This window comes from Salvia miltiorrhiza, chromosome 1, assembly GCF_028751815.1.
Source record: "Salvia miltiorrhiza cultivar Shanhuang (shh) chromosome 1, IMPLAD_Smil_shh, whole genome shotgun sequence".
Classification (NCBI taxonomy): domain Eukaryota; kingdom Viridiplantae; phylum Streptophyta; class Magnoliopsida; order Lamiales; family Lamiaceae; genus Salvia; species Salvia miltiorrhiza.
The window spans coordinates 51,955,875-52,027,963 of NC_080387.1; the positions used below are offsets into that span (position 1 = coordinate 51,955,875).

The 72,089-nt window shown below is 36.2% G+C and overlaps 3 protein-coding genes, 1 long non-coding RNA gene and 1 pseudogene across 4 annotated transcripts; 2 read left to right on the plus strand and 3 right to left on the minus strand.

The window, feature by feature from the left end:
• Nucleotides 1-13,728: 13,728 nt before the first annotated feature.
• LOC131009734 (putative late blight resistance protein homolog R1B-14) lies at nucleotides 13,729-16,392 on the plus strand. The gene has a single exon (XM_057937143.1). The coding sequence runs from the start codon at nucleotides 13,729-13,731 to the stop codon at nucleotides 16,390-16,392; it is 2,664 nt and encodes an 887-aa protein (XP_057793126.1).
• Nucleotides 16,393-23,655: 7,263 nt separating this feature from the next.
• Nucleotides 23,656-25,409, minus strand: LOC130992046 (uncharacterized). Its single transcript, XM_057916512.1, has 5 exons — nucleotides 25,313-25,409; nucleotides 24,530-24,838; nucleotides 24,343-24,444; nucleotides 23,978-24,256; nucleotides 23,656-23,893 (listed from the first exon to the last, which is right to left on the minus strand). The coding sequence occupies exons 3-5, from the start codon at nucleotides 24,394-24,396 to the stop codon at nucleotides 23,762-23,764; spliced, it is 465 nt and encodes a 154-aa protein (XP_057772495.1). The 5' UTR covers nucleotides 24,397-24,444; nucleotides 24,530-24,838; nucleotides 25,313-25,409; the 3' UTR covers nucleotides 23,656-23,761.
• A 3,754-nt stretch (nucleotides 25,410-29,163) lies between these two features.
• Nucleotides 29,164-31,723, minus strand: LOC130992053 (uncharacterized). Its single transcript, XM_057916524.1, has 2 exons — nucleotides 31,492-31,723; nucleotides 29,164-30,712 (listed from the first exon to the last, which is right to left on the minus strand). Exon 2 carries the CDS (start codon nucleotides 30,702-30,704, stop codon nucleotides 29,298-29,300), a length of 1,407 nt encoding a protein of 468 aa, XP_057772507.1. The 5' UTR covers nucleotides 30,705-30,712; nucleotides 31,492-31,723; the 3' UTR covers nucleotides 29,164-29,297.
• Nucleotides 31,724-38,366: 6,643 nt separating this feature from the next.
• LOC130992060 (cytochrome P450 CYP72A219-like) lies at nucleotides 38,367-42,122 on the minus strand (annotated as a pseudogene).
• Nucleotides 42,123-69,079: 26,957 nt separating this feature from the next.
• On the plus strand, nucleotides 69,080-70,713 carry LOC130992070 (uncharacterized). Its single transcript, XR_009091240.1, has 2 exons — nucleotides 69,080-69,826; nucleotides 70,513-70,713. It is a non-coding gene; the product is annotated as an uncharacterized LOC130992070 (long non-coding RNA).
• The last annotated feature ends 1,376 nt before the right edge of the window (nucleotides 70,714-72,089 follow it).

Sequence of the window (72,089 nt, forward strand, 5' to 3'; positions counted from 1 at the left end):
TGACTTGAAACCTTTTTTTTTTTTTTTTTATATTATAACTTTGCTTTAGCATCCCATAGGCCATAATGATTAACCTATTTGTGGTTCAATCATTTGGAGCTATTTTCTATACGTTGATAGAAAGTATTAGCTGCAAACTCCAATCCAAGCCATTTGCTTAACCAAAGACATCAAATGTCTAATTTGAAGATATCAACCACAAGCCCAATTCCCAATTAAAAGGCTTGACCAAATTCACTTATTTGCTCGACCGAATTTATCTTCAAATCACATGAGTTTTGTTCCGAAGAGAAGAGAAGGCAGCCCCTATGATTATGCTATCTTTTTTTTTTAAAACCACAACAACCCAATTAACTTTGTCTAAAGTGTATAGCTGTTGGCTTTATCTACAGTAGCTTCATTTTCATACATGTGCTTGTGTTCTCTTTATTAGCTTTAATTTGAGAATTTGCTGGCTACTTCAAGGCTGAATTCTACTTTTGGCTCCCTTTTGCGCTGGCAGCTAGGATTAGGAATTTGGTAGCTAGAGTCTTGGTGAGAAGTTTGCTTATAAAATAGAGGAGCCACTCTTCCTTTCTTTCATTCACAAGCCAAGTAGCCTTCAGTAGTCGTGTATTTTGATACTAGCAGCAAGAAATCTCTTCATTTTTTCTTTCCTTTTCCTTCTCTCCACCTTCGCCGGCGTCGCTACCTTTTCCGGCTCGGACTCGGGCTCCGGCTGCGGGGGCACGTCTTTCTCCGGGGCAGTGGGTTTCTCCGCCACCGGCACCTCCTCAGCTGCGCATGCTGCCGCTGTCGGCTTTCTCGCGGTCTTCAAGTATTGCCGAATCACGTCGCCCATCTTCTTTTTCAGCGTCGTCGGAGCTGCTTTTGATCCACTCACTCCTATCTCAGCCGACGACGGCATTGCTGCTGACAGATCTTGCCCGTTCTCTGGTTTGGGGGCCAACGGTGAGGGCAACGGGGGAGCACCACCGGATATGGCAATCTTTTGATCGGCACACTTTGCCGAGGCATTTGTCTGGTCCACGTTCAACGCATTCGGCTCGGAAATTGCTCCAGATTTCAGCTTCGGCTTCGGCTTCATACCATGTATTCCAGTGAAAATCCTTGCGTGTCTGGCATACTCATCGTAATTTTCTAGCAGCATCTGCAATGCTGCGCTTTGGTCCAACACATCGTCCTCCGCCTCCGCCGCACCTCCCGGCGGCACTAATCCCGGCGGTGGTCCCGCTAGCATGAATAACGGCCACCACGATATGTCTTCGGATTCTTCTTCCGCGTCTTCCTCTGCCTCCGTCAGCCGCCGTCTCCTCCTCGCCGGCAAATGGAAGAGAAGCATTCAACGATGAGTTCCTCCCCAACATCAAGCAATCCAGGAATCCGGGCAAGAGGAGTTGCATCCTTTCTGACTTCATCTTTCTCTTTGAACGAAAGCAATGTGAGAGCATTCAATGCCCATGTAAACTCACTCTTCAATCCACTTTGAAGAGCCATAACTATCCTTTTGTTATTCTGTTCGGCGAAGGCGGAGTGGACCTGGAGAGAGGGGCAATTTTACGAACACCTTCCAGGCATATCGACTCGCCTCGCAACCGGGCTATGTTCTTGTCGGAGAGGAATTGCCATAGGTGGAGGAGAAGTCACAAGGGGAGCAGATGCTGAGATCCTTCCTCACACACAAGCTCGTCAAATCCAGTTCGTTGAGCAGGCAGACGTCGAAGCTGAACATCCCCTCGCCGCAGCCGCCGGTCCTGCACAATCCGCTGATCCTTCAAATACAAGTTCAAATTGTTGGGGTTCTTCTGCATATCCTACATCATCTTCACGAAATCAGGCTGCTGGAGATACTCCCGCATACTGGGATCACTCGCCAGCCTCACCCACATCTCCGGCGTCGGCGAGGCCTGATTTCAGGCCATCGTTGCTGGGGTCGATTTCGAGGCCCTTTTTGTAGGCGGAAACGGCGTCGGCGTAGCCGTGGAGGCCCATGTGCGCGGCGCCGAGGTCGACGGTCTTCTGCGCGTCGGGGAAGCTGGTGTGGCTGGAGTCCGAGCCGGACGGGCTGGCGGGGCTCAAATACATGGGCCCTGAGCCGGCGCTGGCGGATTTCTTAAGCGGCGGGGCGTCGTCGTCGAACGGCGAATTCTCGCTGGAGAAGAAAAGAAGGGGAGTGCGAGTTACGGATTTGATTTTGTGAGAAGAAAATGGGGATTTCCTTGGGAGAAGTATGGGGATTGGTTTTGGGAGAGTGCAGACAATATTGAGAGAAGAGGTGTTTGGTTTTAGTGAGAGAAAGAAGAGCCCATTTCAATTAAATCAAATAAATCGGGTCCAATTTTGGAAACAAAGTATGGGCCCAAATTTTAATTGATTTTTTTTTTTTTATGCAAGTAGATTTTCAATATGATTTTTTTTTTTTTTTTTTACAGCTGGCTTCATCCATCGATGCAATTGCTTCAGCGCCATCCTGCATGCTGATACTACTGCAGCAATCTCGTGAAGGAAAGCTTCATGCTCGTGCTTGCCGAGGTCCGAATTGAGAGCTTCGATGATTTCCTTCTCGTGGTGAGTCTTCAAAGATATTGTGGTCAATAGTCAAAACTATTTGCTGATTTTGAGTGATGATGAGCAAGAGACGGAAATGGGCACGCATCTAAGAGTATTTCCGGCATTGATAGGCCACTATGTGAAACCTTGGCCCAAACTTTTGAATTCTCTATATCAGTCGGAGTGGACCAGCGAGATCAGTTTGAACAAAGCGTCGAAGGCTCATACATTGCATCCGGCCCGTCCTTGGCGAAGCAAGGAGTCCAATTTTCTATTGACTTTGAGGCGTTGGCCCTTCGAACTTAATGATGACGACCTGCAAAAGACCGTTGCACTGTTCCATCACTGTATTCAAGATTGGTGCAGTCTTATCAACCAACTTCATGGCGGATTCAAACGAGATGCTTTGAGTATTTGCAAAGTTCGGAGTATTATGTACAAGATTGGCGAATTAACCAACTTCATGGAAGATTTTGCCCCAAACGAGATGCTTTGAGTATTTGCAAAGTTCGGAATCTATTGTTATTTTTCTTCCAGTCTTGACATCTCCATCAGCCCGACTAAAGACTATCCTCAGAGAGTTTATCCAAAATCTGGCGGCAGCTCATCTAAGACCTTATTTGAGTGATGTTTACTTTGCACTTCAGGTGGTTCAATTGGCTTTTAATCAGATTTCGGGTGCGCTCGGATCTGGGCCATTGTGAGTCCAACCTTTGAAGATTGCTGGTTACATTTTCTCTTTGCGCGCATTCGAGCAGGCTAGATGACTCAATGGTGTTCTATTATGTTTGGCGAACATGTGTTTCAACTCCACGAGCGCATTCAACTTTAGCTTGGAGAGAAGTGAATTTGTCGATGCATAGCCGACCTCAATGCCAGATGACTCAATTCTTTGACAGGTCTTGGGTGCGCTCAGGCCTGGGATTGTTTGAATCTGGTTTGAGTGAGGTTGTTGTTATGTTTGGCATCTCACGAAGTTGAGAGAATTCTGCACAACGGCTCGAGAAGATTGAGTATTTTCTTCTTGATGCTTAAGCCAAGGAGAATGAAGCCATCGTCCGAATTGCTTTGATCAAGGAAGTGCTTGCTATGATAGAGAGGTGGAAGACAGAGATGACGTTGTCCTTCAAGTAAGATAGTGCCTCTTTTCATATTGTCCGAGGTGCAATCCCAGAATTCAAAAGAGAGTTTGACAAACATAAAGTTGCACATGTTGATGAGGAAATGCTGCGGAATTTTGAAGACTTCAGAGTCACTTTTGATATCTGCTCAGAGAACTTTGGAGGATCAAGACTCATTTGCTTAGTATTGGTGCAAACCGCAGTTTCTATCATTTCTCTCTTGATGATTCTTATTTGGTTTGTGATGGATATTTTGACATCTTCTCCAAATGCTTGTGCTTCTTTTGATGGCTTGTTTTTCTTCCCAATTTGAGACATATTCGGCTTCACATAATCAACTTAAATCATAACTTTGATGATATAAATTGAAAAGAGTCAAACACAATTCATGACTGAACCTAGAAATTATCTAAGCTGCCTACGTACCCTTTTGGAAGGGATCAAGTCAAAACGTAGTTCACATGATCAACATGTGTTTGAGATTGGGTGCCGTGCACAGTTTATACTCATGCGGGCCAGGAGTAACATGCAGTTTAGGCTCGTGCGTCAAGGAGCTGTCTTCATACACTCCATTTTGTTGCTTTTCTTCATCTGACTCATTTTTTGGCTTTTCTGCTTTTCTATTTTTTTTGGCTTTTTATGCTTTCCATTTCTTTTTGGCTTTTCTATTTTTTTTTTCTTCTATTTTTTGGCTTTTTTTTTTTTTTTAAATAACTATACACATATATACATGCTTCAACTTCTACCACCCTTCAAGGATAGTAGTACTTCAAGAACTTTCCGTTGAGAGTGATAACAATTGGCCTCCTTGCAGCGAGGGCCATGTCTCCAATTTGAAAAGAGGGCGCTCGCACTGCTTTGTTGAAGGATCTTGAAGGAAGAGCTTGATAGTATTCCAATTTTTTGCTGGACTTCTAGTCTCTCTTCATCCAGAGTTTCCAGTTCTTTGGGGCTCAAGTGCGAATTCTCTTCTCCAACGACCATTTTCTCGCAGGAGGTGATATGGTTTGCTGTGACAATGTCTTCATCTTTTCGGCGATGATCTTTGCAATCAAAACACTTCTTTATGCTTTCATTTCTCTGGCGTATGAAGGCTATATTTTCTGCGACGTCTGCTGTGATAACGCCACTTCTAACGAGACTTGCAATTTCACGGCGCACTTGACTTTGAGTAGTATGAGGAAGAGGAACTGGATTACTAGCACTATTAGTAGTGTAGTAAGAGAAAGCCACACTTTCTCTATCTTCTTGATCTATGGCATCTCGTGTGAAGATGGTGGTCTTCATTCGAGCTTTCATTTCTTTCCCACATGACATAATCAAAGTGGTGTATCTCTTCATTCGAGGAGTGATCAAACTTCTCCATTTCTCTGTTATGTGCAATTCATCACTCCCTTTTGTCTTGCTTCGTTTCCATGATGTACCTTTGCCAAGTCTTTTAAAGACAGATACTCGTTGAGCTTCTCTTCTACCCATCATTTTGAAAACAGAAACCGTTTGAATGTTTGAAGATTCCAGGGTTTGTTGGGTGCTAGTATAGTTAGTGGCAGCTCTTTTGATGGCGATATGAACGGGACTCTGCACTGTATATCCCAAACCTGCTTTGGAGTTTTGGCCTGCGTTATCAGTCTTTTCCAAATGAGACCTTGACATAGAGCTTTCTTGAGGATTGTATCCAGCATTCACGAGGAGTTTATATGCCTTCGGACCAAAGTGCTTTGAGAGTTCTTTGTTTGAGAGATCTTCATGATCTGTGACGCCACTTCGCTTTGGTCGGACAAACCCTTCAAATGGTTGGAGAATTGGCTTCTTGGCATCAATCTTCGTTAAAGGCATGGTGAATCCTTCCATCTTCAGAAAAGATTCTTTCTTCTTTTTCTCCTGGCAAGATCCCGACTCGTCATGTGATGTATAATCTTTCACCATTGAGACTTTGGTTCTTTCCAAATAGAACTTAGCATCAGCAAAATGTGACTCTGCTTCCGTAAACGGCTTTTGATCACCAACCACTTTTCTTATGGCACCATTTTGATAGTACTTGAAGCATTGGTGCAATGTAGAAGGAACAACACCATTTTCATGAAGCCATGGTCGACCCAGAAGCATATTATAGGACGTCTTGGCATCGATAACATAAAGCAATGCTGTCGAATCCATGTCCTGCATCAGCAATCGCAACCTTATAGTTCCAAGAGCTCTTTGCCCTTCATGATTGAAACCTTGGATCATCAATCGACTGTTTGACAACTCATCTACTTGGATTCCCAATTGCTTCAAAGTCCTTAGTGGCAAAATATTGACCGCCGAGCCTCCATCGATGAGAATTCGATTGACCTTCTGCTCCTGTGTATAACAACTCACGAACAATGGCCTGTTATGAGGTTCAGATCCAAGCTGCAAGTCTTCATTGGAGAATGTGATTGCCAATGCATCATCGTCTTCATCCATATTTAGCTCAGGTTCTTCATCTACTTGATTGGATGTATCATACAGAGCTCCAATACCTTCTATTATGTCATTCAAGTCGGTGGAGACCATATTTACAGCAGTATCATCTTCTTCAAGAGATATTTTCCCTTCTCGAGCTAACCGCATGACCCTGTCTTTGAAGATGAAGCAATCATGTATGGGGTGCCCAACCAGACGATGGTATTTGCAGTAACTTGGATCGTCTGTCCTCCCTGCTTCATTTGGTCGCTTCATTTCTGGCAACTCGATAAGCTTTTCTTTGATCAGGTCATCAAAAATTCCTGAAACATCAGAGTCTAAGAATGGATATTGTTTTTGTTGCATTTCTTTCAAGGTAGGTCTTCTTTGCCCCACGTCTCGGGAAGAGTTCTGATTGTCTCGTGAAGTGTTCTGGTTGCCTTCTTGTCCAGCTTCTCTCTTTAAGAACTTCACCGAAGTTGCCTTAATCGCCATGGATTCTCTCTTTGGTATTTCATCGGATGGTTTGCTTCCTTTCTTGAATTCTGGCTTGAATTTGCGAGGTTCTCGGATGGGTGGTTCTTCGATCCCGCTTGCCATCATGCTCAACTCCATATCATGAGCTCTTGTAGCAAGTTCTTCGAATGTTCTAGGCTGGATTCCTCGCAAGATGTATTGCAAGCCCCAATGCATCCCTTGAATACACATTTCGATGGCAGATGATTCAGACAATCGGTCCTTACAGTTGAGACAAAGGTTTCTCCATCGGTTGATGTAGTCAATGACTGGCTCTTCTTTGAATTGACGCGAACTTGTGAGCTCCACCATGCTGACAGTTCTTCTAGTGCTATAGAAGCGGTTGAGGAATTCATGCTCCAGTTGTTCCCAACTATCAATTGAGTTTGATTCTAAGTCGGTGTACCAATCAAAGGCATTACCTTTCAATGAGCGAACAAACTGTTTGACCAAATGATCTCCATAAGTACCAGCGTTGTTGCATGTTTCAATGAAATGAGCCACGTGTTGTCTCGGATTTCCTTGGCCATCAAATTGTTGGAATTTGGGGGGCTGATAACCAAGAGGCATCCTCAAGTCGTCGATTCGCCGAGTATATGGCTTGGAGTAGATCAATGATGACTTTGAGTTTCTAGCAGAGTTACTCTTCATTGTTGCTTCGATGAACTCTTTGAGTTGGTTGATGGGAATGAGGCCACCAGACGAGAAGAGAGTGTCATTTCCTGAAGGCTTTTTTCCATCACTCTTTGGCTTATCTTTGGAGATTTCTTCATCGTTATTCTCTCCATCTTCTTCGCTTTCTTTGCCTTCCCTATCGTTGTTGGCGTGGCTTGAATCTCTTTTTTCTCCCTTTTCTCCTTTGAGCTTTGCAACCTGGGCATCTTGCTCTTGGATGTGCTTGGTTAGAGATTCAACCATCTTTGTTAAGTTCAAGAGTTGTTCCTCCATGGTGGAAGTGTTTGTCATCATGACACTTGCATGGAGTTGATAATTTTCAGTGGGGAATGTGAAGCTTCTCTTAGAGTTGTCATCTTCTTCATGGATAGATGGAAGACGGGAGGTCGACTTGGACACCTCTTGCATCAATTTTGCTTTGCTTCGCGTGATCATACCGATGCCTTCCGAAGAACCTTTAGATGAAGTTGGAGCAGTTGTATTTGGTTGAATTGACATTGTTCAAGATTTTTGGTGAAGAGTAGAGATGAGAGGTAGAGATGTCCCACCGGGCGTGCCAAAATTTGTAAACACAAATTTTTGTATTTCAATTTGATAAAATACAAAAACGCGTTACAAAGATAATTTGATAGATTTGAAGATAGATTTATGCGGGTTGCAATATCTAGTTAATCCTCTGATTCTTCTCTTCCATTTGATTCTTGAACAAGCTCGAAGGTTATTGAAATACTTGATTTGATGACGCCAATCCAAAGGACTTAAGTCGTGATTTTGGATTGAACGTTGAACTTGATTTGATTTGAGAAGAACGTCCTTAGAATTTTGTAAGAACGCCTTGAAGCTTTCGATCTTGATTTGATTTGATTTGAAGAACGTCCTTAGAATTTGTAAGAACGCCTTGAAGCTTTGGGACTTGGTTGATTTGATTTGAGGAAGATCGTTCTTGGAATTTGTAAGAACGCCTTGATCACTTGAAGATTTGAAGGTTTGATCACTTGAAGATACTTGAAGAATACTTGAAGATTTGAATGCTCAAATACTTGAAGATTCGAAGAAGACTTGAACGCTTGAAGATTTCGAAGGATACTTGAAGATTTGAATGCTCAAATACTTGAAGATTCGAAGAAGACTTGAACGCTAGATAGAATTCTTCAAGATACTTGAATACTTGGAAGAATACTTGAACTCTCCAATTCTTCGCCTCTTTCAACTTGCGATACTAGAGAGAATTCTTTATACTCTTCGATCTTCCGTTCCTTCACGTTGTTCTAATGAGCACCTCAACACCTCTATTTATAGATTTTAGAGATGGGCTTCGTGGGCTTTATGGGCTTTGGGCCTTCATGCATGGGCCTTAGGGCCTTAAGTGGCCAATAAGCCCATTAATTCATTTTATTAAATATTAATTATATATCTATTTTAATTTAGGAATAAAATTCCATTTAATAAAATAGAAAATATAATTGAATATTTAATTCATGAATTTACACGTGCCATGATTTAATTCGACGACAATTTAATTGTCTACAGCAATATATATCACATCTAATATTTGAAATTCAGCAATGTAAAAAAATTACACTACTTAATTAACAAAATCGTGATGCAGAATAACTAGCAGTAAAAAAAAGGATTAGGAATAGAATAATTGAGTTGAAGATACGTAATTCCGACAGGGCTGGGCTGGACCGGGTCAGCCCATTTATAAAAAAACTAAATTTAATTCATCAAACAAACTCTCATTTATTTATAAAAATTCTTATTTACTTTTGAAAAATAGTCTTATTTGTTTGTAAAGAAAAATTTTATTTGCTGTAAAAAATAGTCAAAGTTGATAATATAAAAAATATTATTTGCATTTAAACAAAATCTAATTTTACATTTAATTTTTTTATGTACTCTTAACAAAAGTCTTATTTATGAGTTTTAATTTTTTTTAAAATTATTATTTCAGACAATTTACAAAAATAGGCAAATTATTTTTTAACTTGTGAAAATAAATCAAACTATTTTAAATTTGGACCTCGTTCAAGAGCACATGTAGATCCAATCAAACTATTTTACATTTAAGATGAGATGTTTTGCAATCATTCTATTATCCCGGGCAACGACTAAAGTATAGGGCAGTCGACATATCAATATCATAGCTTGTCGGCAATAATGTGGAACAGAGACAAAAAGCTAGCCACATAAACCCTATCACGTAAGTTTTACTTTTTGCTTTTAATTTAGTAGTAAAAAATAGAACAAAGTATTAACTTAATTGTAGATTTTAACCCTTTCCTCAAAAAGAAAAAAAAAATGTAGCTTTTAAGCCAAATCTCGGCGAATACGAAAGAAGTAAAAAATAAGAAAGAACGGTAAAAGAACTAGTGATGCCACCCAGTGGCGGAGCCAGGAATTTTTTTGGGGGAGGGGGCTGAACTGTTACGGGGGTTAGGGGGCGGTAGCCCCGGGAATTTTTTTTTGGGGTGCATTCAATACATTTTAGACATTTTTTACTAAAATACAAATATAATAATAATAATAACAACATTTTCATAGATAATATAATTCAAAACATTTACTAAAATTTTTTTGGGGGCATTCAATACATTTTAGACATTTTTTTTTACTAAAATACAAATATAATAATAATAATAACAACATTTTCATAGATAATATAGTTCAAAACATTTACTAAAATTTTTTTTGGGGGCATTCAATACATTTTAGATTTTTTTTACTAAAATACAAATATAATAATAATAATAACAACATTTTCATAGATAATATAGTTCAACATTTACTAAAAAATTTTTTGGGGGCATTCAATATATTTTAGACATTTTTTTACTAAAATACAAATATAATAATAACAACATTTTTAGACATATTATTATTATTATTATTTTTTTTTTTAATTTGGGGGGGGGGGGCTCTAGCCCCCCTAGCCCTCCCATGGCTACGCCCCTGATGCCACCGGGCTGCGGCCCGCCGGAAACAGGAACCTGAATCGGCCTTTATTGGATTTGAGCGAGCCGATTTTCGGACCCGAAATCGCCGGTTCCGGGCTGGGCTGAAAATCGGCGGTTCAGGGTCAAAAATCGGCGGTTCCCGATTTTTCACCTTTTTTTTGTATTATTTTTAATTAAATTAAATGATTTGTGTTTAAATTTCATAATTTTTACTTTACAAATGTTGAAAAATGTTAAAATTACTCAACTTATACTATATATAGTCTTATAAATTATGATGTAAAAAACTTAAAATGTTAAAATTACTCAACTTAAAGTCTTAAATTACTTAATAACTTAATCTTACTCCCTCCGTCCACGAAAAAGAGTCTTGTTTCCCCTCTTTTTTTTGTCCACAAAAAAGAGTCCTGTTTCACTTTTTGTACAATTATACCCTTCATGGACTTCAATATTTACTTTACTTTGCCATTAATACATCTACCTCAATAACTAAAAATAATTCACTTAATTCCTTAATTAACGCTAATTCTAATAAAACCCACACACACTCACAAAACACACACAACACACACATAGATGCAGCGGCGCCCCCCTCCTTCCTCACCGGCATGGCCGACTCTCCGGGAACCACCACCGGTGCACCTCCCTTCTCTCACCTCTCGCCTCACGCCCTCTCTCTCTTCTCAAATTCTCACACACCCTTCAACTCAGACGGCGCGCTGCCTTCATCTACTGCCGGCGAAGGTGACAGCAGCGAGGGCTGAGACCGCCGCGGTTCCCTCTCCGGCGAAGACGCGCCTGAGCGCCGCTCCCCTGGCTTCATCTCTCTCTCTTTCTCACCACTCAACCCTAAATCCCCAAAATCCAAAATCTACCCTAAATCCCCTAGCTTCATCTCTCTCTCTCTCTCTCTCACCATTCCCCTGAGCGTCACGACCGGAACACCACCGCCGCAGAGCCCAGTCACTTCTCCGTTCACGGCCGGACAGCCGCCGCCGAGCCCAGTCAACGCCTCCGCTGACCCCTTTCTCTGCGTCGCCCTTCATCCCTCGCTCTCTCTATTTCTCAGGTAACCGCCTCTAAAGCCTAAACCTTCTTCTTCTTCTTCGCTTGTGCGAAATCACCGCCTCCCCCAAATTGTCGACCGCCTTCCCCAAATCACCGCCTCCCTCTGAATCGAAAATCCCAAGTTGCCGCCTCCCCCAAATTGCCGCATCCCTCAAATCGCCGTCTCCCAATGAGCATGAAAACCCTCAAATTTTTGGTCGAATCTTTTTATTGAATTGATTGAATTTGTTGCTGTAATTTCTTAAATTTGTTGTGGAATCGATTTGTTGCTAAAATTTATTGTTAGGAATTTCTTAAATTTGTTGGTGGAATTGATTTGTTGCTGAAATTTGTTGTTAGGAATTTTCTAAATTTGTTAGTGGAATCGATTTGTTGATTTTGTTTGAATTTGTTGCTGAAATTAATTTCTTGTTGGATTTGAATTTGTTGTTGAAATTATTTGCTCAATATTGCTTGAAATTGTTTACCCATTAATAAAGGATTAATCAATTAAAATTGTTATTAACACTACCCCTATAAATTTTCTTCCCTCTCCACTTACACCTACTTTAACAACTTTCTTAAAACCCGTGCCGAGTCCCAAATGAGACTCTTTTTCGTGGATGGAGGGAGTATTACTTATATACTATAGTTTTGAAGGTGGAAGAAGGAGGTATTTATAGATAAAATTGGGTGGGGAAAAATTTGAATTAGATAAAATTGGGTAGGGGAAAAATTATCATTATAATTTTGAATTTGAAAAAAATAAATAAAAAAAAGGAAATGTTTGAAACTTTGAATTTGAGAGAGAGGGAGGGCTGGTCAACAGGCTAGGCTGCGCCTAGCTAGGCCTGCTGCCTATACCCCCCACCCCAGCCTTGGCCCCTACCTGCCTGCCCCTTGACGCTCTCTTGACTGCCGCGTCGGGCCCGCGGTTCCGGGCCAAACCGGCGGGCCGGCCCGACGGGCCGCGGGCCTTCACCTCCTTGAACAGTAACCGGACCGTCCTTCTTGGCGGGCCGGACCCTGAACCGGCATGTGGTCAACGGTCCGGGCCCGAACCTTTGACTTTTGGGCCGATTCAGGGTCGGCCCGCCGGTCCCAGTTTAACCGTGGCATCACTAAAAAGAACTTATAAGATTTTATGTGATTTGATAATAGCCTACATCTACAAAGATTAAACGAAACTTCATTATAATAAGATATTTACAACATAAACAAAAATTCAACTAAATACCGTCGATACACAAAAAACTTCCTATATATTATCTCAAGCCTATTTAACATGGTCATTTTGTCATTTTGAGCTGTTTCATTAAAAAAGAAAATTTCTTTATTTCACAAAAATTATGGACAACTCTATAGCACTTTTATTCTTTAATTATTATTCTTTTTAATAACCGTATCCAAAAGTAAGTGGCCTGGGCCGAAGGAGTATATTGTATTCCTAATCTCAATAGAGTTGTGTTGTAGGTGATGGATAATGTGCCCAGAAGCTTGCCTAGGATACCTGCTATATATAGCTAAAACTAGTAACCGCCTCGAACGACCATATTCATCACTGATTCGACATCCTTCAGCATCCCTCAATATAACCTGATTCCTGATCCTATGATTCTCATTGATTTTCTGTCACACCCTCACATTAATAAATTAACCCCTACACAATTGTCGATTCTAGTCCCACAATTTTTTCAGACCTTAATCTCACAATTTATTATGTTCCACTCTCAATTTATTATATATTACTTTCTCCGCCCATAAAAAAGTGTGCGTTTATTACTCCCTCCATCCCACCGAACTTGAGTCGTATTCTTTTTCGGGCTGTCCCACCGAGCTTGAGTCATTTCCTTTTTTTTAACAAAAAATAGGGAATTTAAAGCACTAATTTACAAAACTAATTGCACCCTTATTACATTCTCTCTCCTACTTTATCATTTTATTACATTCTCTATCCTACTTTATCACTTTTATACTACACACTTAAAATACTAATCTACAACTTCTTAATTCCTGTGTCCAAAAGAAACGCCTCAAGCTCGGCGGGACGGAGGGAGTACTATTTTCGTTTCGTCTGTCCACTCTCAATTCTCTGTCTCACAAATATTTATTATTGATACAAAAATTTAAAATAATTATGCATCCAAATTATAGAATAATTCATTAAAATAATCAATTATTAACTAAAATTTATGAAATAGATGGTAAGAAAATAATCATAAATCCTATTTGGATTGATGGAATCTAGTTAATAATTGTAATTATATAATGGCTTTCTAATAAAGTTCCTTTTCTCGACCCTCAAAAAAAAAAAAAAAACTACTTTTCTCATTAGTGGAGTCTGAATACGTTATCTTCTTCACAGCGCCATAAGCATATTCTGCATTTCTGTTTTTGATTTCGATTTCAAAGAATTAAGATTGTGTCTATAGATCATGGCGGCTTATGCAGCTGTGGTTTCTCTTACGCATACTATAGATCAGATCGAGCATCATCCTTCGCCTCCGATTTCTCTCGACAAACAACAACTTCAATCCCTCACTGAAAAAGTCAACTTCTTGCAGGAATTTCTCGAAGGCTATAATTCCCCTGTGGCCGACAGCGAGGAAGCAGATCCTTTGGAGATTCACATTGCAGATGCAGCATATGCGGCTGAAGATGTGATCGAGTCCTTAATAGTCGACAGCATTCAGCTCGCTGCAGCAAAAGCTCGTGATGATGATGAGCAAATTCAAGTCGAACAAAACAGATGCATCCAGTTCTATCAAGATATGCAGAAAGTGATAGAAGAAATGGAAGTGATAACGAAAGAGGTGAGAGAAATGGCTAGAGAGAAGGTTGCGGACGAAGCTCATCAGCTGCAGAGAAACGTGTCCTCTGATGGTGGGAGGAAGAGTCTCATGGTGGGGTTTGATGATGTGTTTCTTCAACTCTTGGATAGGCTCACGGGAGGAAACACCAATCGCCAAATCATTCCTGTTGTAGGGATGGGCGGCATAGGTAAGACTACTCTTGCCCGTAATATATTTGACAATGCGCTTGTTAAGGAGCATTTTGATATTTGCGCTTGGACTACGATTTCTCAAACTTATAATGTCAGAGAAACACTTAGAGAAGTTCTTTCTCAAGCAAGTGGGGATTCAGATAGTGATCTGAGTGAGGCCGGATTGGGAGAAAAATTATACAAGTATTTGTCGTGTAGGAGGTATCTCATAATAATGGATGATATGTGGAATGTAGAGGTGTGGGACAAGATGAGGTTTTTCTTTCCTAACTATAATGATGGGAGTCGAATAATAGTAACAACTAGGATGTCAAACTTGGCTGCCAAGTTGAGTGAGTCTTATAGAGTTGGTATGAAATTTCTGGATGAGGCTAGTAGTTGGGATTTGTTTTCCAAAACTGTATTTGGGGATGAAGATTTTCCTCTTCAACTTGAGGAAATTGGAAAGAAAATCGTGGAAAAGTGTGATGGACTTCCTCTGTCAATTGTTGTGATTGGAGGCCTTTTGGCAAAATCCCAACATAAGCTACAACATTGGGAGCATATAGAGAAAAACTTAAGTTCAATAGTGAATTCAGAGGATGGTGAATGTTGCTTGAGAATATTGAAGATGAGCTATGACAATTTACCTGCCTATCTGAAGCCTTGTTTTCTATATATGGGAGTGTTTGGGGAAGATGAGGAAATTAAAGTCTCAAAACTCATCAAGCAATGGGTTTCTGAAGGTTTTCTTAAACCAGTAGTCAATAAAAGCTTGGAAACAGTTGCCAAAGAGTATTTGAAGGAGTTAGTTGATAGAAACCTTATTCTAGTTCACAAGTTAGGCTTACTTGGGAATATAAAGTCCTGCAAAATTCATGATTTACTGAGAGATCTAGCTTTGAAAGAAGCTCAAAAGCAGAGGTTTTATTATGTCTTAAGGCAACATAGTCCTCGAGGCATACATAGCCAACGCCGCATTGTTATTCCCAAAAACATGACTTCAGCTGAGAAGGTGTGGGATGCCTTGAAATCTATGTCTCTTGCTCGTTCTTTCATATGTCATGATGATATAGCTCTGCAGTTGCTAGATTTTAGATTGTTGAGGACACTGAATACATATGAGGGTTTCCCTGAGTGTTTGGATGAGTATTTTCTAGAAAATGTGTCTCAATTGGTGAACCTGAGGTACATTTGGGTTGGAGTTTTTGGGGCGTCCCCGTCCCCAATCCCCTCTTCAATCAGTCTGCTCTGGAATTTGCATACACTAATTCTTTTTTCTACGAATGAACTTACTGTACCAATAGAAATTTGGAAAATGCATCAGCTTAAGCATGTCGAGTCCGTAGCTTCGGGAATGTATCTTCCAGATCCTCCGAGTGATGTTGTTGTAATGGAGAATCTCGAGACGCTTAGAGGAGTGAATGATTTCAACTTGAATGAAGGAGTGGTTAAAAGAATTCTGAATATCAAGAAATTGTACATAAGGTACGAGGATAAACAAATGGACAAAGAGGTGTGTCTCAACTATCTGGAATGTCTGAGTAAGCTGGAAACGTTGTGGTGCTATACTGGAGGTGGATGTGGTGAGTATCTGCAGAGGATTGGCTTCCCACACTCACTCAAGAAGTTGTCTCTCGTATGCGGAAGCTTCCATGATTTGGCGGAAATTCTGGGAAAGATAGGTTGGTTACCACTTCTTGAGAAGCTCAAACTGAGAGATGGGCAATTTGCAACGCGCAGGTGGGAAATAGTTGAAGGCCAATTCCCCTGCCTCAAATTCTTGTCATTGAACTCATGTGCTGATATGGAATGCTGGACGTTAGAGGGCTCTTGCTTGACACGCCTTGAGGAACTTCATCTCGTAAACATGTGGTCGTTGGAGGTGTTCCCTTCAGAAATTGGAGAATTACCAACGCTCCGATCAATTGAATTGGAACATTGCAGTGAATCAATGGCGGTGTCTTTGAAAAACATGGTAGAAGAGCAAGAAGATTTACAAGGGGAACCATCCTTTCATGTTCGAGTTGTGTCAGGCAAGATCAGCCAAGAACTGCGGAGCTTGGCAACTCCCAACTTTCGTGTTGTCGAGGAAGAAGCTTGTACTTTGATGTAGATGAGGAATCCAATTGAGAGTGATTAATATATATGGTTGTTTCGGCTTATAGAAAAATAATAGTATCCAAAACGTCTACCTCTGTTTATACTGGTTTTGTCTAATAGTATTTGAAAACGACTTGGTGCTTGATGCATTTGTCTGCTTCTGAATGCATATTTGATATCTCACGGAAGGATAAACATAAACTGACATTTGCATGCACCTGGGCTTTTGAACAAGATTCTAAAGCTCTTTGTGCACACTCCTTCATCACCAACACTCCGCTCAAGATATTCTTGAATTTGTATTTGGCCAAAGCATGTTTATGATCATTGCTAACAATGTTTGTGTATTCTCCTCTGCCAACATATTGCTTGTTCAGCTCCTCGACACTAACACAAATCTCAAACCTACTCTTGAAACATTAGTAGATGCGTTCGTGTTTTTAGATAAGTGAGTTGTTTGTCAGTCAGTTTTTGCATGACTGATATAAAAGACAATGCCTATCTTATGATGAGGAAGCTTCAGTAGTATTGATATACTATAAGGAATAAGTTAGCATTATATACAAATTATAGTTGTTTTTCAAAAATAATCTATACTCACATTTTTTTTGTAAAAAAGTAAGGACTATCCAAAAATCATAATTTTTCAATAACGATCAATCAATTGAAGGACAAGGAAACAGCTCTTAAAATTCAAAGCAGTATTTTTTTAGAAAAAAGAAAAAGAGAAAATGTTCATTGACTCCATTCTTTTTAATTTGTTAAAAAACGTTGTTCTCAGCAGACCTATTTTTAAACATACAAGGACTTCGTCGTGAAACATTGTTAAATTATGAGACTACGGAAATATATAGGACCAAAATTCAGCAGCAAATTTGTTGAAACGTGAAAGAAGGTTACATCAACGTAGGATTCCAAATTATTCCACCATAGCGTTTTACACATGAAAACACAGAATCAGAATCAGTTAGACTTAATTAATTAGCTCCACATAGGTACACACTTTGTTATATAGCATAGCGTAGCAGCATGAACAAGAGTTTGATCATAGCATCATTTTTCATCATCCCGCTCTCCGCTGCTGTTCTGCCATCACTTTAATCTTATTTTTTCTGACAAGTTTTTTGTGTGTCAATTTAGAATTCTACTAAATTGACGTTTCAATGAAGTTGTTGGTGAAATTGATTGTATTTTCCAAAGACACGCGAGGCGCACCTTGTTTGTTGAAAAATAAGGCTGCGGAATTCTCGATAGAGATACAGACGTATAAGGTGCTGAGCAGCAAATGGAATCCTATTATTTTTGTGTTTAATTTTCAATTTTTTTAATAATTAAATATAATATATAGGATTTTATAATTTTTTTTCTCCATAACTTTACTGCATCATTCAAAGAAGAATGCTAAGTAGAAGCATGTCTCCAAGTAATGATAGTAAATTTTAGGATTGCATTCTCATTTATTTTCACAGTTAATAGTTTATGTTAGTTACTCTGTTATTTTTGTTCTAAATGATATTGATTTGGAATTTAAGGGCATTTTTGCAGTATCAAACTTAAAATGTATTCCAAAATTGATTTCCACACTGATAATGATATAATCAATGTACATTGCAACAAGGAATACAACTTGGCGACTTGCAATTATATCTTCTTGTACAAAACGACCCACAGTTTTGAACCAAGTCAGAAACCAAGCATCAGTCACCTATGAGCTATAATTCATTATTTCAACTTTTTATCAAATTCTTTTTGTAGATTCTCATACTCATACTCTGTTCCTTCAAGTTATGCGGTTTCTCTAATGCATATCATACACGACATCGAGCGTCATCATTCCCCTCCAATTTCTCTTAACAAAAAACAAGCTCAATCTCTCGCTAAAAATGTTATGTTCTTGCAAGAATTTCTTGAAGGTTATATGTCCCCTGTTTCCGACGGCGATGAAGCTGATCCATCGGAGATGCGTATTGCAGATGCAGCTTATGCGGCTGAAGATGCTATCGAATCTCATATTGTGAACATGATTCAGCTGAGCAGATCCAAAAAAACCATTTTCAGCCGCTTCTTCAACTGCTATCGAGAGTATGAACACATGAAATTGTTTCAAGATGTACAGAATGTGATAGAAGAAATGGATGAGATCAAGAGAGTCGCGATGGAGACCAATACAGAAAAGGTGCGTAGCTTCATCTCTGCCTCTGTTTCTTCTTCCACTGGGAACAACAGTAGTGGCGTGGTAGTGTGGTCTGAGGATGTCTTACTGGGAATCCTTGAAAGGCTCATTGCAGACCAACCTGATCGCCAAGTCATCCCCATCACAGGCATGGGCGGGATAGGTAAGACCACTCTTGCCAAAACTCTTTACTCAGCCAATTATTAAGGAGAGTTTTGATATTTATGCTTGGGCTACTATTTCTCAACAATACAACACAAGAGAAATTCTTTGTCAACTTGTTTCTCAAGCCACTAACAAAACCAAGGAACAACTGATTGATAGGAGTGAAGATGAGCTAGAACTAGAACTCTACCAATATTTGTCAGGTCGAAGGTTTCTAATTGTAATGGATGATATGTGGAGTATCGATGCATGGGATAGGATACAACATTTCCTTCCTAACAATGGCAACTGTAGTCGGGTATTAGTGACGACTAGGCTATCACAGTTGAGTTCCCAATTTAACAACAATTATAGCCTTCAAATGGAATTTTTAGATGAGGTTCGAAGCTGGGATCTGTTCTCATGATGTGTGTTTGGGGTGGGAAGTTGCCCTCGTGAATTGGAGAAAATTGCTGAGGACTTCCTTTATCAATTGCTATGGTGGGAGGTATTTTGAAAAATGTGGAACACACTCTAGGTTATTGGGAATCAATAAGGAAGAACTTAAGTTCTGTAGTGAATTTGGATAATGATAAGCATTGCTTCAAATTGTTGAAAATGAGCTATAATCATTTGCCAGTTTATTTAAAGCCATGTTTTTTTGTACATGGGAGTGTTTGAGGAGGATGATTCGATTAAAGTCTCAACACTGATAAAGCTATGGGTTTCGGAAGGATTTGTAAAACCAATGAATGACAAAAGTTTGAAAAGTATTGCCAAAGAGTTCTTAAAGAATTTGGTTGATAGAAATCTCATTCTAGTTGATGACTTGGGGTCTACAGGAAACATAAAATCAGTCAAAATTTATGATTTGTTGAGGGATTTATGCTTGATCTTGGGCAAGAGAGATGGGTTGTGTCATGTGATAGGGCAATCGAGGCATAAATAGCCAACGACGCAGTGTTACCCCCAGGAACACTTTGAATAAGAAAGTTGTTGATGAGTTGCAAACTATGCCACAGATTCGTTCCCGAATGATGGATTGTTGAGAACACTACATGCATGCAGATATCGTATACGTACTTCTAAAGATGAAAATCACGCGAGTTCCCTTGTGTCTCAGTATGTCACCTTGCTGTTGTTGTTGATAGCATGCCTTCAATCTTTTATTCGTTCAATCTCCTCTGGAATTTGCAGACATTGATCATTTCTTGTCCGCGTAAGTCTACTGTGCCTACTCATGATTTGGAAAATGCATCAACTTAAGCATATTGAAATGACTAAAGGAAGATTGCGTGCGTCTCCCAGATCCTTCAAATGATAGAGGTACTTGAGGGAGCAAATAATTTCAAGTGCGATGAAGAGGTGGTTAAGAGAATTTCCGATATCAAGAAGATGGGAATAAAGTATTCAGGGAGAGAGGGAATCAACTATGATGATTATTATTGTCTGAGCACAGAGCAATATTAAATGTCTGTATAAATTGAAATCCCTCTACGTATCCTCTTGTGAGTATGATTTTAAAGGGAATGCTTCTCTGCATAAGCTCACCTTCCCCCAAACCCTCAAGAGTCTGAGTCTTTGGATGAAATATGACTTTGAATGGGAAGGAATGTTGGAAAAGATAGGTGCATTGCCCCTTTTCGAGAAGTTCAAATCGAGGAGAGGATGCTTTGGAAGAGGCAAGTGGGAAATGGTTGAAGGCCAATTCCCTTGCCTCAAATACTTGGAATTGATTTCTTGTTCTAGTCTGGAGCATTGGACAGCAGAAGCAAGCTCTGTTGTCTTTCCACGCCTTGAGAAGCTTCATCTTCATGATTTAGAAAAATTGAAGGAGATCCCATCTCAAATTGGAGACATATCGACACTGCAAACGATATATATGGTTGTTCAACTGCAGCGAATCAGCAGCGATGTGTTTGAAAGAGATTGTAGAGGAACAAGTGGAATTACAAGGAGATGATCTTTCATTTCAAGTTCAAGTTTGGCTCTTGGATAAGAACGAAGTGATGCAGAGGTTGGCAGATCCCATTTTTTTTTTTTCTTTTTTGAGCAATGCAGGTCCCAACTTTGTAATAAATGTAATGGTTAGCTAGCTTTTACTCCACCACCATCCCTCTTGTTTTTATGTGTTTGATAGTTTTTTATTCGCATCTTCAAAGGAGCATTGTATTATGCTTGCACTAATTTGTACAAATTCTGTGTAAGGTTCACCAACATATTTGTATTTAAAAACTATTTGTCAAATTTTGAATGTAAGGGACAATTGCGCCAAAGTAGACGAATTTTTATAGAACAGAGGCAGTCATCCCTATCATAGGAATGAGCGGCACAAGTAATTAAGATCAATCTTGCTAAGTATATCTAGATATCTCGTGTTGTTCCTGTCCACATTAGGGGTAAAGAATAATATTTACATTTCTCTTTTCGTTTGTTTCTTTGATCGTACTAATTGAACATCTTGTTCAGGTAAGGTGGTGACCTATTTGGCTATTTTTCTAATGTTCTCATGAAGTTGTCGATCACGATGTTTGATCGTTGTTAACATCTCAAGGTGATCTAAATTTCTGATGTTCTCATGACATCTTTGATTGGATAGGACAATAAATCAACATAATTAAATGTTAATTATATATATATATATATATATATAATCTTGAAATAATATTTAATTTAATTTCAAAATATAAAATCAAATATATAATTTAATATTTAATTTATACTCCTTCCGATCCGTGCCGCCGCAGTTGAGGCATTTCTTTTGGACAAGGGATTTGAGGAGTTAGTGTCTAGGTGTCTAAGTTTGTTTTTAATTTTGTGAATGAATTATTATATGTATAATTAGTTAATTTAAAATAATTTTGAGGTGAAATTATTTTTTCACTAATCTGATTATTTTTTTAATAATTTAATTATGTGTGATTTTTATCAAAAAAAATCCAAACAAAAGCGAAAAAGTGAAATGAAAAAAACTAAAATGAAAGTGAGAAAACAATTTAATGGGTTTAGTTAAGGTCTTAATTTTCCTATGTCTTTAAAAAAAATGACTCAACTTCATTGCGACGACCCAAAAACGAATACGACTCAACTTCCATTGGGACAGATGGAGGTTTTTCATGTGGCACGATATAATAGGCTATAAATTTTACTCCCTCCGTCCCACTGTATCTGAGACTCTTTCTATTTTGGGCGTCCCACTGTAAGTGAGACTCTTTCATTTTTGGGTAAAAGTTTTTCCCTTTAAACACCTTTTCACTTTTTCACCTACACACAAAATACACATTTCTTAATTCCTGTGTCAAAAAAAAAGTCTCACTTACAGTGGGACGGAGGGAGTAATTGCTTACAAATTGTCCCATCGAGACTTATTTATGGATGCCTTGTTTTTTTAGAATTGACGAATCTCGAAAATAGTTTAAATTCATATGTTGAATTTTGAATTTGAATTTAAATTTATAAATAATTTATACATGTTTAATGTATTTAAGAGTTTTTTAATTTTAATTTAGATATCATAATCTTAATTTAAGAATGATCCTGTGTATTTAATTAATTTGAACAAATTATAACTAAAATTTGCCTCAAGCATAACACTACAAAAAAAATTGAAATTAACTACGGAAAATTCCGTAGCTAAACCGTAGCAAAAAATGATTAACTACGGAAATTTCAAAATTTACCACGGAATGACAAGCGTCGCGATATGCTTGGTCGTACTGTTCACCTGTTACGGAATATTCCGTCGTTAAATTTAACAACGGTTTAGTAACGGAATATACCGTCGTTATTTTACTTTTTCATTTTTGTAATTTTTTTACATTCCGTCATAAAACCGTAACCATAAACATATTTTATTTTCATTTTTTTTAATAATCCGTAGCTATATACAGGTATTTTTTTTCTATTTTTTTACCTTCCGTAGTAAAACCGTAGCTATATATAGATTTCTTTTTATATTTTTTTAATAATCCATAGCAAAACCGTAACTACATATAGGTATTTTTTTTAACCTTCCGTAGTAAAACCGTAGCTATATATAGATTTCTTTTATATTTTTTTAATAATCCGTAGCAAAACCGTAGCTACATATAGGTATTTTTTAATTTTTTTTAACCTTCCGTAGTAAAACCGTAGCTATATATAGATTTCTTTTATATTTTTTTAATAATCCGTAGCAAAACCGTAGCTACATATAGGTATTTTTTTATTTTTTTTAACTTTCCGTAGTAAAACCGTAGCTATATATAGATTTCTTTTATATTTTTTTAATAATCCGTAGCAAAACCGTAGCTACATATAGGTATTTTTTTATTTTTTTTTAACTTCCTGTAGTAAAACCGTAGCTATATATAGATTTCTTTTATATTTTTTTAATAATCCGTAGCAAAACCGTAGCTACATATAGGTATTTTTTTATTTTTTTTAACTTTCCGTAGTAAAACCGTAGCTATATATAGATTTCTTTTATATTTTTTTAATAATCCGTAGCAAAACCGTAGCTACATATAGGTATTTTTTTATTTTTTTTAACTTTCTGTAGTAAAACCGTAGCTATATATAGATTTCTTTTATATTTTTTTAATAATCCGTAGCAAAACCGTAGCTACATATAGGTATTTTTTTTTATTTTTTTTAACTTTCCGTAGTAAAACCGTAGCTATATATAGATTTCTTTTATATTTTTTTAATAATCCGTAGCAAAACCGTAGCTACATATAGGTATTTTTTTTATTTTTTTTAACCTTCCGTAGTAAAACTGTAGCTATATATAGTATTTTTTTATTTTTTTTAATATTCCGTAGCAAAACCGTAGCTACATACCGGCATTGTTTTTAGTATTCAGTAGTAAAACCGTAGCAATATATATACTTTTTATTTTTATTTTTTTAATATTTCACAGTAAAACCTGTTTCTAATAAATACAAAATCAATGCAATATTTAAATTAATAATCATCTCAAAATCAAACTAATAAAATATCATAAAGGATACCTGTTAGTGTAATAAATTCATAAAGATCTAAATAAAAATCTAATAACAATATATAATAAGTACAAAACATGTATTTAGGGTGGAGACGAGGAACGGGGGAACGACCCTGAGGATGATTGGAAGAATTTCATAAGCTGAGAAATTTGTTGTTGCATTTCCAACTGCCTAGTCTCCATTTCTGCTTCTTTTCGTCGTCGCTCCTGCACCTCAGCCTCCATTTCTGCTTCTTTTCGCCGTCGCTCCTGCACCTCAGCCTCCATTTCTGCTTCTTTTCGTCATTGCTCCTGCACCTCAGCCTGTAGAGTAGCCTCTCTCTGTTGTGTATGCTCTAACTCTGTCTGGAGCTGTGCAATCTGAGCTGAGACTGCTGCTGAAGGAAATTGAGACGAGCACGTCGAATGAGTGCTCGTCGAACCAGTGGAACGCATCTGAGACATAATGCCCAATCCGAGTCTCCGCCCCTTCGGATCTGGCGTCACCACCTCCCTATAGATCTGACTGACCTCATCTGGAGTGACATCTCGTCCAAGAGTAGAGCGTAACTCCTCAACTCGACTATGTATCTCAAGCTACATTTAGATGCATTACAAACAACTTAAAATGTGATAAAATAGAATTAAATGCTTAGAATAATTAAAATGTTCATATTACTTACACCCTGAGTCTGTGCCCGTCCATCGAACTGTCCTTTCTTAAAGTGCATCCTCATGAAAGTATCATAATGTGCATATGCGATAGAAATGTTCTTCTCTCGAGCCTGTAATAAAGAAAGATGATTCAAAATTAAATTATTGAATTATTGAATTTTTTACAAAGATAAAAACACGTTTGCAATAACTTACCACATGCTCAGCATGACTAATAGCACTGCGAGAGCCTCCATAGTGGATAGATATCCCTGTACCTGGACCAGCAGGCTCAGATCGACGATTCTTGCTCGCCTGCTGCGACTTAACTTGGAATTCAGGTGCCGCCCAATATTCCTTCCACTTTGTAACAATGTCTTTGTGAAGAAATTGAGGTCTGCTCCCTTCATCGATAATAACCTTACATCCATGGACAAAATCTTTATAAGCATGCCTAGCTTGTGAGATCCATGTCTTACGAATGACGTCCGAGCTGTAAACTTCCCCATCCCATGTAAAAGCTTTCTACAACATTTGAATTTGAAGTCTATACATCCACCCTCGATCAAAACTCATATTTCCTAGTCATCAAAAGTCTTTTAGATAATAGTATTTGGTGTTTATTATGACACTTAAAAGCTTTCTAGATAATATAACTTAATGTTATCTATGAATGCGTATTTCCTCCAAAAAAAAAAAAACTCATTCCCAATTCCCACCAACGGTTTTAAAGAAACATAAATAATGTATAAGTCAAATTAAAATATTTCCTCAAAAGAGAGCATATATTGATGTGTTCAAATATAAAAACATGCATCTTTGCCTCTCCCCCACCGGCAATTTCAAATAAATAGATATGCATATTTGCCTCTCTCCCCCACCGGCAATTTCAAATAAATAGATATACATCTTTGCCTCTCCCCACCGGCAATTTCAAATAAATAAACATGTATTTCTGCCTCTCCCCCACCGGCAATTTCAAATAAATAAAACACTAACCTGGACACAATGATGTAAGAGCACAACGACGATTGCACAGCAGCTAGCAATTGGCAAACGGGCACAGGACAAGACTAAAACAGAAAAAATTAAATCATGTCAGATGTACGCTCTTGACTACATCAAACTCTTATTACAAGCATATAATGGGACCATATATGGATTGGGAGTTGGGACCTTGATCCAACGAGTTGTCTTCGTCTTTTAAAATCAGGTCCACATAGAATTAGGACCACCTAGGATTAAGAAATCATGCTTTTAGGAATTGGGTGATTCTATTATAACCCCCTTCTATTCCCCGCGTCCATTTTATTTTTTATAACCCCCTTCTATTCCCCGCGTCCATTTTATTTATTATAACCCCTATTTAAAATAATACTAGTACTTTCCCTCGTGCGATGCACGAAAATAATTTTGTATATATATTATAAATAGTAAATCAATTATAATAGTTATAAATATTTGAAAATTTACAAGTACAAATACTTGTAGAATATATGTAGAGTATTTTCATATAAATGTTAAACCAAACATTAAAATAATAAAAATTAATTGTAAACTAATAAACATACCACCTAGATTTTGCATATCGGAAAAGTTTATTTCCCCATCGACTGTTATCCAAAAATTACATTTAATTACATGTTAGAAAAAAAGTGCAATTAAAAAATAAATATCGTACTGATTTCGATATTTATGTCGAAGAACAAATTACTCTCCTACGAATCCGCCAATGTTGAATCAACATTTCCGTCGATATAATTTATTTCTTTAAAATTGAGTAGACAAATTGTGCATCTAACATTACTATGTATAGTGTATCCAACTAACAATCATTGCATTTTTTTGAATATAATATGTATATCAGATAATGCATCAGTTAGCGTCTAAAAATTGCAAATTAATTACTCATTTCCCATTAATTTTCAAGATTAGTGTTAAAAATGGATTAACAAATTTAAGTAAAAATATATAAAAAAAGAATTTTTGTAATGTTTATGCAATACCTTTGTTAGGCATTTCTTCAATATTTAAATCAATAAGTCCACCATCTTCGAACGATTCACCATTTGTGGAAGAAAAGTTTTTATCCACTAATTCGGCATTTGCTTGAATTAATATCAAATAATTATGTTCATTTAATTTCACAGAACAAATTATGACGATAATTGATAATGATTAATTAAAAAATATCATGGCCAACAAACTTATGAATAAAATTATAATCAAAGTTATAATATGATAAATTTTATATGAAACAAACCATGTATAAAAATCAATAAATTAACATAAGAACTAAAACAAATAAATTATTTCAAATTATTTATGTAATCACCTGCCAACTAAGAATAGTGTCCATCATCATTTCTTTGATATAATTTACCATTCCATTTAAATTCATTTGATTTTTTTCTTGGTAGAAAAATATTTCAAATTTCATATAATACACATTAAATTCATAATTATGGTAATAAAAACAATGAAATACATTTGAATTGTCTTTTATGCATAAACTTATGATAAATGAGGTTATTCTGATAAAAATGAATGTTCTAAATTAGATCGTCAAATTCTAATATGAATTATGTGATAATTTTCACCATAAAAAATATTATATCTAAAGCATTTTCACTGAATATACATTATATATATATATATATATATATATATATATATAAGTGAATTACGGTAATACAAGTGCCCATCTTTTAATTTATAGTAAAATACTTCTTCGAATATACAATCTAATTTTTCTACCTAATTATCTATAGCATGTGCATTATTTAGAGTATCAATTTGAATTTATAATTTGTGAATATGGATATACATATAAAATCAAATAAAAGACCATTCAAATTTAGTTTTGATAATTGCTCGTTAGTTTTATGGAGTAATATATTAGTGGATTTATTTGAATTTTTGAATGAGTTAATGTGTAAGTGAGATAGTGGGGTGAGTGGGATAATTTATTTGTAACCTTCATGTTGAATATATTTTCAAAATTGCCATTCAAATCAATTTCAAATTGATTTGAAATCAATTTGGAATTAAGAACTCCTTTTTTAATATAGTATAGATTCGGTTCCATTATAAATGTTCCACTTTTTATAATGGGATATCTTATTAAAAATATCTCATTTCTTTCATTATAATTTTTTTTACTAGTGACATAAGGCTTGATAGCTAATATTGGTGTCACAAAAATTAGTGGAGTTTAAAAGTATAACTATTAATAATTAGTTACATCATCAAATGTCACTAATTTTTATGACACACATAATAGCTACCAAACCTCATGTCACTAGTGGAATTTTTTTTGTAGTACGTGTTTGACAATATATATTCTATCTCTATATCTAATATTTAAATAATTTCCACCAACCCACTTTATTTACTTTCTACACATTTCTTAATCTTCGTGTCCAAAAGTAATGAGACATTTGTAATGGGACGGAGGAAGTAATTAAAAATTTACTATTTAGTCTTATATTTCATCATTTTCAAATTAAATTAAATTAAATTAAATTAACAATTTTATTTAGGTAAATCTAAAAGAATAAACGCGAATAACTTAATTTCAATCGTTATTTGAGAATATTTATAGCCCCTATCATAATATGATAAAGAAACGTGTTTATGCAGATATAATTCCGCAAAAAGCTGTATAGCCCCAATTCTTTTTATAGGCACGTGAAGAGGCTTTTAATGTTTGATGAGTTCGAGATAAAATCGAGCTAAAAACATGAATCTTTGTTACAGAAGGCGTTTGTATATTACTTCATCTGTCCGCGATATCGTTTCCACTTCCATTTATAGAAGTAGGGTCTACAAACTTTCACTCACAAAAATAGTGGGATCCAAATTCCACTCACTATCCATCACTTTTTTTAAAATTCGTGCCGCCCACAATGTGGAAACGATATCGCGGACGAAGGGAGTAGTATTATTTGATCAATTTAATGAGATGATGCAGTTTTCAGCCCCATTGTTTGTTTGTATTCATATGTATATTGTGTTGATTAATTGTTTCAATGTTTCAAGATTCTATAAGATAATCTAATGCAAGTTTTAGCACAAAAATGCACAATTAATATTGTACTAGGAAGAGAAAGCAGCCATTAGCAAAGGAAACAATGTAAAAGATCTCAAAATTCCCAAAATAAATTAAGCCATATATAAATATTTTGCTGAAACTGTAATATGTTATTCGAATATAGATATCTCGTGTTGTTCCTGTCCACATTAGAGGTAAAGAATAATAGTATTTACATTTCTCTTTTCGTTTGTTTCTTTGATCGTACTCCCTCCGTCTCACGAAGCATGACCCAATTTCCTTTTCATTTTGTCCCACGAAGCTTGACCTGTTTCTAAAAATAGCAAACAATTTATCCTTTATTCACGTTTTCACCTACCACACTTAACACACAAAATACCAATTTTTTAATTCTCGTGTCGAAAAGAAATAGGTCATGCTTCATGGGACGGAGGGAGTACTATAATTGAACATCTTGTTCAAGTATATGGTGGTGACCTGTGTTTCTACTGTTCATGAAGTTGTCGATCACGAGGTTTGATCGTTGTTAAGATCTCAAGGTGATCTAAATTTCACAACATATATATATATATATATATATATATATATATATATATATATATATAGATACTCCAGTATATATGTGTGAATTATATTATGTTAGAAAGCACAATTAAATTTCAGCAAAAAAAAAAGCACAATTAAATGAGTAGTACTTAACAATACAATAAAACAATACAACAAGGGTATGTTTGCCTTATTCATACATCAAAGCAAACGAGGTATAAAGTGGTAAATGTAGCTTATCCCTTACTCATGCCTCAAAACAAACACACCCCAAATATATTATTACGAGGATAAAACAATACAACAAAGATACATTCATATTATTAGGAGGGAAAAAAGCAAGTTGGAAGAAGTTGATGAAAAAAACCCTCGCCTGGACTTAGTTTAAAGGTCCTTAAAATTTATGATGTTAAAGTTGAATTGGAAACAACTGACGGCAGTGTAAATACCATCAATCTGAAGAGTTTCAGAGGTTGCGCCGCTGGGGGCGGAGCTCTTGTCAGACTGAGTGTAGGTGAAGGGAATACTGCAGGTGGCTCTCGTTCCCAAATATTGAACCTCAGCCTTATGCCTCGCCGGCACCGGAATAAAACCCGTAGCCTGAACGGTGCTCGTCATCGTGTTGGCGGCGTTCCACTGCAGCGGCGCACTTATCCGATAATCAGATGGCGCAATAGCAGCTCCTAGGCCAACGAATGGCAGGTCGGCTTCGATGGTGGTGGGCACCCCCGCCGGAAATGTGTAGCTCCGCCCAAAACTGTAACTTCTCGAGTCCTCATACGTGATCACCACCGCCATGTTAGCATCCTGGTCGGTGTCGTTAGGAATCTCGGACTTCCACGCCGTGTAAGGCTCCAAGTCGAATACGCGAGCGTATTCCATCAGAAATTTCACGTTGGATATCTTCCTCTCCGCCACCAGCTCCTCCACCTGCAGTCCCGCCTGCCTCGAAGGAGCGGATTCCGACGCGCTCAGGCTATCGGTGAAGACGCTGCCGGGGACGACGAGACGGCGGCAAAAATTGCCGTTGCTTTGGTTTTGAAGAGCGATGGTGGCGCCGTCGATTTTGAGCGGCCAGAAGAGAGTCCCGGCCGCGTTCTCGTCGGTGGCATCGCCCATGATCCAGTCGTCGGCCCCGAGGCGCCACCACAGGCCCCAACCTTCGCAGAGCAATCGGACATGTCCGTCGGGCATCAGCCTCACCTGGTGGCGCGAGAAGGCTTCGTTGCGATCGTAGGATGAGACCTGCAGGAAGTTGCGGACGTCGACTCTGAAGCCTTTGACGAAGCCGGTGAGTCCTTTGAATGCGACGAGTGGAGGGAGCTTAACCAGCGCATCCATATCCGCAGCTTTTAGATAGCCTTGGTAACTTTTGGGATTGAATTCGACGTAGAAGACGAAGGTGTCGTTGTCTATGAGCAGGCGGCCTCCGCTCTGGACGTGGATCAAGTAGAAGAAACCGGCGCCGGCGGGATCGTCGTCGGGCACCTTGATGGGCTCGAAGAGCGTGCACGAGGGGTTGGTGGTGTCTTCTTCGGGCTGGTTGGATTCGGCGGCGATGAACCAGCTGCCGTCGGATTTCCGTTGCCAGTATCTGTTGAAATGGGAAAATCGCAGGTGGACGTAGTTGGCGTTGCTTTTGGCGGGCTCCACTTCCACCTTGGCGAGCGTGCTGAACACGCTCTCCTCCCCCAGACCTACCGACCCATCCTCCTCCTTGAAGTGGAAATATCCTCTCGTGTTGTAATAATTTGACTTCACCGCCATCGACTTTGGAACCACGGATGCCATATTGTTTCCTTAATTTCACCAAAAATATATATATATATTAATTAATTTAATTCTATCAATACCAATGCCATTCTTGTTGTATCAAGAAACTCACTACCCAATTCATACAAATCAAAACAAATTAAGCAATGTACTAATTTTCTAGACTGTTAATACTATTTTAGCCTACGTGCTTTGATTTTTGGTCAAGGGTAGCTACTTAAGGTTAACTCAATTCAGAATCTTATGATTAATTAACCATGAAAGGGACTATCGATGGCGATTTTTTCTCGACTGAACAAGTGAACATCGCATCAAGTCACATATTATATAAAAATGTTATTATAGGTTAAGAGCCAAAAATAGCACTATCCTCAATGATTATGAAATACTCTCTGTCCACGAAAATATAACTTAAGAGAGAGTGACACTAAATTTTAAGAAAACTTTTGTTGATTATTTGGTGAGCTGTGAAAGAGGCTCTTAAACAAGAAAAGTAGAAAAAATAAATTAAGTTAGTGAGTGAAGTAAGGGCCCACAAATTAGTCAAATTATTACTAAAAATAGATTACGACATATTTTCATGGACAAACCAAAATGACAAATTATATATCATATTTTCGTAAACGGACGGAGTACTATGAGTTTTCATAGCTAGAGGGACAATATCGTCCATATATCCTAATTACATTTTAATAATTATGATTAATATTGAGAAGTAATAAACTAAGACGATTACAATGTAAAACGAATATCGAAACAAATATAACAAAGAGTCATGATATTCTATTCTATAACTAAGACTTACCGAAAATCAAAGCAGAGGAGAGTGAGAAGATTTCTGAAATTGAGAAGAAGGAGAGTAAATGATTTTGGTGTGATGAGAAGGTTTCTTCTCAACTCTATTTATAGATACTAAAGCTCTGTCTAGCTACCTCTCGAGAAAAAAAATATCTCTGTATACATCAACAATCCTTCTCTGCTTTACTGGCACATGTTTTGGCTCGTCAAATTCCATCCACAATAAATTGAACAAGGACATATACATAATTAGCTACATATACAAGCGATTTTGGCATTGCTAAAGTACACATACATACTCACTCTGTCTCAATTCAATAGGCCATTGGACTTCAACACGGATGTTAATAAAATGAATAGGTTTATAATAAAATATGAGAGAGAAAATAACTATTTTTTTTTATGATATATTTGTTCAAAGAGGAGAGATAAATAAAGAAAATATAATTATATGTAGGGTACAATGACATTGATGTAAATAATGAGTTATGTGATAATATTTGTTATGTATTGACTTTTCATTTTAAAAATTAACTTATTGAAATGAGACGTCCAAATAAAGAAATAAAAAAATGTGATGGAGGGAGTACATGTTTCATGTGAACTAATAGTACTTTGAGTTCACACTGCACACTTATAGTACTTTGAGTTCACACTGCACACTTTAAAGAATATAATTGTTGTGCACGATATAAATATTTTTTTTTCTTTCATTTATGTTTTTTGCTAATTTTGTAGCTCAAAATCAATGAGTTTTGTGTAGGTGTGTTGGCTTAATGTTATACTATTGATTAATATATTTGATTAAAGGTCTCAAGTTTGAGTCCATTATCACGCAAATATTTATTTCTATGTAAAAAAAATTAATACAAATTTTTGCATGAAAACTTTTTGCAATAATTTTTTCGATAACGAATGATCACATAATTTTTTTTAAATATATATAGCTTTATGTCTGCATCAACATTGATGAGTCCCAACTACTTTAAATTACCTGCACGTTTAAATTGGATTCATTTATCCATCTACCATCTTCAAATTTCGTCCACAACAAATTGGATAAGACTTGATAACGTGGACAAATGTTTTGAATAAACCATTCACATTTTTCTTATACGGATTCAGCACGTGAACTATTTTATTTTTAGTGTAAATGTCTCATTCATGTGGTACTATCTAATTTTTTTATTTACATAAAATTTACTATACTGTAATAAATTATAATTCATTTTTTTATAACTAAAAATTGAAGTTTTAAAAATTAAATAGTTTAATTCTGAATTTATCAACTCTAATAATTAATTTTCAATAATAACTCTAATAATTAATTATTAAACTTTATATTGACTCGTAATTTCTTTTGGCAACTATGAGCAAACTCTGCTTCTGCGGAATTAATTTATCATCCAAATAGTTACTTCTTCTTATCATCATACTAGTATGTGCCCGCTCGTGCGATGCACGACCATCATCGAAATTGAACGATAATTTAAATAAATAAATAAAAATGTTACAATGTATACGATAATTAATGTGTTTTCTATGTAATTAATATATTTTGTTTATGCTCAAATTTTAAAATAAAGTTACAATGTATACATTTTTTTTTTCAATTGGAAAGTGAAAAAATAAAGGGTTTAACATGAGATATGTGTCGTTCATTTTCCAAAATAAAATGTATACAATTTCAGTAAATTTAAATAAATGTGCTACTAAAAAATTAAACTCTTCAATTTACTTTTATTTTTTATTTTTAAAGAAAATCGATAATGGTTCTCTAATTACTGATTTTCCAATGAGTAATTTTGAAGCTTAAAAATTCGATTTTTAAGATATACTATATATTAGTTATTTATCTACAAATTTATATTAATATAAAGTTGACATTTAAAAAAATATTTTTAAGCTAAAGATTTCTAAAATGAACAAATATAAGTTTCATCATTGTAATTGCATTAAACTGATATAATAAAAATATAAATAGTAAAATATAAAAAATACTGATCTATAGTAAAAACATAAAAAATAAAATAAAAAAATATGGAAAAAGGAATGAAAGAACCGTGAATTTTAAAAAATGAGAAGTGAGAGAGGAGATGATAGAGGAGAGAAGAGAGAGGAGAGAGAAAAAAATAATTTGGTGACTTTAAACTATAATAACTAATTGGTTTTAAATTTATTTTTTATAATTTTTACATCAAATTAAAGATATCGTCATTATCTTTAATTTAACATCCATATTGAATATTTTTTTATAAATTAAAGTTGATGAATTTAAAAGAAAATCAAATTGAATAAATATATTTGAATAGTATTTTCTAAGTAATTAATATATTTTTGTTGAATTAGTGTGAACGTGTGAAATGAGTTAGTGGTGTTAATAATTTTTTTTAACCTTCATATTAAAAGTATTATCAAAATTGCCATTCAAATCAATTTCAAATTGATTTGAAATCAATTTCTAATTGAAAACTGCTGTTTTAATATAGTATAGATATTGTTCTCTCGCAGAGATGAGAGAAGTGCATTGTACATTTTTACTTTCTACACATTTGTGGGGGCTAAATTTATGGAACTTCACGTGGTTTTGTTTATTTAAAATTTATGAGGTTATAAGGATTAAATTAAACTTATAAAGATTAACATTTTCAATTACAGGGATAAAATAATACATTTATTAATATTTTAATTATCTTTTAATCAAGAGGCTTTAGATAGATAGAGAGAAAGAAAAAGAACATGTGGATAATTACGCACTTCATCCGTCCTGTAAAAATAATACAGTAATAGGAGAGAGTGACACATATTTTAATAAAAGTAGTTGAGTAGTTATGTTATAAATGAAGAAAATGTTCCACCATAAAATAGTGTTAATTGTAACAGCTCGGCATCAGACTTGATTGTTGTCCCACAAATCAACACAGAGTCTTTTCTAATGTATTTTGTCCTCATTCACACGCACCCCGAGAAACTTTCCAGGGAGTCACCCTCACTCACACGTTCACCGAGAAACTTCTCAGGGGGTCACCTATCCTGAAATTGATTCAAGACAAAAGCACGCTAAACCTTGGAATTTATTCCATATGAGCATAAAAAAAAAGATGCATATTGCTGGTATGAGTAGTATAATCAAATCCTTTAAGCTCTCATTGAATATGTCGTCTCATTCCAACATATTCTCGAAATTCCTCTCGTTCGGGTGTGTTTCGGTTCGTTCATGTACCCCTCCGCTTCGAAGCACTTATAGAAACCGCTCTTTGTCCGTGCCTTGTGCATCGGCGATCACTCCTTACTTTTGTTCCGAATGTCACATTAATAATGATAATTAATTATATTGTGAGTGGAGAGATGATTCTATGTGGTAGAATAGGTAAATAAATTAATATATGAAGAATAATTTATTATGGGATATGTTTATTTTTTGTAGACATCCAAAAAAAAGAAAACTATAATTATTTTTATATAACGAAAGAAGTAGTATTATTTTGGAAAGTAGACAATGAAATTTTATTAAGGGAAGCTGGGAAGGGCCCAACAAGTAAATTATCCAGAAAAATGGGTGTGTTTGGATTGATAATGAGAATCCAAATTTGACTCATGGCCAGTTGAGTCCAGCATTGCAAGCCTAAATTTGACTTGCTAGATCTTTTGTTTTACTCCCTCTTATCTCATCAAAGTTATTCATTTGTAAATGACACATATTTTAATAAAGTAGTTGAATATGTTGTCAGTGGAATAAGAGTTTCACTTTATTGTGAGTGAAAAAATTATTAAAATAAACTGGATACATTTTACGAGGACAGATAATTAAAATGGTAAATTCAATACATTTTATAAGGACAAAAAGAGTATATATTTTCCTATTCTTGTTCAATCAAAATATTTTAAATTAAATTGTATTTTGGTTTATTTATGAACAAGGGACCAATACGGATTTAACTAAAAGTTGGGTGAATCAAACCAACAGTCATTCAAAGTAATGGATCTATGAAAATAGACATTAGACAATGATATTCACATGAATGAGACATTTAGACTAAAAATAAAATAATATAATTAGGGATGTCAATCCAGCCCGAAATCCGTGGGCTGACTCGATTAATCCGTCAATCTGAGAGGGTTAGAGTTGCAAATTTTCAACTCGATAAAAAGTACAATTCGACTAGCCCGTAACCGAATAGCCCAGCACCCAATAGAGTCGGCCCGACTAACCCGATGAGCTAGCCCAAAACCCGAATACTTAAGATAAAATATTTAGATAAAAATTAAAATATTATAAAGTCTCATAATTTCACTTCTCTGTATTTTTAATACTCCCTCCGTCCCTGAAATAAGTTCCTATTTTTCCTTTTTGGGACGTCCCCCAAATAAGTTCCTCTTTCTTTCTTTCCATTTTTGGACAACTACCCCACCACTAATAATACTTTATTTATTCTTATTTTTCACTTTTTCACCACTCCCAATACTAATTATAACATTTTTTCACATTTTCACCACTCCCAATATTAATTATAACATATTTTTCTCCACTATCAATACACTTTACCATTTTTCCTTAAAACTCGTGCCGTCCCCAAAGAGGAACTTATTTTGGGGACGGAGGGAGTACAATACTTAACATAAAATATTTAGATATAGAAATTAAAAAATGATACTTATTTAATATATATATATATATATATATATATATATATATATATATATATTGAAAAAATAAAACACCCAAGGGTGAGGGGTTAGGTAGACCACCAACCAGTAAATAAATCAAATCAGCTAGTATCTTATACATGACGCTGCCCAAAATGTTGCATCTCTATATCTTTATTAGGTAAGTCGATGTTGGAAATTTACTTATTTATGCGTGTATTTATTTATTATAAATATAATATTGTCAAGAGAAATATATTAGTTAATTTTTTAAAAAATAAATTTTGAGCTCGACTAACCCGATGAGCTAGCCCGAAACCCGAACATTTAGGGTTAGGGTTGAAAGTTTCTAACCCAAATTTTTTTTCAACCCGATTAATCCGCACCCGAATAACACGAAATCCGATGAGTTGGCCCGATTGACATCCCTAAACATAATCCACACCAATTACACTAAAAATCTGAATTTAAAAACCTAAATTTTTTATTTTGTATAAAGTGCAATTATAATTATTATTAATAAAAAAAATTAAAGATTATTTGATAATAAAAAATAACATTACACATTATTATTATAGAGTATTATGCATCGTAATAAATAAACAAATATTTTTATACAAAAACATAAATAAATAAAAAATCATACTATAAATTATATTTTTAATATTTGTAAGTAATTATTCATCTACAAAGTTATATCAAAACATTCTGAATGTAAGTAATTATTCATCAACATTATTTTTTAAAAAAAGTTATAAAATGAATATCAATATATTTTCCTTCACTTTATTACATTCTGAACTGTTATAATTAAAAACATATATGTAAAACAAAATACATGTTTTACTTATTTTCCCACTAAAAAAATAGAAAAAGATATATTCCCTCCGTCCCTGAAATGACTTATTCTTTGGGGACGACACGAGTTTTAATAAAAAGTTGTAAAGTGTATTGATAGTGGAGAAAAAATGATACTCCCTCCGTCCACAATTTAATGCCCTACTTGCCTTTAAAAATTTGTCCACAATTTAATGCCCTATTGTGCTTTTTGTACACTTTTACTCTTCTTATTTTCCTATATTTACTACCCTTTGCCACTAATGGACCCACCTTAAAACATCTTTATCATTTTTATATTCTATATTTACTATATTTTATCACTAGTGGACCCACTCACAACACCTTTATCACTCTAGTAAAGTATTTTATCACTTTAGTCAACTACCCTTATATTTTATCCACATCACCTTTTTCAGCTTTCTTAGTCTCCGTGCCCACACCCAAATAGGGCATTAAATCATGGACGGATGGAGTATAATTATTATTGGAAGTTGTGAAAAGTGTTATAATTAGTATTGGGAGTGGTGAAAAGTGAAAGTAAGAATAAATAAAGTATTATATTAGTGGTGGGGTAGGTTTCCAAAAATGGAAAGAAAGAAATAGGAAGTTATTTGGGGGACGTCCCAAAATGGAAAAAGAGGAAGTTATTTTAGGGACGGAGAGAGTAGAATTAATATAGTAGAAAAACAAGTAAACATGTCAAAAAAAAAACATTAAAGAGAGTAGAAAGGAAAGAGAAAAATATTATTTTAAAACTTTAAATTAAATTTAATTTAGAAAATATAATAGCAAATTTAATTTAAAACACTACAAAAAAACTGGGGATTACCGACGGCGATTTGCCGTCGGTAATGACGGCACGGCGGTCGGTAATGTAGTTACCGACGGCAAATCGCCGTCGGTGATTTGCTTGTCGGTAACGTCATTACCGACGGCAATCGACCGCCGCCGGCATTCCCGCCGTTGAACGGCGGAGAGTTGCCGGAAAATTACTGACGACAAATGCCGTCGCTAATTAGCGGCGGCGGCGGCGGCGGCGGCGTCGCTATTTTTCGTCGCTATTTACGCGCTTTTTTGTAGTGAAAATATGCATTGTCTATTATATTAATAAATAATAGTAGAATATAAATTATGTTCTCTAAAAGCGGTCATACATAATTAAGTTTCAAACTCTGTTGTCTATAATCGTAATTTTTTAAGGTAATAAACAACAATTGGTCATATCTATATAATAATAGACAACAAATTTGGTCATCCTTGTTGTTTATTTAGGGTTGTCTATGTATTAATATGATAAATGATTCAAACCTATACATTCATCACCTTGTGCAAGTAAAAAGATTAGCCAACGAATGAGATCCACTTTCACAGTATTATACTAAAGCATAAAAATTTAAAATTGAAAATTAATGATTCTTAATAAAAAAAAAAGTCAAAAGTACGTGAGACATAAAAGTGGCCAGGTAGGGATACAAAATTGCAAAATAAACTAGCTAGCGGTGAATTTATTTGTATGAAAACTTTATCACCATTTCATTATCAACATAGATAATTAATCTGAAACACAGAACATAACTACAACACCATCATCTTATTCTTCCATCCAATTAATCTGAAATTCTAGAGCTTGTGCAGAAGAAAGTGAGCCCCATGCTGAGGCAGAGATGTAATGACAGTGCAGGGAGCGTGCGTATACGAAGGCGAGAGCTCAAATGAGAAGCGTTGCAGAATCATAGCCATCGCCACTTTGGCCTCCACCATCGCAAACGTTTGCCCAACACAGATGCGCGGCTCCCACCCAAACGGGAAGAATATTCCCTGCTTCTTCTGCGCCTTCGACACCGGCCCCTTCGCTGAATCTCTGCGGATTGAAATCCATTGCATCGTCTCCCCAGATTTCCCGGTCGTGATGGAGTATGATCGTCGGCAGTGTAACCTCAACTCCCGCCGGTAATCTCACTTTCCCTAACTTGGTTTCTTCGCCAACTCTCCGACCAAAAGAAACTACCGGTGGATAAAGCCTCAACACCTCGTACAGAATCATGCTAACCTGTAATTTTACACAAATCGCCTTATAATCTGGCTACTGCAACTCTTTGGCTAACCTAATTCCATAAGCTCTAACATGTAAATTTCAAGAGGCTATAAGTTCTCAAAATGTTTGAATATTATAAGCTACAAAGAGAAAATTCTAATTAAATTGAGGTCTAAGAAATTATTTTTCTGAGACCTTATTAGCTGTTTAGAAGCTTTTCTATTGAGTGTTTGGCTATAAACTTATTTGAAATTAAGAGCCTCAAAAGCTTATTACTATATGTTTCAAGAGCTTATAAAATTAAGTTTCTATCAGTTGTCAATGTGTTTGGATGATTGAACTTATAAGTTAAAAATAGAATTTTGTGTCAAAGAATATATTTGTTAGAAAGAGAAAATTGAAGAGATGGAAAAGTATATGATGAAAACAATAAACCACAATGGAATAATACTCCTTCTTGCCTTTAAAGAACTTCATAGGGGGAGTTACACAGGCTATAAAAAAAATATTGTTGAGTGTATTGGGAAAGATGAAATAATGTTTTAATTAGTATTGAGAGCAGTGAAAAGGTGAAAAGTAAGGGTAAATAAAATATTTATAAGTGGTGAGGTATAGTTCAAAAATAGGTGGGAAGTTCTTTTTTGTGGAACACACTCCAAAAAGAAAAAAAATAAGAAGTTCTTTCATGGACGGATGCAGTATTTGTTAAATAATACGTGGCATATGAAGAAATAAATTAGGATATATGAACTGATTTTGATAACTTAATTATAAGCTTTTTAACATCTTGTTTTGCCAAATATTTTGGAAGAGAGTCCTCTTAGTGGTCAAACACTTTTCATGGAGCTCATAAATTGTGGTAAGGAGTTTGCAAATATCCCCTAAATGCTGAATATAATTACTTACAATCTTGAGGTGATTGAGAGCATCAAAATCTGGTTTTCGGTTAGCAAAGAGTTGCAAGACTTCGGCCCTGGCTTTGATCTGCCACTGCGGATACCTACTGAGCAAAAGCATCGTCCACGCCAGCAGCGCTGACGTGGTCTCCTGGCCTGCAAAATAGAAGAGTTCGCACTCTTCCACTACTTCATCATTACTCATTCCGAAACTCTTGTCACCTCCTTCTTCCATCTCTCGCATGTTGGACTCCAATAATATCCCCAATAAGTCTTGCTTACAAGCTTCCCCTCCTTTCATCGCCTTCATTCTCTCCTCGATCAGCCGCCCAACCAACGACTTAACTTCTCTTTTGATTTCGTACATTCTCTTGTCCTTTTGGTCGGCACAAATCTACGCGTTCACAGAATACACATTCTCGTCTATAAATTAAAACCTCTTCTTTTCTGTATTACCTACAAACAATTGTGGATCTTTCATCCTTTTATGATTAATAATATATGATTGATCATGTGTGCGTGTGTTGTACGAGGTTAATGCCCAAGACCTAAGGTCCTGGATTCGAGTTCAATTTCGTTATTTATTTATGTAATTTATATAAAAAAAAAATGATTGACCATAAGAAAAAGAAATGATGTGAAAAATAAAAAAGCATTAATATATAGTAATTTGTATTAGGGTATGTTAATAGTGTTTTATGTCTCAAACTTTCATTTTCTCCTAATAAATTCGGAACTTTCAACATTTTCCATAAAATATTCCGCTATACAAATAAAGTGATCGAAAGATGACTTATATATCTAGCCAGATCCTTGAATTATCAACTTTGTGATGTAGGATTCACAATTTGACTGCAATTAGTTTGAGAGATGAGTCATCTGTCAGCGACCGAATTTTGTGTATGTAGTTGGGCATTTTATGAAAAATGCTGAAAGTTCGTTATCTTTTAGGAGAAAACTTGTATAGTTGGACATTTTATAAAAAAAAGGCTTAAAGTTTGGGGTATCTTAAAAGAAAAGGAAAGTTCGGACATTTTAGAAGACATTGAAAATAAAACATGATTAATAGTATTTTTTTTCGCAAAAATGTGTAACAATGCTAAAAAGATACTGTTACTCGTACGCTTTTTGCCACTATTACATGATGTATTTTATACTGGCGGGGCCTCAAAATAAAAAGCATTGGAGTAATATATAATTTTATTATAACCAATATGTAGGTTAATTATGATTTTACTATATATATATACCTCCATCCTGGAATGTATATAGAGCGTTGTGCCGCCATGATGTACTCAGCTTGCTCTCTCTGAAGCTGGAATATTCGTCTCCCCTGCTCATAGCTGCTACCGAATGAAGTTCTTGATATCGCATCGCTTGTTAAATCCTGTAAATAAGGCCACACATCCACCTCGCAACATCCATCACCCGAAACCATCATTTCCCATCGGTTCAACACTTCTTCGCAGCTCAAGTAGAAGGCCGGAATCATGAGCTGGTGTGCACTTCACTTGAAATATGAGATTCATTTCTAATAAAACCCTAGCTAAATTAGAATTTGGAATAGACGATGACCTTACCTTAATTTTGTGGGTGTGGAAAGCGGGATTGATGATTTTCCTGTGTTTGGACCATTTGTGATTGTCGTAGGTGATGAGGCCGAGTGCGAGCAGCTTAGCCAGTGGGTTGGAGATCTGCTGCTTCAGGTAGATATGAGTCTTGGTTAGCACCTCCTTCACTAGCTCAGCCTCCGTCACCATAACTGAAGCCTTTGGGCCTACCCAGAAAAAACACTCATTTCCTGCCAAAATAGTAAAATTTAGTATTTGTCCTTGTTTTTATTTATTTATGAAACGACTACATACCATGTTTCTGAATGATTTTGGTGAAAAAAGAGACAACTCTTGGCTTGATATCATCGTCAAGATTGATGGGCTTGGAGTAGGCTTCCTCCATCGTCTTCACAATCTCCTTCATGTCACCATACACCAGCTTATACGAATTACCCCTTAAGCCCTCCTCTCTCAAGGTTTTTTCTACCCATTTTGGTCTGAAATATACCCAATTTAATAATTTCAATATGTATATCAACGCCACTAATGAAAAACCACCAATAAATATTTGATACAGGATATCCATTTTTCATGCTATAATGCCCACTCTAATCATCTCTATTAATAGGGGGAAAGGTAGGAGGTGTAGCCCAAATGACAAAGTTGAAGTATCAATAGATTAATTAATTATTCAAGTTCCATTGGCGACACGTATGAGTTGTATTTATTTGGATAATTGATTAATTTATAATAACATGATTATTAATTATTTGATTAATTCAATTGTGAAATACATGTATATTGTATCTCGGAAACTTTGCAATTAATTAATGTTATGTTATGAAAAATATTCAAAAAGCGGAACAAGCTACAAGTGTTTTTTCCTCTGGAACCCTAGCCGCCTAGGGTTTTAGGAGTGGTGTTTTCTTTCCCTCGGAAAGCTGTCTTCATCCTCTGGGATTGGTGATTACTCTTAGTTTTTTCGTTTATTCTCTCTGCATGGATCCGGACGAGATAGCCAAACGTGTGGCGGAACTTCGCCTATCCAAAGAGGCGATGGTGAAATCAGTATCCATCTCTACTGAAGACAAGGATCGAGGTATTTCTAGGGCGGCCAAACTGGTTGTGGGTAAGATTTTTTCAGAACGTCATGTTAATCGGGAGGCTCTGCGTGATACCCTTCCGGGACTCCTCAAGCCGAGAGGGACGATGGAGGTGGAGATCGTGGGACGTAATATTTTTGTTATCTCTCTGGAACTTGAGACGGATAGAAATCGGATTTTGACGGATGGGCCATGGCATTTTTTTAACGAACTTATGATTCTTCAGAAGTTGGACTCGACCAATACGGCAGCCAATACTAGGTTTGATCATATTACCTTTTGGGTTCAACTTCATAATATGCCTATTGCATTCATGGACCAGAATATTATCAGACGGGTTGGAAAACAAATTGGAACAGTCCTTGAGATCGACGATAACAGAGGGAGTACTTTCATTGGTCGATATGCTAGGGTTAAAATATCGCGCCCTCTTTCGGAGCCTCTGGTTCGGTGTGTTCCTCTCCACATCGAGGGTTCAAAGGAGGAGGAGTTGGTTCTTGTGCTATATGAAAAATTGCCAGATCATTTTTGTTTTGCGTGTGGAAAGATGGGTCATTATTTGCGGGAGTGTGATGGAGATGATGAACAGAAATCAAACCCTAAATTTGGAGTTTGGCTCAAGGCGGGACGAGGGGTGGATTATCGCCGTAACTCAAACCCTCGCTCTCAAACTTACACCCCGGCAGGAAATCTTCCTATGGCTTCACGTAGGAACCCTAACGGGCCGCGTCCCCCGCCACGTGACCCTAATACTACGGGACTGGAGAAGGAAAAGACTGTAAATACTCCTTTGATCGATGACGGAAAATCGAAAACTCATCTTATTGAGGAAGGGATTCTGGGGGCTGATAATATGGTTCTTGAGGACTCACTGCATGTGGCTGTTGATAATTCGAAGTTGGTTGAGAAGAGGGTGGCAGTTATGACGGAGAAGAAAGGGGCTGTTGAGGTGATGTAGTCTGGGGTTGTCCTCCCTTTGCTATCTCCTACCATTGTACAATCGGACGAGCTGCCACATGAAGAAGTTCAAGGGAGAATTGAGATAAGAGAGGCAGATCCCAAAGTCGGGAAAAGTTCCAAACATGGGAAGAGTCCAACATCCGTGGGTGTTTCTCCGGCGAAATCTCGGATGAACCCAACTGGCAAAGGTTGGAAACGTCTTGCTCGAACTCTTTTACCCACTTGCTCCAATGCAGGGGGAGCTCAGGTGGATGGTTTAAAAAAGCGGGGTTTTGTGGGTGAAAGCGGAGATCGAAAGAAACAAAAAATCTGTAAAAGTGGCGACTTGGAACGTAATGATTCAACGGTGGAGGCTGCTGAGCAGCCCCGCCGATCATTATGAATGCGATGGTTTGGAATGCACGAGGGTTGGGGAGCTCTCGGGCATTCCATGAGTTCCGTCGGCTTGTAGCCGATGCCTCCCCAGATGTTCTTTTTATTTGTGAATCGAAAGTTTGTGCTAGTAGGTGCCAATGGTGGAAATCGTCTCTTGGTTTCGATGGTCAGTTTGTGGTGGATGCCAAAGGCGCGAGTGGTGGTCTTTTGCTTTTTTGGAAACATCCATGCTCGGTTAGAATCTGCAGTTATTCTACAGGGCATATTGATTGTGTTGTTACTTTTAATGAAGTCATATGGAGGTTTACAGGTTTCTATGGCAATCCGATCTCCCAACAAAGGACTCATTCTTGGGATCTTCTTAAACGTCTCGCAAGCAGTGGAGACTTGGATCTTCCCTGGATTGTTGGAGGAGATTTTAATGAAATTACTTGCTTGAAAGAAAGTTGTCGACGGGGTCGGCGACCGGGTCATCAGATGGAGTCTTTTAATAAAGCGATCAAATTTTGTGGTTTGACGTCCGCGGCTTGTGATACTAAGTTCACTTGGTATAATCAACGTAAGGGAGGAGCGGCTAGATTTTTACAGCTTGACAGATTTATTTTTAATAGAAGGGCGGATGATATCTTCGATTTGCAGAAAGTTCGAGCTTTTGATCCTTACGGTTCGGACCATCTTCCTCTGCTTCTCCGTTTGCTGCCTAGGGGTGAGAAGGTGAGAAGAGGAACGGGTGAGAAGCGGTTTTATTTTGAACAAAAATGGTTGTTGGATAAATCTTTTGCTGCCGATATGATGATGCAATGGAATTCTTGGGGTTACCTGACGTTACATGAGAGGCTTCAATCCTGTTTGAATTTCCTAAAGGACTGGTCGAAAGAAAAATTCCAACGTCCTACTCATGAGATTGCAGAACTGAGGAAGCGAAGGATTCAAATTTTGAAAAATATCAGAAAAGATAAAGGGGCGAATGCGGAGCTTGTGAAAATCTCGAAAGATATTGAGAAGCTTATTGAAGTTGAAGAAACCCACTGGAAACAGAGATCACGCGTCAATTGGCTAGCGTTGGGCGATCGCAATACTAAGTATTTTCATGCACATGCAAGCCACAGAAAGAAAAAGAATTCTATTTCTTGCTTGATGAAGGATGATGGTACGGAGGTTTTCGAGGAAGAAGACATTGCGGGAGTTATTGATGACTATTTTTCTCGCCTTTTTGAGTCGTCGGCTCCTGGGCAGACTGAGATCGAGGAGCTGGCGAATTCGGTGTCGGCTGTTTTTGGCGAGACTGTTGCTGCTGATCTTGCGGTGCCGTTTACGGCAAAGGAGGTGAGGAAAGCGATTTTCCAGATGAATCCTAATAAAGCGCCGGGTCCGGACGGATATCCACCTTTTTTCTATCAAAAATTTTGGGGTGAAATAGGTGATGGGGTTACCTCGGAGGTGCTTCAGGTGCTAAATGGGGGAGGGAGCATTCGCCACTGGAATAAGACGCTCATTGTTCTTATTCCAAAAGGACAGAAGCCAAAACAGGTGAAGGACTTTCGCCCGATTAGTTTATGTAACACGTCGTACAAGATTGTAGCGAAAGTTTTGGCTAATAGACTTCGCTCGGCTCTTAATTTGATTATTGATGATTCTCAGAGTGCTTTTATCCCAAACCGTTTAATCTCGGACAATATTCTTTTGGGTTATGAGTGTATGCATTGGATTCGAAATAAAAAGTGTGGAAAAGAGGGATATGCAGCGGCCAAGCTCGACATGAGCAAGGCTTACGACCGTGTGGAGTGGCGTTTTTTGAAAGCTATGATGGTGACCCTGCGCTTCCCTTTGGCTTTGGTGGATCTTGTTATGCAGTGTATTAGCACTGTTGAATTTTCTTTTGTGATCAATGGCCGTGTGTATGGTGGGCTTACTCCGACTCGTGGATTACGGCAAGGTTGTCCACTTTCGCCGTTTCTTTTTGTGGTTTGTGCGCAGGGGTTTTCTTCCCTCATCAGAAGTTATGAGAACCAAGGCTTGTTCAGTGGTATCAAAATGGCCAGGTATTGTCCGTCGGTTACTAATCTCTTCTTTGCCGACGATAGCCTTGTCTTCTTTAAAGCTACGAGACAGACTGCAGATAATTTTGGTGAGATCATTGCGAAGTACGGGCGAGCTTCGGGGCAAATCATTAATTTTGATAAGTCGACGATTTTCTTTAGCCCGAACACCGCACAATGTCACGTGGACGAGGTTACTGCTTCACTGGGGGTGAGAGAGACCAGTGGGCACTCCCTTTATTTGGGGCTGCCTACTTTTATTGTGAAGAATAGGAAGATGCAGTTTGGATATCTCAGAGATAAAGTGGTGAAAAAACTAAACTCTTGGGATCGAAAGCTTTTTTCTTCGGGAGGTAAGGAAGTTTTGATCAAGTCCGTTTTGCAATCTATCCCCACTTATGCTATGTCGTGTTTCCGTATTCCGGTGGGTACTTGTGTGGATATTGAAAAGTGTTGTAGTAATTTCTGGTGGGGTGATGATGATGGGAAAAGAAAAATTCATTGGTCGAGGTGGGAACGTCTTTGCGAGCCTAAATCCCGCGGTGGGCTCGGTTTCAGGCGACTAGTTCCGTTTAACCAAGCTCTCTTGGCCAAGCAAGTTTGGCGTTTAATCCAACAACCCAACTCCTTGCTTGCTAGGGTTTTGAAACAACGATACTTTAAGGATTGTGATATTATGGAAGTGCCTATTTCTTCTAATGCTTCGTTTACTTGGAGGTCGCTCTGTTGGGGGAGAGAACTGCTGGACAAGGGTTTGAGGTGGAAGGTAGGCAACGGTTCGTCAATAAAAGTCTTTCGGGATAAGTGGATTCCAGGGTTTGGATGTTGGGATGGTGAAGCAATGGATAATGTCAGAGTTGCTGAGTTGATCAATCCGGATCGTTCTTGGGATGAGGATCTTGTTAAGTGCTGCTTTCCGGAGGTGGTGGCGACGAGTATTGGCTCTATTTCTTTGACAGCAGAGGCGAGTGAAGATAGGAGGTTCTGGAGCTTTGATGAAAAAGGCAAATACTCGGTGAAGTCGGGATATTTGTGTAGTACTAATTTCTTTGAGCCTCTCACTTCAACTTCCACGTTCATGAAGGATTCTTGGTGGAAGAGAATATGGGCTCTCAATATTCCTCCTAAGGTGAAGCATTTTGTTTGGAAAGCTTTTCACGACTATGTGGCGTCGAATGGGAATCTTGCCGCTCATCACGTCCCGGTGGTTGGCTACTGTTCTTGGTGCTCTAAAGCGTGGGGCGGAACGACTCACACCCTCCTCTGGTGTGAGAAGATCAAGCATTACTGGCAGCAGTCGAAGTTTTGGAACTGGATTCGAGAGTTCAAGCTTCTCACTCTTATGGATTTGAGTGGCGTGGTGTTGGAAAAAGGGGGAAAAGAATGCATGGAAGAATGGTGTTTTATGTTGTGGATGATTTGGAGATGCTTGTGCAAGGACAAACATGGTGGAAAGGATGAGAAGGGTAGTGTGGATGTTAACTCGAGTTTGACGCTGCTAGGGAACTATCAAAAGACGAGGAAAAAACTTATGATTGAGGAACGAGCTCTTCCTGCCGAGGGTGCGAGCTTTTGGTATCCTCCACCGAAAGACGTTCTCCGGCTTGATGTTGATGTGGCTTTTCAGGAGGGAGGACGAAAGCTTGGTGTGGGTTTCATTTTCCGCAATGATAAAGGAGATATTATTGCTGCCGGAGCTCAGCAAATCGGCTATACGAAAACTGTTCTTCTTGGTGAGTTACACGCTATGCTTATTGCGGTGGGTTTTTGCTTGGAGCACGACTTGGGCCCTGTAGTTATTTTCTCTGACTCGCTCTTAGCAATTCACTTGCTCCATGACTCGCACCATGGTTCTGATTCGCTTTGTGACGATCTGTATGAGGCCTTCTCTCATGCTCGTGATACGGTGGTGTTGGATTTTCTTCATGTTCGTCGTGAGGCTAATATAGCGGCTCATGAGCTTGCTAGCTTTGCTTTGTCTTCTTCTGATGTAATGATTTGGAGGTCAGGTTTTCCAATCTGGCTTTCGAATATTGCTCGTGCCGATTTGGCGTAATAAGAAGCCCGTCTTTAATTTCAAAAAAAAAAATTAATGTTATGTTATGTATATATAAGATAAGATGATGGGATCGGATTGTCTTTTGTATTTGATCGATGAATTGAAAGCATCAACGTGCAATTGGTCTACACTACACGTTTCTGTTTGCGTCTCTTGGTAGTAATGCACAAAACAATCCTTTCAAAAGTATAATTTATACTAATGAAGAAAATTGGGAGAAAAAAAAAGGGAAAGGAAAAAAACAAGAAAAATGTGTACGTTCATCAATCGAAATTACAGCGATTTAACCAATTAGTTAGAGTTGTTTCGAAAGGCTGTTTGATTGTAAATTTATCATGGGAAAATAAAAGATAAACAAAATTTCACCCTTTAAATCATTCCTTTCTTTTTCCACATTTCCTATTTGACCCTTACTCATTCCTTATTTACACTACAAAGGAAGGATAATATTATCGCTCCAAAAATGGTGTGATAATATTATCCCTCCTTGTAGTGTAAATGAGGAATGAGTAAGGGTCAAGTAGGAAATATGGGAAAAAAAAATGAATGATTTAAAGGGTGAAATTTTGTTTGTCCTTCATTTTCCCATGATAAATTTACAACCAAAGAGAACGCACCCTGAGTTTTTTAATTCAAATGTTGACATTATGCCTATGTACAAGGTAGCATAGATAAGCATATCTTCTTTTGAAAAACAACAAGAAAAAGAAACATAAAAACCCGATGAAACGAAATGTTTCGATTATTTAAAATTGAAAGTTATTTACAAAACCACATCCATGTATATATAGAAATTCATCCATAATTTCGAAACACACTTTTCTAATACTAGCATAAAAGGGTACATAATTGTACGAATAATAAAATGTTATTTTATTTGATAAAAGTAAAAAATATAAATATAATATTTGTTATATTTAAATTTTTAATTAGTAATTTGGTCTATTTGATTTATAATTACAGTAAAACATCTTAAAATAATATTGAAATACATTAATAAACTCTTAAACTAAAAAATTTATTTGGTCCCAACTTAGGTCAATTTAAAACATAGTAATTAATTTTAATAAAATGATAAATAATAATCTCTTATATCCTATAAGAATAGTCATAATTTTTTTTAAGGTATCCATAAAAAATAATCATATTCTATATATGAACACTATTCAACAATAGATCATCATCTATATATTAAGGCCATGTTTTAAAAGAAGGTTAGATTATTTCAAGTTTAAGAGGCCGAGTTTAAATACAACATTAGTTGGGCCACACGCCAACTTTAATTAACGTTTGATAGTCATGCTTAAAAATTGTGAAACAAGACTTTGCTTGTTTGGTATATAGCCAAATGGAATATATTAGAGATGGAAATGATGTAATTACCCTTGTTAATTATTACGAATTACAACCGTGTCCTTCTTTATCCGATTCCCGCCTATATTTATGTTAACAAAATATAATTAATATTTCAAAAAATAACAATATATATACGTATTAGACTCATATCACTTGCCACGAAACTGCAGCTCTAGCACCGTGGTGGGTCTGTTTTTGACAACAACAACAAAAAAAAAAAGAAAAAAGAAAAAAGAAAAGAAAGAAAGATGGTGATGCTAGATAGAATTAATGCCATGAATTAATCGTTAGTTTCTTTCTTATTAATTTCCTTGTAACTTGTACGTAGCATATCGAGTCAATAAATGAAAAAAGGAACAAGTTTTCAATTAATGGCTTCTTAGTTAATATTTTCTCTAGAGCAATTAATTAATCAACCTATATATCATTAATTTCTAGATCAAGTAGTGATCATATGTTACTATAAGTTAACCTATTTATTAACTTTTAATGAACAGAGTGTGAGTTTAAGATGATGATAATTGATAAATATTTAATATGTTGGTTTCGACTCCTATAATTTAATAAAGTCTTAATAAGCTGGGTTGTATTTATAGAAGCAAAACGACGTAATATTTCATCAAAAAGACAAGGATTGAAAAGAAAAAAGAAAAATCATATAAGCATGACTACACCAAAATCAAATACGGTGATGTGGATTATAGCTTTGGTGGTAATACTAATTGTATCAAAGGAAATTGAGGCGTTTGAAAGTTGGCCGATTAAAGACCTGAAAAGATGCTACAAAAATTGGCGGCCGGAATGCAAGTCTCGACTTTTGGATGACATATGCACAAGACCTGTACCTTCTTTAAAGGGCGTTTGTTGCGATGTGATACTTAATAAAAAGATCAGTGAAGATTGTTACTATACAATTGTTGAAGACTTGAGAAGTCATAACCCTTGCCAACAAGACTCAACTAGTATGATTTACGCCACGGCTTCTGCGATTTGGCACAATTGTTTCAAAGGAATATATTGAGATCTTCCATCTACTATGATTCCACCTTTACATTTTATTATTTTCATCAATAAAAAATGATTGTACTAACAATGATTGTGTTTTCTACCAGGACTGATGGTGACATATAGCACAATCTTTTATGAATAATTTAACGTGTCAAATAGAACATTGCAGAATTTGCAGTCACTAATATTTTTAAAAAGTATGTTCTTACTAAATACGTCACTAATTAAATAATTCAGAATAGTATAAAAGGCAAACAATTTTATTAGACAATACACACTTTAATAATAATAAAGATAGACAGATAGAGATATATCATATTCTACTATTGTCCTTAAGTTTAATACTCCTATATAAGAAGAGTATAACAAGCAAACAAAAAAAGTTCGTAAATCATTTTCATGTGTTTCTGTCCTTAAGTTTAATACTCCTATTAGAAGTCGATTACTTATTTATTTTAGTAAATTTCTAGCTAGGTTTAAGCAAGATTAATTGTTATATTCAGATTGTCATGCTCTTCTCATTTACTCATGAATAGTATCCATAATGTTCTAGCTAGGTTCTATTCAACTGCAAATTTTGTTCTTAGACTTTGGCCTTCATTGCATCATATGACTGTGCTCCATTTTTTTTGTTCTTTTTTTGGCTAATCATTTTCTTTTGACCTCTTTTGCCATGACCTATTCAATGTGAGAAACTTTAATGTATCGTTCCCAATTTTTGTAGATGTATTGTTTAATTATGTTAAACTTTTACTATTTGCTTTTTTGTAGGTACTTTAGTGTTAGGCCTATATATACACTTCTTTGATTTTTTGTGGGTGTTGTCAACTTTAAGTTTTCTTTCTTTAAAATGAAAAATCTCTAATTAAGATATCTACCCGCCAGGTAACGAATTAATGGTGCTAATTAATTGCATTGCATCAATATCGCCTTCAATGCCTCATAATTTAATTATGGGTTAAGTATCAAATAAGCCCCTAACGTGGAGGCCCTTATTACGTTTAGCACCCTATGGATATGGGTGTGTCAACTAAGCCCCTTAAATACCTAATTTCCTCAAATTAAGCCCTCCGACTTAACTGAGAGTCAACACCGTTAACTGTTTAATTTTTTTTATTTTGTTGGTGGTGGGACCCACACCTTCTTTTTCACCAAACTCGCCGAAAACACGCCTCTCTCCCTGCGATCGATGCTCCAAATGTGGACCTCCATCGACCGATTCCTACCCAAAATAGTTGGAAAAGTAGTGTATGAAATGAGCAAGCAAGTTTTACCCACAGCTCCGTCGCCCACGGTCACGCACTTAATAAATCTAGACGCGCTCATCTCGCCACCGGCAAGTCCCCCTCAAACCGGCGAACAATTATCTCCAATTACGCAACTCCAACTAGCAATCCTCTGCAGCACCGGTTAGCACCCTAACCTCAAAATTAAACCCTAACTATAGTACAATCACCAAGCAGACAACATCTAATTCAACAGCCACATTCACTGTCAATCAAATTCAGAAACACACAGCAAATAAAAGAAGAGGGGAGACATACAGAGCATCAACTAGAGAGAGAAAGCACATTAGCATAGCAGGTGAGAGAGATGAGAGAGGTGATGATTTCCGCGCACAGAGAGAGAAAGAGAGATTACGAATGAAAGCGATTAAGCGAGGATGGAGTTTAATTTTAAAATAGTAATGTGAGCGAGCCAGCTACGAAACAAACGGTGTGGAGGTCGAGGGTGCCGGATTCCAGCCCCTGCGCCTCTCATTCTACATCTTTAAAGTTTCCCATTTTTATCCAGTTTTTGTTCTTGGATTCTTTTTACTTAAATCAATGCTTTGCTTGGATTTTCAAGGATTAGGTTTCCGACGTGTTTCCGGCGATTTTCCGGCGAGTTTGGTGAAGAAGAAGATGTGGATCCCACCACCAACAAAATAAAAAAAATAAAAAGTTAACGGTGTTAACTCTCTGTTAAGTTGGATGGCTTAATTAGAGGAAATTAGGTATACTTCAGGGGCTTAGTTGACACACCCTTGCCCATAGGGTGCTAAACGTAATAAGGGTCTCCACGCTAGGGGCTTATTTGATACTTAACCCTTTAATTATTTGTGGTACTGGAGGCCACACCGAATATAGTACGTTATGCAATGTTACTATGGAAAAGATTGATTTAATCGCATAGATATAAATAAATAAATAAATAAATATGGCCATGAAACTGCAGCTCTAGCACCGATGGTGAGTCTGTTTTTGACAACAACAAAAAAAAAAATAGAATAGAAAGAAAGATGGTGATGCTAGAACTGCGCCATAGAATTAATGCCATGAATTGGCCGTTAGTTTTTTCTTAATTTCCTTGTATCTTGTACATAATATATCGGGTCAATTAATGAAAACGGCAACAAGTTTTTGATTAATGGCTTCTTAATTAATCTTTGTGCTTTGTGCTCTCGCCATGTGGAAGATATATATTGACCATCTTATGTGCTCTTGTAGCCTATCGTATGATATTTGGCGAAAGTGTTTCAGTTGGCGGTGGGCTGCAACCAGTGACGTAGCCAGACTTTTCAGTCAGGTGTTCGCTAATATTTTCACCACGCCGCAAGTATACGGGTAGTTGTAATATATGGAAGCAAGGTCGTATCCCACAAGGATTAGTAGTTCAATCTAGTGATTATCCTAATTCATTTTACTAGACTATTTAGACTAAATGAAGGAGTGATTGGTTTGATTATGTAACTAAATACTTAACAAGTGTAAAGACAAATAAAAACAAGTAAGCAAAGTGGATTAATAAGATGATTAAGGCGATTTAGGGACTAGGCATCGATGATTAAGCAAAAGACTTCAATTATAGCTCAATATTAATCTTGACAATCCTAATTATCTAGAGTGATCTCCCAACTAGTTCTAGCCCCCTCCCGGACGACTAGAGCGGTAGATTACGGGTCATAGTTGCCGTCCCCGGTCAACTTCTAACCTATAACTCCCAAAAGCACACAAAGATCGACATACTCTCACCCAACTCTCAACCTCCCGGTTATCGAATTGATATGTTTCAAACACCTTATCTATTGCAATTATCCTCTCCCGATTCAAAGTGCAAATTAGAAATGCATAGAATGTGGCCAACAATCCATACAAGAAATAAATCAAGGGTTTGAAAAGATAATGTGCAAATGAACAAACAAGATTTATATTGAGCATAAATAATCAATCCATTACAATAATCATCTAGCCTAATCCCCAAATCAAAGAGAAATTTAGCCTAACATGTTCAAACACAATAAATCAAAGTTAAAGGTGTATATAATGAAAGAGAGAGTAAGAAATGACAAATCCTATTTATGAGCTTCTTCTTCCTTCTCTTCTCTTCAATGGTCTTCAATGGTAGATGAGTGTGTTAAAGGAGGCTAGGGTTTAGTGTGTGGAGTGTTGGGGAAGATGGAAATGGGTGTGTTGAATGTTGGGGATGATGAATAATGTGAGGAAAAGGGGAAAAATGGGGGTTAAGGGCTGAAAAACGCGACTGGGGCCCACTTGGGGATGCTCCGCTCTTTTCCCGCGGTCACGGCCTGCGTCCGCGGCCTTCAAACGTGGGGGATGCTCAGGGGACCCGCGGTCCCACCCCGCGGCCGCGGGTGGTGACCGCGGGTGTCTCCTGAGTCGGGAACAGCTGACCCGCGGTCTTAGCCCGCGGCCGCGGGTGGTGACCGCGGGGTACTGGGCGTTTTGCACAGTCCGCTCGTTTTACTCCGTTCTCCCTCGTCCGGACTCGGATTTGGTCGCCGTTTGCGCTCACGGATTCCTCTCGAGACGTACTTCAATATCATATCTTCAAAATCCTCCAATTAATCCTTGATTTTTCCTGAAATTACTCCAAAACTACACAAAGATATCAAATCTTCATAAAACTAAATATTCGGGCACAAACAAGCATTCACAAGCAAAACATGAAGGGAAATGACAACAAAACATGTGGAATTGAGGTACGAAAACCATGTTTGTCAACCCCCCAAACTTAAAGTGTTGTTTGTCCCCAAACGACGAAGAGAAGAGAAATAAAAGTAAACAAACATGTAAGCATGAATTGGTGTCATTTCAAGGGCTTCAACAATTTTAAAAATCTTTCAAAAGTGTATCACAAGCAGAAATGCATTCCAAGAAGTCACAAGTGATAGTGAGTTCAATATTATAGCATCGAAGCTTGAATCCTCACAAGGTGGATGTTTCAATGACGCACTCAACTCTCAAGTGTTTAGAATGGACGTGTTTGCACTTAAATTGAAACAAGTATGCAATCTACCATAAGCTTGCCATTTATCCTAACTCTCTATACTTCAATGTGTTACAAATAAAGATCAAAAAGGGCTTCTATTTAGGTTGCAATGAGAGCTCTTTGGTGAGGTGAGGTGTTTATAGGCAAAGTGACTCATATCCCATACAATTCCCAAATTGAATATGTCATATTCACCATTGTTCTTATCAATCAAAAACCAAAATCCCCACATTTCTTCTTTTCACTCTTAGTGATACTTATCATGATATGATTCAAAAGGCAAATCACTCCCATTTATGCTCTTTTATTCACATTCATTTTCATTTCTTTTTCTTTCTAAGCTCATAGGGGACTAGTGATTTTCACTCAATCAAAGCTTGATAAGCAATTTCAATCATTTCCCAAACCTTTTCATCAAAGCAATCACTAACAATCTAAGTTCTACCCATCATTGGTTAATTCAAAGAAAAGTTATAAGGCACAAAAGTGGGTAAACTATGATCATATGAGAATTTGGACAAGATTTGGGTTAAGTGGTTTGCAAAGATGGCCTTCAATCATCTCAACATTCATAACACATCTACTTTTATTTTTTTGAGAGAGGACTTATGGCAAGTTCTAGAGATTAACGAACATGTTCAATTGATTTACACTCAAGAATGAAATGAGATTGTGATAATATGACAATCAATGGCTCAAATCTTACAAGCTCATTATCAAGTTCTTGGAGGCAAAACATTTAACTCACTTGTCACAAGTTCAAACTTTTCATGCATAATCCACAAGTGATACACACAATTTTTCCAAGAAACAATTCATATCATAAGCCCAATGACATTCAATCAACATCACAAAGTTTGATACAATTATCCCAAGCAAAACAAAAACAAAAATATCAACCCAACTAACTCTCAAGCTTTCATTTATTCAACAATAACAAAAACAAGACAACAATACTAAAACAAACAAAAACAAGTAAAGCTTAAGATAGATGAGACAACTAATCCCTCTCTCCCCTCCCCCCAAACTTATTTCACACAAAGTGAAAATGAGTTTGGAAGAAAAGAGAAGGAGAAGTTGTCTCGGACTCACAAGGAAGGTGGAGGCTTAGGCGGTGGCCATTTTTCATCAAATTTGTATGCTCCATCCGTTGCCACCCAAAAATATGGTGGCTTAACAATCTTTGAGACATCCCGGGCGTCATGGTAATCTCGTTCACCATCTAGAGTACCACCACACTCAAACAATTCTTTATTAGATAAATCAAAGTGAAAATCAAAAGATGAAGATAAATAAAAGTGAAAGAAGCAAGCCTTCATAGAATCGTCCGTGTCGAGGTAAGGATCGACAAAAATTTTGACTTTGCATTCTTTAAAGCTTGTGAAGTCTTCATCTTTTTGGAATTGTAGAGGTTGCATTGGAAAAGTTGGGCTCTCGACTTCAAGGAATTTGGAGAATTGATCCTCATCTTCTTCAACTTCTTGAGGCTCTTCACTTAGCATTGGCATTGGTTCCTCATACAAGGTTCCATTTTGTAGGCTAATGGCCATGCACACATCATCAATTCGCTTTTGATTTTCCATAGTGGTAGCCAAAGACCTTCTTTGCTCTTCTAGCATAACATCCGAGTTTGCTATACTTTTTTCTATCCAAGCTTGTGTAGCTATGAAGCATTGTAGAAGATCGTCTCTAACATTCGGTTTCTCCTCTTGATAGTACCGATTTCCCCCTTGAAAGCTTTCTTTAGTGAAATAAGAATTTTCATAATTCCAACTATTGAAATGGTCCTCATACTCCAATGGTGATTGCCACTCCATGGCATTGCACCCCATGTCATAATACTCGCCATAAGAAGGTGTGGGTTGGAAGGCTTCTTGAATAAATGGTTGCCTACAATTTCTTTTTGCTTCTAAAACTCGCAACTTAAGTTGCATCATCGCCAATTGTAGTTCGAGTTGCTCAACCAACTCATTCCTTCCATCATCCATTTAATATTTTTGGTGTTGTGTAACAATTTTCTTTTTCATCACCCTACCAACCAACAAAACAACGAGTCAAAACAAACATCTTAAGATAGAAAACAAAAATAAATAAAGTAAAATGTCTAAAGTAGTTAAGCACAATGATTCAAAATATCACAAACAATCAAACTAAACTAATCCCCGGCAACGGCGCCAAAAACTTGTTCGCTAATATTTTCACCACGCCGCAAGTATACGGGTAGTTGTAATATATGGAAGCAAGGTCGTATCCCACAAGGATTAGTAGTTCAATCTAGTGATTATCCTAATTCATTTTACTAGACTATTTAGACTAAATGAAGGAGTGATTGGTTTGATTATGTAACTAAATACTTAACAAGTGTAAAGACAAATAAAAACAAGTAAGCAAAGTGGATTAATAAGATGATTAAGGCGATTTAGGGACTAGGCATCGATGATTAAGCAAAAGACTTCAATTATAGCTCAATATTAATCTTGACAATCCTAATTATCTAGAGTGATCTCCCAACTAGTTCTAGCCCCCTCCCGGACGACTAGAGCGGTAGATTACGGGTCATAGTTGCCATCCCCGGTCAACTTCTAACCTATAACTCCCAAAAGCACACAAAGATCGACATACTCTCACCCAACTCTCAACCTCCCGGTTATCGAATTGATATGTTTCAAACACCTTATCTATTGCAATTATCCTCTCCCGATTCAAAGTGCAAATTAGAAATGCATAGAATGTGGCCAACAATCCATACAAGAAATAAATCAAGGGTTTGAAAAGATAATGTGCAAATGAACAAACAAGATTTATATTGAGCATAAATAATCAATCCATTACAATAATCATCTAGCCTAATCCCCAAATCAAAGAGAAATTTAGCCTAACATGTTCAAACACAATAAATCAAAGTTAAAGGTGTACATAATGAAAGAGAGAGTAAGAAATGACAAATCCTATTTATGAGCTTCTTCTTCCTTCTCTTCTCTTCAATGGTCTTCAATGGTAGATGAGTGTGTTAAAGGAGGCTAGGGTTTAGTGTGTGGAGTGTTGGGGAAGATGGAAATGGGTGTGTTGAATGTTGGGGATGATGAATAATGTGAGGAAAAGGGGAAAAATGGGGGTTAAGGGCTGAAAAACGCAACTGGGGCCCACTTGGGGATGCTCCGCTCTTTTCCCGCGGTCACGGCCTGCGTCCGCGGCCTTCAAACGTGGGGGATGCTCAGGGGACCCGCGGTCCCACCCCGCGGCCGCGGGTGGTGACCGCGGGTGTCTCCTGAGTCGGGAACAGCTGACCCGCGGTCTTAGCCCGCGGCCGCGGGTGGTGACCGCGGGGTACTGGGCGTTTTGCACAGTCCGCTCGTTTTGCTCCGTTCTCTCTCGTCCGGACTCGGATTTGGTCGCCGTTTGCGCTCACGGATTCCTCTCGAGACGTACTTCAATATCATATCTTCAAAATCCTCCAATTAATCCTTGATTTTTCCTGAAATTACTCCAAAACTACACAAAGATATCAAATCTTCATAAAACTAAATATTCGGGCACAAACAAGCATTCACAAGCAAAACATGAAGGGAAATGACAACAAAACATGTGGAATTGAGGTACGAAAACCATGTTTGTCATCAGGGAGGGGCCGAATACTCTCTTGGTTCCAACTAACTTCGTAAATATTTTTTTTTTTACCGTCTCAATTAAGTTAATCAATTTTCTTATATGGAATAAATATATATAAGCAAAAAAAAAAAATTAATCACTTATTCACTTTATTACCAAAGACACTTAAAATACTAAGTTCTGTCGAAAATAAGTTGATCAAGTTAGCTGGGACGAAGAAAATAATAATCATAATATTATAAAAGACTCCGAATATATAGCAATTTCAATAAAATCATAATGCTACGTTAGTTGCACCGTAATATTACAAAAATAAAAATAAATATTCTACCATCATAAAATTTCTCTTCTATTTAATTTTCATGTTTTGAAATCGCTACATAATCGTTTCATTAGTACATATTTATAAATTCATAATTTCTGATGTAAGATATTAGACAATCATTCGATAGCGTATCTCATATACGATTGAGTGAGAAATTGGGATTATTACTAAAAATAATAATAATATTTATGTATTTATTTAATATTAAATATAAAATTTCTAAAATACCCTAATGTTTTTAAAATTTTCAGTGGGGCCCAGTGCCCCCACTGCCCCCCCTCTAGCTACGTCACTGGCTGCAACACTTTTAGGAATCGTTTCAAACAATTTGTTCGTCTTCGAAAGCGAAGGGTTCAAAGAAATTTTTGAACATTATTTGGCAATGTGTTTGTTGGAGCATTTGGAGAACTAGAAATGATGCTATCTTCAAGGGAGGTTCACTGGATGTGGATAAAATTGTTGAGGGAATCAAAATCCGATCATGGAAGTGGCTTCGATCTTTTTTCTTCTCTTCGTTTGTTTACTCGGTTCACGATTGGTGCTCTAACCCTTTTGCTTGTTTGCCGTCTTAATTCGGGTGAACCTTTGTAAAGTCTTTGATGTAAGGGTTCGAGTACCCCTTGTACTCGCTTTTATTATATTTTTTGACTTTTCAAAAAAAAAAAAAAATCTTTTCTCTAGAGCAATTAATCAACCCATATATCATAAATTTCTAGATCAAGTAGTGATCATATGTTAAAAGTTAACCTATTTATTAACTTTTAATGAACATAGTGTGAATTTAAGATGATGATAAATACTTAATTATGTAGGTTTCGACTCATAACATTTGATAAAGTCTTAACAAGTTGAGTTGTGTTTATAGAAGCAAAACGAAGTAATATTTCATCAAAGAGACGAAGATTGGAAAAAGAACAAAGAAATCATATAAGCATATGAGTACACCAAAATCAAATATTGTGATGCATATCATAGCTTTGTTGGTAATACTAAATGTATCACAAGAAATAGAGGCGTGGGAAAGTTGGCCGGTTAAGGACTTGAAAGGATGCTACAAGAATGCAAGTCTGGACTTTTGGATAGAATATGCCACTACCCTTAACCTCTATCTGGCATTTGTTGCGATGTAAGAAGATAAGTGAAGATTGCTACTGTACAATTGTTGAAGAGTTAAGAACCCATGAAGCTTGCCAAGAAGGATCAAGTGACGTTTACAACATTGCTTCTGCGCTTTGGCAAAGCTGTATATTGAGATCTTCCATCTCCCATACTTCCACCTTTACATTTTATTATTTTTATTAATATAAAAGTTGTTGAAATATGAGAGATTGTATTCGTATCTTCTCTGGGGATATAGAGCTCAATCATTTGCCTGAGATTTAACATATGAAATTGATCGAGGGGAAGGTGTTTGAAATAACTCGGAGAACTCAAGGTTGCTAGTGCATAGCAGCTGTTTGAGTAAATGCCAAACAGAGAGCTATGCGTTAAAGGGTGAAACTCATTTTAATACTCCAGTATTTACATATATTACAAAACTAGAAACATACTAGAACAAAATATTGTGCCCAAAAGAAGTGCATCACTTTCGATGAAACGAAGGGATTATTATTTATTAGATTCATATCAGTTGCCACGAAATTGCAGCTCAGGCACCGATGGTGAGGGTCTGTTTGACAACAACCAAAAAAAAAGAAAAGGAAAAATAAAAAGATGATGAAGATACCCTAGAATTAATGCCCTTAATTAGCCGTTAGTTTCTTTCTTATTAGTAATTTCCAGAAATATTCTTTCTTATTAATTTCCTTGTATATCTTGTACGTAGTATATCAAGTCAAGTTATGAAAACGGCAACATGTTTTCGATTAATGGCTTCTTAATTAATCTTTTCTCTAGAGCAATTAATCAACCTATATATCATTAATTTCTAAATCAAGTAGTGATCATATGTTATAAGTTAACCTATTTATTAACTTTTAGTGAACATAGTGTAAATTTAAGATGATGATAAATACTTATGTAGGTTTCGACTCATATAATTTAATAAATTCTTAATGAGTTGGGTTGTATTTATAGAAGCAAAACGAAGTAATATTTCATCAAAGAGACGAAGATTGGGAAAAGAATAAAAAGATCATATATATAAGCATGAGTACACCAAAATCAAATATTTTGATGCAGATCATAATTTTGGTGGTGCTAATACTAAGTGTATCACAAGAAATAGAGGCGTGGGAAAGTTGGCCGGTTAAGGACTTGAGAGGATGCTACAAGTATTGGCGGCCAGAATGCAAGGCTCAGCTTTTGGATAAAGTATGCACAGGCACTTTCCCTCTCAAAGGCATTTGTTGTGATGTGATACTTAGCAAGAAGATTAGTGAAGATTGCTACTATACAATTGTTGAAGACTTAAGAACTCATAACTCTTGCCAAGGATCAAGTAACGTTTACAGCATTGCTTATGTGCTTTGGAGAAATTGTCTAATAGGACTATATTGAGGTCTTCCATCTCCCATACTTCTACCTTTACATTTTATTATTTTTATTAATAAAAATATATGGTTGAAATATGAATGATTGTATCTTCTCTGGCTTTAGGGCGCAATCATTTACGAGAGATTTAACATATATATGAAATTGATCGAGGGGAAGGTATTGAAATAACTCGGATAGCCCAAGGCTGCTGCTTCTAGTGCACAGCACTTGTTTGAGGTAATGCCAAACAGAGAGCTATGCATTAAAGGGTGAAACCCATTTTAAACGATTAGAGTCGATTAACTATTTTAGTTATTACATATATTTATTTTCGTATATGCATTCGTCTTCTAATTTCAAAGAAGTGACAATAGACACTTGTAGCCAAAAGTATATAGTTTATGACTTTGGTAGCCACCACTTTTAAAGAATGACTTTGGGGGTCAAAATGGAATGAAAAGACAATCTCACCCTTACTAATTGCTAAATAAAAATAAAGAAAAATTGAATTTACTCCTCACCCACCTCCAACTGCCAACTCAGCAAAAGTTACTCCTCACCCACCCCTCTTCATCTTCTCTCTCTCTCTCTTTCCATGGCTTCCATTACTCTTTCCATGGCTTCCATTAATGAAACTGCCGATCTTATTCTTCATCGTATCTTTGATTTTCGTAGGTTAAGATGGTTTGTACAGCTAAATTAATGTGATAATAAATGCTAATGTAAGGTAGGTTGGTGAAGAAATGGATGAAAAATGGATTTGTGTTCTTCTTCCTCATTCTTTTCTTTTTTGGTGGAAACCCACGAAAATTTTCCCCAAAAAAATAGCGATTTTGTTATTTGAAAACACTTGGGTCGGACGAAATTCTTTGGGCATTCTGATTGTATTTAGGCATGTATGTTCAATTCATGGCAAATGTATCAATTGTATGTCTTATTTTTCGATTTTAGTGAGCGGTGAACAGTAATTTTGCAGAACACAGTTGTATTTGTAAATGATACAGTTTAAAATATATTGATATCAAATTCATGATTTGTTGTTTTGTAATGAAAAAATTTAGTTTATTCACGTCTAAGACCACATTGAGTGTGAAAAATATAAAATAAATGGTTGATTTTGAGGACACAGTTTGGGAGCTATGAATGTGTTCTTAGCTACACAGTTGGGAGCTCAACTGTTCTTAACTACACAGTTAGAAACACAGTTGCATCCACAATAAAAAAAATGTTGTGCATTATTATTAATTATTTGAATTTTTTATTTATTATTAGAAACTTATTTTTTATCAAACACGTATCAATTACTACGATGCTATCATATGTACTCTAACACGTACTCTTAGTATACTTAACTCTCATGCGATATATAATGCCTATTAATTGAAATTACATACTTAATTTCACTTAATTGCATAGGAATTACTAAAACATACCCCGTTTGTGGCCGACTATGTACGTAGTTGTGCACTGTCATCGTGCACCGTAGAACTCTTGCTATTTTTCCGATTTGAAGGACATGGGGCATCGGAAATTTGGATTTTTAATCTCCTATGTCAAGTTCAAGGGTTAACACATCAAATGGAATACTTGTTTTTTATCAAACACGTATCAATTACTACGATGCTATCATATGTACTCTAACACGTACTCTTAGTATACTTAACTCTCATGCGATATATGTCCAATATGTTTGAGGGGGTAATGGAATTGAACACTATTGACTCGTTTTTATTGAATATAATGCCTATTAATTGAAATTGCATACTTAATTTCACTTAATTGAATAGGAATTACTAAAACATGCTCCGTTTGTGGCCGACTGTGTACGTAGTTGTTAAACTGTGTACGTAGTTGTGCACTGTCATCGTACACCGTAGAAATCTTGCTATTGTCCCGATTTGAAGGACATGGGACATCAGAAATTTGGATTTTTAATCTCCTATGTCAAATTCAAGGGTTAACACATCAAATGGAATACTTATTTTTTATCAAACACGTATCAATTACTACGATGCTATCATATGTACTCTAACACGTACTCTTAGTATACTTAACTCTCATGCGATATATGTTCAATATGTTTGAGGGGGTAATGGAATTGAACACTATTGACTCATTTTTATTGAATATAATGCCTATTAATTGAAATTGCATACTTAATTTCACTTAATTGCATATGAATTACTAAAACATGCCCCGTTTGTGGCCGACTATGTACGTAGTTGTTAAACTGTGTACGTAGTTGTGCACTGTCATCGTGCACCGTAGAACTCTTGCTATTTTCCCGATTTGAAGGACATGGGGCATCAGAAATTTGGATTTTTAATCTCCTATGTCAAATTCAAGGGTTAACACATCAAATGGAATACTTATTTTTTATCAAACACGTATCAATTACTACGATGCTATCATATGTACTCTAACACGTACTCTTAGTATACTTAACTCTCATGCGATATATGTCCAATATGTTTGAGGGGGTAATGGAATTGAACACTATTGACTCATTTTTATTGAATATAATGCCTATTAATTGAAATTGCATACTTAATTTCACTTAATTGCATAGGAATTACTAAAACATACCCCGTTTGTGGCCGACTATGTACGTAGTTGTGCACTGTCATCGTGCACCGTAGAACTCTTGCTATTTTCCCGATTTGAAGGACATGGGGCATCGGAAATTTGGATTTTTAATCTCCTATGTCAAATTCAAGGGTTAACACATCAAATGGAATACTTGTTTTTTTATCAAACACGTATCAATTACTACGATGCTATCATGTGTACTCTAACACGTACTCTTAGTATACTTAACTCTCATGCGATATATGTCCAATATGTTTGAGGGGGTAATGGAATTGAACACTATTGACTCATTTTTATTGAATATAATGCCTATTAATTGAAATTGCATACTTAATTTCACTTAATTGCATAGGAATTACTAAAACATGCCCCGTTTGTGGCCGACTGTGTACGTAGTTGTTAAACTGTGTACGTAGTTGTGCACTGTCATCGTGTACCGTAGAACTCTTGCTATTTTCCCGATTTGAAGGACATGGGGCATCGAAAATTTGGATTTTTAATCTCCTATGTTAAATTCAAGGGTTAACACATCAAATCGAATACTTGTTTTTAATCAAACACGTCTCAATTACTACGATGCTATCATATGTACTATAACACGTACTCTTAGTATACTTAACTCTCATGCGATATATGTCCAATATGTTTGAGGGGGTAATGGAATTGAACACTATTGACTCATTTTTATTTAATATAATGTCTATTAATTGAAATTGCTTACTTAATTTCACTTAATTGCATATGAATTACTAAAACATGCCCCGTTTGTGGTTGAATGTGTATTTTCCTCGATTCACTGTGTACGTGGTTGTGCACTGTCATTGTGCACCGTAGAACTCTTACTACTTTTCCGATTTGAAGGACTTCGGGCATCGAAAATTTGGATTTTTAATCTCCTATGTTAAATTAAAGGGTTAACACATCAAATCGAATACTTGTTTTTAATCAAACACGTCTCAATTACTACGATGCTATTGTATGCACTCTAACACGTACTCTTAGTATACTTAACTCTCATGCGATATATGTCCAATGTGTTTGAGGGGGTAATGGAATTGGACACTATTGACTCATTTTTATTGAATATAATATCTATTAATTGAAATTGCATACTTAATTTCACTTAATTGCATATGAATTACTAAAACATGCCCCGTTTCTGGTTGACTGTGTATTCCCCGATTCACTGTGTACGTAGTTGTGCACTGTCATTGTGCACCGTAGAACTCTTACTATTTTTCCGATTTGAAGGACTTCGAGCATCGGAAATTTGAATTTTTAATCTCCTATGTTAAATTCAAGGGTTAACACATCAAATCGAATACTTGTTTTTAATCAAACACGTCTCAATTACTACGATGCTATTATATGTACACTAACGTATGCTCTTAGTACACTTAACTTACATGTAATATATCCCCAATATGTTTGAGTGAGTAATGGATATGAACACTATTAACTCATTTAAATCGACTCTAATGTTTAAACATTTATTTTGAATAATTAATTTCACTTATACGCATATCAATTACTAAAAGATGTCCCGTTTGAGTGTGTAATGTCTAACGTGTTACTGAATTTTACTTAATTTACATATAACTAGCATTTGCATCCCGTGAATTTCACGGAAAAATATTTTTAATTTTTATATTTATATAAAATTAATACTAATTCAATTATTATAAAAAATTAATTTTAATTGAATATTCCTGAATCAAAATTAGTCAAGCTTTCACCAAAATTAGTCAAGCTTTCAACATATTTATACTATATTAAAAGGCCAATATTTCAAATTGATTTTAAAATTGAATAGTAATTTTGTAATTACAATAAAATTTAAGGTTTATTTATAAATTATTCTTTTTCTTTTTATTTTTTATCTTTTTTATTTTATTTATTTCTAAATCTTTTGAAATTCGACTAATTATAAAATAGTTAATATGCATATCAAATTAAAGCTTATTTTATGCAAATATTTGATTTAAAATGTAAAATTTATATTTATTTAAATATTAAAATTTAAAAAAAATTATCTCACATCTTTTTTTGAATAAATATGTTTTTCAATTTATTTTTTATTTTTAACTTTTTTTTTCCTTTTATAATATCAATTTTTATTAACATGAATTTTTCTTTAGTTTTTTATTTTTTAATATTCAATTTAAATATATTCAGTTAGAATTATTTTTTTATTATACTATAAATATGATAATTAAATTAGTATTATAATTATATATAAATATAAAAATATAAAAATATTTCTCGTGCATTCCACATTGTGTGTGCGGAAACTAATTTAACAAAACTGTTAATATAATCGTTTTCCTTATCAATGTATAACAAAAAGAATATGTTCAAAAAAATTCCGCTTACTAATAAGTGAATCGGGCATGCTTCTTTTTAACATGAAATTTGTTTGAGAAAACTAGGGTATCGTTGACAGAAATCATCGAATTTAGAATTTTTTAATTGTTAATTTTTTTAATGTGTTTATTTTGTTGAAAATAAAAACTTGTTATTTTAGTAACGATTTATAAAATTCGTGTAAAACCAAATTCAAGTAAAAGTTAAATGAAGTTTTAGCAAAAAGTAAGAGATGATGATATGATCCCAAACCCCTTCCCCAATTTAGAAGAATAATAAATGAGAAAATTAGTGTTTCGATTTTATTTATTTTAAGTATAATTTCCTAATATGTTGCCGTAAATTCACAGATTTTATTAACCGAACGATCAGATATAATTATGCTGCGGAATTTTCTGTTTTTTTTTTTAATTTTCAATCTTAAAGTCAAACAAATTTTCTATTTCAATTTTGTTTTATTTTTATTCACTATTTAGTAAGGGTAGCATAGTCTTTTACTAGCATTTTGACCCCCAAAGTCATGGTTTAAAAGTGGTGGCTATATAAGTCTTAAACTATATGCTTTTGGTTACATATGTCTTTCTCCCTTCAAAGAATGTAATGTTAAAAATAGCATGTGGTCCCTACCTTCTCTACACACATTAAACAAATGGCCCCTACCCACTTTACACACTCAACCCTTTATTCTTAATCTCCGTGCCCAAAGTAAAAGTGCCAATTGAAGTGGGACGGAGGGAGTATAATAAATTTATGGAAAATTTGATTTAATTGCATAAAAATAAATAAATACTTAAGGTCATGAAATTAAGACGGTGGCATATGATTAAAAAGCTGCAACATCATTTTCCATATACAACAAAGTCCTATGCAATATATATTCATCAAGGAGTCTTGAACTTAAACGGTCACATCTCCGTGAAGCACAAGATTAAAGCTCTGTGGAGCGGGAGGTTGAGCTCCGTCCGGGAGAGTGACGGTGGCCTCGTATTCCCCGTGGAAGAGCGAAGCTTCAGAGGCGCTGATGCGGTCGGTTTAAATGGACTACAATTTTCACGTGTAGTTAATTTATTCCGAAGTGTATAGCGTATTGTACATGTATACCTTTGTCTACAACTCTACAAGTCTATCTGTCTATGTTTTCAAAAGACTATTGTATCACTGTTATACACTACAATTTGAATCGTAGTCCTTGTATAATTTAGGCTATAGTTTCAATCATAGTTTTTGTTTTATATATCGTAGTCTACGAGTAGAAAAGAACAATAGTTTTCCTGTTAAGTTGAAATATATCATACTCTACTATTGTCCTTAAGTTTAATACTCCTATATAAGAAGAGTACTAGTACGCTCATTCGTGTGTTGCACGGTGAATATTGAAATTAAATGACATATTTAAATAAATAAGTATAAATATTAAATAGAATTAAAATATAAATAAATGCAAAATATGCTTTAAAAATAAAATAAATTAATCCACATCAATAACTCAATAAAATTTTAAATTTAAAAACGTAAATTTTCAGCTTTGTATAAACTGTAATGATAATTATAGATAATAAATAATTTTAAATTATTTAATAATGAAAATTAACATTACATATTATCATTATAGAGCATAACATGTCATAATAAATAAATAAATATTTTCATAAATAAACATAAACAAAAAGTGGTAAAATTTTAACGAATAAAGAAAATAAAATATTTTAAAATTTGCGTAACTTATTCATTTTAAATTTATTTTTAATAATTTTTATACCATATTAAATATTTTGTCACGAAAGTAAATTTAAAATGCATATTGAATATTTTTTTCATAAATCAATTTTGACGATATTGGAAAAAAAATTGATGGGAAAGGAGAAATGGAAGGAAAAAACTCACCTTTTATATACTACTAGTACGCTCATTCGTGCTATGCACGGCGAACATAAAAATTAAATTACATGCTTAAATAAATAAGTATAAATATTAAATAGAATTAAAATACAAACAAATATAAAATATATTTAAAAAAAAAACACACCAATTCCTCAATAAAATTTCAAATTTAAAAACCTAAATTTTCATACCCAAACATAAATAAAAAGTTGTAAAATTTTAACGAAGAGAGAAAATAAAATATTGTAAAAAATTTATAACTTATTTGTCTTAAATTCATTTTTGATGATTTTTATACCACGTTAAATATTTTGTCACGAACTTATATATAAAATGCATATTAAATATAAATAAGATTTGACTATGTTTAAAGAAGAATTAAATTATATGTAAAAAATAGAGATAAAAATAATGAAAAAATTGATGGGAGGAGAGAGAAAAAGGACAGGGAAAAGATGAAGGAAACAACTCTTCTTTTATAACAGACAAACAAAAAAAACTTTGAAAACCATTTTCATGTGTTTCTGACTTGCTTTAAGTTTCAAACGGATCTGTTCGAGGGGAAGGTGTTTGAGATAATTAAGGAGGTGATTGGTATGGTGGAATAGAGGTGGGAATGGAATGGTGATTCCTACCTCCATTCCATTCCTATGCTTGATATAGTTTTATTTTAGGAATCATCATTCTTAAGGGAATCACAATTCCTTTACATATAGGAATCATCATTCTTTCCTTCCAACACGGTAATACCCATTCCATTCCATTTCTAATTCACCTAAATTTAGGTTTTGACAACACCCCCTCCCCCCTCCCCCTCCCCCACCCCACCCCACCCCAGAGAACTACCGCTGCGCCGCACACCCATATTCTAGAATCTGAACTTTCAAAGTGAAACCCTAAAGAACTACTCCTTCTCCGCTCCGGCCTCCCCTCCGTCGCCACGCCAGAAGACCGACGCCACCTCTCGCCAGGTCCACGCAACAGAAGTAGCCCAGCCCGCAGCTGTAGTAGCCCGCTCTTTTAATTATGATTAAAACTAGTAAATGCAATTTTTATAAATAAATCCAGTTTATGGTCCTAATTTTTTTTTTTTTTTTTTTTTTTATCAGAACGAAGTTATTATTTTAGCTTTATAACATATGAGAAAAACGCGACGAGGATTATTGAGCTATTCAATAATTATTATTTCCAAGTTATAACTGACTTAGCAAAGTCATGTTATTTATTAATCGAAAAACAGAAGCAGTTATATTTTATTAGTACTACTTGAAGTCGAGAAATTATTCTGACTGCCACGCAGATTAAATCTACGGATTTAATCTAGATATTAAATGGCTTGTGAAGTGAATTAAATCTATGTATTTAATTTATACACGAATAATGAGCAGAAGCCAGTATTTGATTGCAAACACGCGATTAAATAGTAGATGCACTGAGTAACCAAGACACAAAGATTTATTATTATTTACAATTAGAACTTCAACCACCACTATCAATCAATGCAGTAATTGATTTTTTTTTTCTGAGTACAAGAAGAAATCTTTGCATATAAGTTCACCACTGGCAGCAAGAGTGACGCAGTACATTTGGGTAAAAAAATAAAACTCTCGAATTTGCTGGCTTTAGGAGGAAGATCATGCTTAAGACAATCATCTTCCACTATCTAATTATTTATCAACCACTACCTCCACTTAACAAAAATGAGACCTACGCACTAGCCTGCACCACCACCCTTTTTCTCCACCAAACTTTCCACTTACTTCATTCCTTCTCTCATACACCAAGCACCAGAAAGGGAGATGAAGTTCCTGCTGCCAACTGCCAAGTATCGAGAGTTTCTTCTCCATTGAATTCATTATCAACAACAGCAGCTACCAACACAAAATACTCAAGGTCAAGCGCAAGAATAAGAACTACACAAGGAGTTAGAGTACCTTAGCAAAACTTTGCTATCAGGTGGGCAATTTCTTACGCGTAAATAAAATGCTATGTAAGTGTTATGCTTTAAAATGCAAATTGGATCTTCAAGTGTGGTATGCTTTATTACGCTTAAATGAGTTAAGCTTTATTATGATGTACGTTAAATGATTTACGCTATGCTGTTTATATTATTTACGCCCTATGTAATTTACGCTTATTTACGCTTGAATGCTTTACGCTGATAAGTTTATGCTTATGTTTGATGCATGCGTCTGTTGAGGGAGGCCTCCCTCAACAGTACGATGCCGTGTCCGCTGAGGAGGGCCTTCCTCACGGCGCGATGCCCGTGTCCGCTGAGGGAGGCCTCCCTAGCGGCGCGATGCCAGTATGCCAGTATACCAGTGTTACAGCGTCTATTGGGGGAGGCCTCCCTCAATAGTACGATGCCGTGACCGCTGAGGGAGGCTCCCCCTCACGGCGCGATGCCCGTGTTCGTTGGGGAAGGCCTTCTCCACGACACGATGCTTGTTTATGATTATTGATGATGAAGAATGCGCTCATGCTATTTATGAATTTGGAATTGTTTAATGAGCAAAGGATTTGAAAGAAACTTATGCCTCTTATGCGATGTTGTGAAATTGTTAATGATGTTATGTTATATGCTTGGCAACTGCCCACTAAGTACTCTTGTACTTAGCCTTTCGATGTTTATGTTTGTGCAGGTTGAGCTGTGATGGGCGATGAAGTGTTGTTGCTGAGTAGAGTTTTTGTCGAACTTAAAGTAGGCTCAGAAAGGATACATGTCTTCATACATGTATCTCAGTTATGCATTCCGCTGTAAACACTGATTATTTCAGTTACACCTTCCGTTGCAAACTCTGATAATGTTTTAGCCAAGCCCCTAACGATGCCTTTTTCCTTTTTAAGGAATATAACGCGTATTCAAGCTCTTTGAGTATTCTTTTATGCACCCCTTTCTAAACCCGCTTCTTAATTTCCCTTCCCCAGTCATGGTTTTCCCGGATTAATTATCCTTAATTAAGGCCGGTCGTGACAGAGTGGTATCAGAGCAGTTCATTTGCTCTGAGCCTAAGAGTTTATTTAAGCCAAACTTAGAATGGATCACTAAAGTGTCTAGATTTCAATCGACAAAGCTCAGCACTTCATCGCATCACACTCAACGAAGCAGAATGGTAAGCTATTCCAAGTTTTGAGTTAATGTTTACAAAAAAAGTGAGAACTATCGTAATAACAAAGTGAGTAACTGTCAATAGCTTTGTTATGTTGTTATTGAATGAAATGATTTACGCAAGTACGATTAAGTATGCCTATGGAATAAATCCCTATGAACATAGAGCTATTACGCTATGAGATCACCACTACGACAGAACATAGAAGCAAACATAGAAGAAATTAGATTGTATCTTTTGGTGGCTATAGTGAAGGCAGCAAGATAAGTGATGCATATAGAATAATTTTTAAGCTCATGATTTTATAGCCACTATAAATCTCCATGACTTATGTTTAAGTATCCAATTTAGATGATGTGATATTATATGCTTAAGAATTGTTATGACTCATAGATTTGAGATGCTAAGGACCCTTAAAGCTTACTACATCAATGATCAATGATGTCATTGGAGTCATGACTTGTTTACAAGTTATATTAAGTTGACATTTACAAGAATTCTTTTGAGGTTTGTATTAGATTATGCTAGGGTGTACTAATTGGCACATCTTTGCTATCAGAATGCCACCTAAGAGAGGACGCCCTGCGAGAAATAATAACAATCGCAGAAACCGTAACGCTGTACCCGAAGAACCACAAGATGCTCGAGGACATAACCCATGCCCTCCGCCCCCAACTAGGAGAGTCGAAGAACTCTTTTTAAGGCAAAATCCACCTACATTTGACGGAACGAGTGAACCGGCAGAAGCTGAGATTTGGGTGCGTGCAATGGAACGCATTTTCAACTTTCTACGTTGTACTGATGAGGAGCGCCTATCTTGCGTCTCATTCCAGCTAACAGGATCAGCGGATTTCTGGTGGGAAGCACGTCGAAAAATTCTGACACCTGAACAATGGGCAAGTTATACTTGGGAAGATTTTAAGACAGGATTATATGATAAATATATTCCGAAAAGCTATAGGAAGAAGAAAGAAGCTGAGTTCTACGAGTTAAAGCAAGGAAAGAAATCTGTGGTTGAATACGACAAGGAATTCTGCAACCTGTCTAGGTTTGCTCCGCAACAAGTGGACACAGATGAGAAGATGGCAGAGAAATTTTGTGCCGGTCTG

Coding starts and splice junctions, on each gene's coding strand:
- LOC131009734 (XM_057937143.1), top strand. CDS start 13,729: ATGGCGGCTTATGCAGCTGTGGTTTCTCTTACGCATACTATAGATCAG.
- LOC130992046 (XM_057916512.1), bottom strand. CDS start 24,396: ATGAGGATGCACTTTAAGAAAGGACAGTTCGATGGACGGGCACAGACT. Junction 24,257..24,342: donor GACGGGCACAGACTCAGGGT/GTAAGTAATATG, acceptor ATCTAAATGTAG/CTTGAGATACATAGTCGAGT. Junction 23,894..23,977: donor AGGCTACTCTACAGGCTGAG/GTGCAGGAGCAA, acceptor ATGGAGGCTGAG/GTGCAGGAGCGACGACGAAA.
- LOC130992053 (XM_057916524.1), bottom strand. CDS start 30,704: ATGGCATCCGTGGTTCCAAAGTCGATGGCGGTGAAGTCAAATTATTAC.